Below are 60,948 nucleotides of genomic sequence, written 5' to 3' on the forward strand. Positions count from 1 at the left end.
CAAACTAATGATAACCAAACAAAATGTAGACATATATATTTGTTGTTCACTTAGCTTAAACGTGTATTTTAACTATTTGTTATATGAACATGTACTTCATTAAGTATCATTATTATATTCCACATCAATAATGCATGAAATCATGAAAGTCTAGTTCAAGTAGCGTTCTTCAAAATAACAATAACGGAGAGAAAGTAAATGTAGAATTACAAGAACTATTCGAAAACAATTGAAATATCTCCCTTCATTGATAAGTCGTGGATAAGCATTAAAAATTGCATGCATTATAGAAATGGTTTGGGAGTTCATCCAAACAATTTCATTCATTATCATCATCATCTGACATCTCAATATCAGATTCATACATAACATCCATGCTCCAGGCATAGTACTGGTGTGCATCATCCATTAACCCATCTTCAGCACGCTCATTTGCGGTCTTCATTAGTCCGGACCTTTGCAAACGTTGGGTCATGCGATTAACCTCGTCGCGGATACGATGCAATGCCCTTTGCAACAACTGTGGAGTGTCAGTTGGTATACACATGGCTAACCGACGAGGAAATTTAAGATTAACTTCACGACATAGCTCAACGAGAACGTTTGCTCGAGTTTTGCGAAATTCCCACTCAGCTCTCATGGTATTGACGGTGGCACGTGAGTAACGCAAATTTGGATTTATTGGGTATTCAAATTCATTTCCATCTGCAACCCAATAGCGACCCATTGCTAAATATAAATCAACTACCGTATATCTCATGATGATATCGCTCGAAATAGTTGTAAAACTTTTGTTGTGGTATGATGCGATATTTATACCATATATACACATGGTAGCTGTATGTATGAAATTATTGTAAACGCATCAGAGTTGTCACATCAACTTTTATGACCTGAACAACTATGCATCAACTTGATAGGAGTTGTCACTTCGACTTTTATGAATTGCATAATTTATTGTTATTTCAAAACAAAAAGTAAAAACATAAAAAGAAAAATAATAAAATAAAAACCAAGCTGATCAACCGATTATACGTCTGAATTAGTCAAATTTCTCTGCCTGAAATTTTTTTTAAAAAATAAATGTGAAATTACAATTTAAAAATCTTTAAAATATTTTTAAATTTTTGGAAATATTTATTCACAAATTTGTTTTACTTTTTAGGTGTATTGACATATTTATTAATTTATTGTTATTTTGTTATGACACCTCCTCAAAATTTTAATGGATCGCATAATTCACAAGGGCACAGTAGGTATGGTACGATAATAAATTGTAACTCGGCGCAGTGATACGTCCAACATTTGTCAGTGATGCTCGCCAATGACTTGAACAGATGTAATAATTTGGATGCTTTGTTTTTTCCTCAGATGCTATGTGACTTTGTGCAGTGATGCAGTGATACATGTCACTTTATGCAGTGATGCAGTAATGCATGTGACTTTCTGACTTTGAGACCACATGGCACATCAATACGACCACATGGCAATAGTATTGATAAACAATTATGTGATGGACTGAATGAGTAAAGTGTAATTTACCGAATATAAAAAGAAGCAAAAAATGCAACGATGAGAAAATGGGATGACTGTGAAGTTCATTAAGTGAAAATAAGATAAAATATAGGCTGTTCATGAATAATATTACTTTAAAACAAAGAAAATTTAAGCATTTAATTTCATTTATAATTTGTTGAAAACACCAATTTGTACTGAAATCGTCAATTCCAAGTAACTACTTACTGTATTAAAAAAGTAAGCATGAAAAAATAGTTTCATGTGGCGATGTGACAACTCACTGCATGTTGTTTTATTTGACAGCTCACTGCTCCAATATAAAGGGATTGCATTGTCATCCTTTGGCCTACAATTATGATTTTATCTGACAACCACGTCCGTGACTACATCACAGGTACACAAAGTCACGGGTACTCAGGATTGCATGAAATGAAATGCTAAAAAATAATATCACGGGTATCACTTCTTCCACAGTGCCCCAGCATGCATTATCGTCACTAGATCATCTCTAGTTAACCCCCAGTATGATGTCTATAAATAGCGACACCCCTAGTATGATGTTTGTTCAAGTCATAACAATAGTAATATATCTACAATTACTATTATTATTTGTTTATTTATTTTATGAACAATGTCTTCAAGAGGTGCGGGAAGTTCACGCCAGCAAAGAAATCAGAAAGTGTGGCTGCTACCTCCATTTACTTATGACTACAAGAGCGAAAAGTACTCGAGTCCAAAGGATTATTATGCTGGTATCCGAGCAGAATGGGCGTTCAGGGTAACGGAGCAAGAAGGATTGTTTAATGATCTACGTAACTTTAGGGCACCGGTACCTCATCGTCGTTCATTGACCATGGCTAGACGAAATGTGAGTGACTATGAAAAAGCAGTTAGCAGAATTAAGAAGGAGAACAATAGAATATTGATGCGGAGATGTCGACATTTCATGCTTCAGCTAGCCACCGAAATGGCAAAAGCAAGCAACAGAGATTTGACAGTGATTGAGCGAAATAATGTCTTAAACAATGAAAAATATCTCTCTGACTACTACATGTCAGATGAGGAATGAGAAATCAAACACCTTTATCTTTCATATATGTTTGTATGTTGTCTCATATCTTCGTTACTGGAGTGTAAGACAATGTTGTTGTTCATCTAACGCACGGATGTATTTCAAGTATTTGTTTTATGAACCTGAAGTTTTTGAAATAACTACATTTATAACTGTACATTTATTAGTTTATGACTTTATTTATTGAATTGCAATGAGTTAATAAATGTTCTGGATTAATGAATGGATTAATGTATATTGAATTATGTGAATACTTAAAACACATAAAACAGAACAGGTAGCTCGGTGAAAAGCTTCCCTTAACTAGGGCTCGTGAAATAGGGATCCTGTACGTAAAGAATTTCAATCTCCATCAAGAAAGAAGAAAGAGTCGCCTTCCAATTCCTGGAAGTCCAGTCAAAATGATGACTCTGGTAAGGAATGGGGGGTTGACAGATAACTAAACTTGGGGGGCTGGACAAACAAGCTCAAAGCCAAGTGGTTGGTCCAGTTGCGGAACTAAATAAAGTTCATACAAACGAACAACAGCCTTGAACAACACATAAAACAGAACAGGTAGCTCGGTGAAAAGGTTCCCTTAACTGGGGCTCGTGAAATAGGGATCCTGTACGTAAAGAATTTTAATCTCCATCGAGAAAGAAGAAAGAGTCGCCTTCCAATTCTTGGAAGTCCAGTCAAAATGATGACTCTGGTAAGGAATGGGGGGTTGACAGATAACTAAACTTGGGGGGCTGGACAAACAAGCTCAAAGCCAAGTGGTTGGTCCAGTTGGGGAACTAAATTTAAAACCCAATTGGTTTTACTTAATTTGCTTGTCAAAATCACTATTTACAATTAATTATACACAAACAGATTTACCTCAACACCAATTTGATATATGTGAGATTCTCAATTCAGAAAGTCACATGGCAACAGTGAATTTAATGATTTACCTTACATTGAGCATGCCCTTATTTTGTCGGTATATGCAGATGGATTGTCAAGTCATGTGACTTGGTGCATAGGCTTTGGTTTTCTCGATTTTTTGCTCGATTTTTTTATTACAGTGACAACTCATTTGTTATTAATATATGTGGGATTCTCAATTCAAAAAGTCACATGGCAACAGTGAATTCACTGATTTACCTTACAGTGAGCATGCCCTTATTTTGTCGGTATATGCAGATGGATTGTCAAGTAATGTGACTTGATGCATAGGCTTTGGTTTTCTCGATTTTTCGCTTGATTTTTTTATTACAGTGACAACTCATTTGTTATTAATATATGTGGGATTCTTAATTCAAAAAGTCACATGGCAACAGTGAATTCACTGATTTACCTTACAGTGAGCATGCCCTTGTTTTGTCGGTATATGCAGATGGATTGTCAAGCCATGTGACTTGGTGCATAGGCTTTGGTTTTCTCGATTTTTTGCTCGATTTTTTTATTACAGTGACAACTCATTTGTTATTAATATATGTGGGATTCTCAATTCAGAAAGTCACATGACAACAGTAAATTCACTGATTTACCTTACAGTGAGCATGCCCTTATTTTGTCGGTATATGCAGATGGATTATCAAGTCATGTGACTTGGTGCATAGGTTTTGGTTTTCTCGATTTTTTGCTCGATTTTTTTATTACAGTGACAACTCATTTGTTATTAATATATGTGGGATTCTCAATTCAGAAAGTCACATGGTAACAGTGAATTCACTGATTTACCTTACAGTGAGCATGCCCTTATTTTGTCGGTATATGCAGATGGATTGTCAAGTCATGTGACTTGGTGCATAGGCTTTGATTTTCTCAATTTTTTGCTCGATTTTTTTATTACAGTGACAACTCATTTGTTATTAATATATGTGGGATTCTTAATTCAGAAAGTTACATGGCAACAATGAATTCACTGATTTACCTTACAGTGAGCATGCCCTTACTTTGTCGGTATATGCAGACAATGTTGTCAAGTCACGTGACTTGGTACACAATATTTCATTTTCTCTGTTTTTTCATTCTAGTGACAACTCATACCTTGTTCGTATATGTGGGATTGTCATGCAGGGCCATCTTTCTAGAGTTGTTCATAACCAACTATATAAACGACTAACGGTGAAGACACAACCTTACAACTCATTTCGCCCTACGAAATTATCATTCATTTGTTTTAAAAAATTAGCATGGCTACATGGTTCATGGGAGGGAGTGGGAATCGCAGAGGTGGTAGGAACTTGCAAATGGGTGACAGTTCACGACGAGGAGGGGGAAGGGGAAGTGGCGATGCTGAAGATGAAACACCATTTACTTTGTTAGATGCCTCTTGTGCTTATCATGATAGGTTTGGGAAGCGACATTTTGTCATGCCCAAGTACTATCGAGATTCATGTGGTTTGGTGGAGGAACCATCAGATAATCAAACAGGATATGGTTTAGCAAACGCTAGACTTCTGAAGTGGCCCGCACTATTTATAGAGTGAGTCCAAATGGAAAGATTATGTCGGGAAAATCGATTGAAGGTGCCAAAAGCACGTTCTGCTGAGATCCAAAAGGAAGATTCTGATAATGTTGATCGACTATGTGAAAGACTACAACGTGAGATTTCTCAAATGCGTCGTAGGTTAGCCCGCGATATGCAGCTATACATAGTTAAGAAGGATGCCCAGAAGAACAAAACAGAACCAAATGATGCGGCTATCAAGGGTATCATGGAGGATCCTGAGCTTGTCTCTGACGCTGAGCTTTCGGATTATTCAGACTCTGAGCCACCTACCGATTTAAGCGCGAATTAGGTGTTAATGTCTACACTTCGGCAATATTAGGTCATGCATTAATATGTAATGTATGTGTTAAAGTAAGTGTTTCCGTAATGAGTTTGTCAGATTGTTTGGCTAATATTTGTCTATCTAACTGTTATGTTTATCTATGTATTGTGTGTTCAGTTCATGGTGTCCACAATGTATTGTTGTCCGAGACTTATGTCTGTACTACCTATGTATTTTTGTGAGAGACTTATGTGTTTTTTTCTCAAGGTTTTATGAATTACATTATCACCTTCTAACCCAAAAAAAAAAAAAAAAAAAAAAAATATTTACATGAAAACGGCTTTAGTAAAGCCAAAACAAATTTCTAAATAACACATTCCAACCCAAAACAAAGACAAGAGAAAAAAATAAAAAATAAAAAACTTTACATGAAAATGACTTTAGTAAAGCGAAAAGAAATTTATGGATTACAATATCACCTTCTAACCCAAAACAAAGCCAACAGGAAAAAAAAAATTATTTACATGAGAACGGCTTTAGTAAAGCGAAAAGAAATTTATGAATTACATTATCATTTTCTAACCCAAAACAAAGACAAAAGAAAAAATATATATATTTAAATGAAAATGGCTTTATTAAAGCCCAAACAAATTGCTGAATAACACCTTCTAACCCAAAACAAAGAAAAAATAAAAAAATAAAAAAATTACATCAAAACGGCTTTACTAAATCTCAAAAAAATTATGAATTACATTATTACCTTCTAACCCAAAATAAACACAAAAAAGAACAAAATAAATTTACTTTAGTCAAGCCAGAAAAAAATGCTGAATTACACATTCTAACCCAAAATAAAGACAAAAGAAAAAAAAAATCACATGAGAACGGTTTTAGTAAAACAATTTTAACCCAAAAAAATTATTCTGAAATACATTATCACCAAAACAATGACAACAGAAACAAAAAAAACCAAAAAAAAAAAAAAAATTCTTCTTCAGAGTTCAGTTAAATTGAAACTAAAAAAAAAAATTGCTAAAAAAGCGTGGTTCAAAACCGCGCTTTTAGAAGAAAAAAAATTTAGGCTAAAAGCGTGGTTCATAACCACGAGTTCAGAAGAAAAAAATTTTGACAAAAAAACGTGGTTAGAAACAGCGAGTTCAGAAGAAATTTTTTTTTTCATAAAAGCGTGGTTTATAACAGCAAATTCAGAACAAAATTTTTTTTGGATAAAATCGTGGTTTATAACAGCGAATTCAGAACAAAATTTTTTTTGGATAAAATCATGGTTTGGAACAGCAAGTTCAGAAAAAAATAAATAAATAAATAAAAGCGCGTTTTGTAACCGCGATTTCTTAATCAAAAGCACTTTTTGTAACCACGATTTTAAGACTTCCCCAATTTCACGCGAGACAGGCGTATATATGTTGAAATCGTGATTGTGAAGCACGAGTTAGCTTATTTTGGGAATTCTTTCAAAACTAGACTTAGTTTGGGAATTGATTTACTATTTTGACTTATTTAGGGAAATGCCCCCATGTTGAAATCGTGATTGTGAACCACAAGTTAGCTTATTTTGAGAATTCTTTCAAAACTAGGCTTAGTTTGGGAATTGATTTACTATTTTGACTTATTTAGGGAAATGCCCCAAGTTTCTGCCCTTAATAATTAAAGTTCATAAAGTTTATTATTAATTTGAATTTTTTTTTTTCAAGATATATATTGATATGTTATTCCTCCAAAATTAATAGTGCGTTTAAGGTTATAGTTTAATGAATAAATGAGAAAAATTACCTTTTTATTATTTTATCTAGATGAATAATAAATAAAAGAGAAAATATGTATTTTATTTTATATTTAAATGGGTAATTTAATTATTAGAATTTTTTTTATAAAGATTAATTTTAATTTCTTACCGAGAAACAAAAAACAAATTTTAAAAAATTATTTTTTTGACATTTCTCTTAATTTTTTACTATTTTTCATCTCCTTAATTATTCAAACAAATAATGAGATTTCTCTCTTAATTTCTTCTTCTTCTTTTTTTTTTTTCCTCATCAAATTTCTCAATCTAAACCCACTGTAAAGCTTAACATATATTACAACCTTTGTGTTGGACTTTTATTTCTTTTTTCTTTGTAAAAAAAAACAATAGACTTTTGGAATTTGTCATCTAGTAAACCCAAAATATAAATTCAAAAATTATGCAAAAGATGAATTGAAGGTGCATTATTCTAGTTTTAAGAGAGTAAACAATTTCAATTTTTGAATATGTGACCGAAACCTTAAGATGAATTGAAGGTGCATTATTCTATCAAAAAATTGTTCAGCTTATTGAGAAATTAGGTGAGAGGAAGGATTTTGAATCAAAAATAAATAAATAAGTTGTGAGCTAACAATCTCCAATTTAAAATTGACAATTTTGAGGTTTATACCTTAATTTCCAAAATACCTCATTATTCTCTTTGAAGTTTTTTTAAATCACTACCTATCAACATACGTCAAAGCTTATAATGTAAAGCATATATCAAAAATATAACATATAATAAAAATACTGAATTAATGAGTTTTATACAATGATGATTAATCAAATTACATGAACATATAAAAAGAAGGAAAAAACAAATAGAAGTAAAACAATAACTTAACTGCGAATTGGACACTTAAATATCCAAATTTGTCACCGAAACCTTATCTCTGATGCCACATTTTCAGCTCGAATGTCTGACACTCGAACCACTACCCAGTTGTTTTCCTTCTATACACCTCCAAGCTCCCCACTCAACAGGGCTTTTGCAGCGAAAAATAATTTTTTTAATGGCCTTCCGTGATATTTACCATTTCTATGATGATTTATAAAAAAAAAAATTATTCTCTTTTACTCTCTTTCCGTTTCAGCAAATTTAGACACAACAACAGGGCTTTGGCTTCATTCGATCGTATATCATACCTAATGAAATACTTGAGATGCATAATACTCGCTTTCGCTAAACCCAGGTCTTAAATCTTCCCGGGACATAAAATCCAAAGGAAAAGAAACGAGATGTCCCTTTACCGACTCTAATCTCTCCAAGGGATCAGTGCCTTTGATATTACCATCTTGATATGATTCTAGTTTCTCTGGGGCTATTCCTAAGTCAATTGTAGTGTGGCCGAGTTTTTCCTTCCAGCATGTCGTGCATTGTTTCAGTGCAACTCTGCATGTGATGGTAGGATGCGTATGCATTAGAAACCGAGAAAAAAGGGAAACAGGAGAAGAAGTTGGCAGCAAGATCGTACCTGGAATGTATTAGATCATTTGGGATGCAAGAAAAGACGTCATGGTAGATCATGGTATTCGTCTATCAATACAACATCTGTATTTAGTAATCATATCATAGGAATATAGAAGCAAAAGATAAATATAGAAAACCTTCTTCGCAAAGCCCTTGCTTTTTTACTCACGAGCAAACTCAAACTATTAAAACATTTGTGTTCCCCATTTAGAAGACTTGCATGTTGTGTTTCAATCTTAAATTTGTAGGAGGAAGAAAAAAAAACAGAGAAAATTATTTTTTTTAAAAAAAGAAAAAAGAAAATAAGAGCTTCTACTTGATTTATTTTTTCCTCCACAAATTCAAGATCTAAACACAACCTTAATATTTTTTTAAAAGCCCGACTACATCTGGGTCTCAATCTTCCCTTAACTAAACCTCCCTCTCGCTCTCTCTATCTCTCTGAATTTAAATCCTCGGTCGTCATGTCCATGAAAATAATGAGAAAGGCAATTTGAGCAAGTTTTTGACTCAAAGCTAACATTTTATCATCCTCACCTTTGCCGTTTAGAAGGCTTAGATTGTTTTATCTTTGATTTGTGTGTGTGTCTGTGTGTGGTGTGGTGTAGGGAAATAGTTTCTACGTCATTTCTTTTTTCCCTCCACAAATCCAATATCCAAACATAACCATAATATTTCTAAAAGCCATTATGGATATGGGGTTCAATCTTCCCCTACCTAAAACACACACACACACACACAAAAGAAAAGAAAAAGTGCAGAATACAGTTTTCTTTTCTTTTTTTCTTCTTCAAGTCTCAAGCCTGAAGAAAAAATAGTTTTAAAACATTTTGTCATCCTCACCTTTGCCGTTGCCATCCATATGTCTTTGTAAGTTGAATCAACCACCGGGTCATTTATTTGACTAATCTGAATAAAAAAGAATAATACGCAGTCAGCAAGGTATTAAGATTAACACAAGCATTCATTAGTCTCTCGTTCACTAACCTGTCTTGGCTTTAGTCATTATGAAAAAAAAAAATTTGTTTTGTTAGATGTACAAACCTCCCCAGCTGGAAGACCAAGGTGTTCAGACCATAGCGTAAGGCGAAGACTTGAAGAAAATTTTCCTGCCTTCCAAGGCTTTCCTCCCATACATGAATCAACAAATTCTTTGTCTTCAACAAGTACACCAATCTGAATCGACAACATTTTTGTTAACAACTAGGAAAAACTACTACAAAAAAGTGATGGAGATTTGTACATTAAAATGAGGAGCATATCATGATAGATTTGTAGTTTGTCAAGAAGTTTAGAGTTGCTGGTAATGTGATTGGTTGTGACCAAATGGAGGAAAAATTCAGGAAGTCAGAAATAACAACAAAATTCTGTGTGTTAAGAATAGCAATCTGAAAGTAAATAATTGTATCTACTACTTTAGTTATTAATTTGTAAATTTTAAAGGGTAAAAAAAAAACAGAACTGTTCAGCAGCTTGCATCAATGGCTCACTTCACAAATATTTGAAAAGAAAAAAAAAAAGAGGAACAAAGAGAATCCACGGATGCAAAATTTTCAAACTTGCATGCTTATATTAAGAACCGAGCATTATTTTTTTCCCCAAAAAAACTACAAATTCCCAAACAGAAATTCTTTGCCTCACCTTCAAATTCCGAGCTCATGTATATAGTTTCTGAAAGAAAGGGTAATGAAAAATAAATGAGCTCCATTATGAAATCAACTATGATATAATCCGGTTCTGCAATTTAAAATAGCTGGCCAAAGAATAGAAAACATTAATGCAAAAGGATCCAAAAGTTTAAGTTGATACCTCAGAATCTCTTGATCCAAGTAAACTCCTGTCATTTATATTAGCTGATCCTATCAAGGATATACAGTCATCAATTATCATGATTTTGCTATGCACATATATCTGCAGAAACATAAGAATGCAAAATGAGATTATTTATTTATGTGATACACGCTAAAGCTTTTTCTGCATTACACTTCTAGGTGCAGGGCCAAATGTTGCTGGAAAGTGATGCCTGTATATACCTTTTGTGATTGATCAAGGACAAGGAAAATATAAGCAGTAAGGTGCGTAAATGCAGACAATAGGCCTGTTTGGTGCATCTTCTAGTAAGCTAAAAGCTAATAATCAGAAAGCAGAAGTTAAAAGCACTTCTCCACTGCTTTCCAATAATCAGCTTTTTTCAGCTTATTTAAGTTATTTTTGCTTCATAAACTGTAAAAAAAAGCTACATCAAACACACTGGCATAGATTTTCAAAATAAAAAGCTATAAACACCTGACTGGTTGCCACGGGACCACCGTCAAAAAGTCTGCCATAAGCTCTTAAGCCATAGAACGATATGTAATCATGCATCCTAGAACCAAGAAGATCATAAAGATTATGCAATATTGAATTGTGTCCTCTGCAAATTGTTCGATATTGCCAATGCATAATGGTTCTCACAGCTGCTGCACCACCATCATCCACGCCCCCCTGTTAAAAACTTATTATGAAAACGGAATAACTACCTAAAATTTGACATTGAAAGCAAATCACCAAGTGTTATTACCTGGAAGCCAGGTAGAAGCGGTATGATAATAAAAGCCCTGAAGCACTTCTTCTCATTGTATGCTCGCATAATACGCCTATATAATGATTCTAGTATGCGTTCCGTATAACCTCATCTCCCAAAAGACCTGAGATGAAGAATTGGTTCTGGAGATATGTGGCCCGTGCATAAAAGGAAATTGTCAGAAACAAGAAAAGTGAATTGAAACTTCTGGAAGTCTCCTTGATGCAAAACCCCACGATGAAGCCAATATAAACAACAAAATACAGCAATTATAATAGACTTGGATGGACTGAGTAATAGGCAGACTGCAAGATTACTATGATGATGATAGTAATGACGATCACATAACGTTTTTTTCTTCATTTCCAATTCATTGGTGGCATGCTGCAGAACAGACCTTTCACACAAAGATCAGAAACCAAACCTAAGATGGAAAATTTGATAACGGAATGTGTTTGCTCTAGCAAAAACTCAATTTAAGAAATTGCTCATGATTAGAAGTTAGAACCAAGATTAATCATTAACATTCCTAATTTCGAGGTAATAATATGTAGCATAAGGTCAGGTATATGGAATCAACTATAAATTGTCTCGTGGAAAGTTAAAGCATATAGGCCACTTTGTTTCTCATGTAACAAAACTTTCTTCACATAATTACGTTTGTACTACTTGAAGGAAAGAAATGGATTCAAGTTGTGGAGAAGCATTATTATGAATTTCAACTTGACATGTTACATACTAAAAAAGATCTCAAGTTTCTAATAAAAAGTTCTCCATTACATTTTTTATCTAAATGAATTTAACACTTTAGTACTAAGAAGAAGACAGTTTCAGATACTAGCAAAATTATCTCCGTGGCTATGCTTCTCAAGAATAGTGCACTACATAATCTTTTCCTGTTCTTTTCTCCAATTTTTTCTTCAACAACTAAAATCTCTTTTGTGGAGTTCTTTGAGTCCCTCTATTTATATTGCTAAACCATTGATTTTGAACATAATAAATTCACAAAAATTATTACAGTATGAACGATGAAAAATCTTATTATATACCTCAATATAGATGAAGTGTTCTGCCTTTTCAATTAGAGAGCAATAAGCATTATGAATACTCTCTTCAATTTGGTTTGTTCCAGCGGTCCATTGGCTGACACTCCGTATAATCTGAAAATGAGAGGTGATGATTAAAAATGATACAAAGACAAATATAACAAACAAAATAAAATGGACATGTGAGTTGCTAAGCAACATATATGTATTTATTATATAGTCTGGGATTGGATGTAGGCAATTATATAACTATGCTTGTCCAAGGGCTTCCATCAGATCAGAATATTCCCATCTTATTGTATAAATCAATTATATTACTATGCTCATCCAACACACAGACAAGTAAACTTCCTCGATATCCTGTAAAAGCATGAAACTAATAGCATGTTAAATTCTATTTTCTACCCAACTTTAAGCCTCAGCCCATCTGTATCAACTTGAATAGCTTTCCAAGTTGTCTCCGGAGCTTTTGTCACTAGCAAATCCAATGGCAACATCAATAAAGGTACTCAAAGACATAAATATTGAAGATAGATTTGTTCCTTTTTTAGATAATGTGAATGTTAAAATATATCACCTACCACCTCCACTCAACTCACCTACCACACACACTCACCTACTCCCCAATCCTCTCCTATATAATGAGTACCTCACCATCTGTAATTGACACATCAATCAGAAATCAATCAATAATATATCATTTTTTAACATGGTATCAGAGCAAGGTTAAGACCTTAGTATTTCTCGCTTCACCGGCGGGCGGCAACCTCACCTTGGCCGCCCGCCGGACCTCAACCTAGTCCGCTAGAATTTTCTACACATACCTTGAAATTTCTTTGAGTTCACCACCTTCACGTCCAACTCGTTCGAGTCGCAGTCCTTGTCTCACCAAGCTCACACCAGAGTAGAGAAGTCTAGGCCATTGATGTGAAGATCTTTTCTGCAACTAGGCCTTTACTCACTCCCTGAGGTTTCACTTCAACAATGAACTGGCCACTTTTCACTACTACAGGTTCATTTGTGAGCACGCTATCAAGATGGTCTAACATCTCCTTGGCCTGGCTGGATCCAAAACCTGGATCTGCATCCTGATGGTGCCAAACCAATGCACTCTCCTTTGTTTCAATGGAAGAACCATCAGTAGCTTCTGTATATAACGTCATGACAGGCTCAGCTATCTGCATCCACCCAAAAACGCTGCTATGCCCACAAACTTCCCATGCCTGGCCCTCAGACCACCTCATGAAGTATCCGTGTTCAGCTGCAATACCAAGTTCCTTGCATGGAGTAAACCACTTGCCTAAACTTTCCGCCCTTCAGTCAGCATGTAGTGTGCATACTCGAAATCAATCGCCGATCTGTTTGGTATGAATCTATCCAATTTTTCTCAAGAACTTTTCCTATGAAGAAACTGTTCTTGAAGGGGGCATCGAGTTTGTGCTTTCCCTGTTAAAGAGTTCATGGATCCTGCATTCATTGTTAGCACTAAAAATAGAGAGAGAGAGAGAGAGAGAGACATTCTGAAACCAATACCATTGAGCCATTAGCAGGCCAAGAGAGCATCGATTTTGTCAATCTGGTGGCTTCCGCAGACCCGAGTACACTTTCTTGTCCCACTTCGCTAACACCAATGAAGAAATCTTCAACTAAGATACCCACCACAAAACAAAACCCAACCTTTATTTTTTTTTTATTATAAAGCACTCTTTCAGAACCCCTTTTTTTTCAGAACGCCCATCTTCAGCAACCCATCACTGGATTTCTTTTATTTTACTTTACTATATTACCAACACACTTGCACTATACTTATTTTATTTTAATATATTACCAACCCACTTGCACTATACCCACCCCTTTTTAATATATTACAATTCCACTATCCTAGCCCACAGGTTCCAAAACCCTTTTTTTTTATTTTCTTTTCATCATCCCTTCCCTGGACAATGTGCACCTTCTCATTCTCATTATTTTTATTATTATCACATGGGCGTGTTCCCCGTCTTTCATCAACAACTAAAAAAACACAAAAAACACAAAAAAAAACACAAAAAAAAAACAAAACAAAACAAAACAAAAAAAAAAACCAAACAGTTTACAAATTTGCACAACACCCATCTTTTATTCATCTCCGGGATCAACCCCGATCACATTTTTACACAAAAAAAAAAAAAAAAAAAAAAAACAAACAAACAAACAAACATCCACCCACAGGCGGGATTTTTTCCTTTTTTTCCTTTTCCCTTCTCTACTCTGCTGCAGGTCTCTTCTTCTTGCCTCCGTCCTGGGCGGCCCTTGACGGTGTTGCCTCCGTGTTTCCCACTCCACTGGGCACGATCACTCCACCCTGCTCCTCCACTACAGCATATGGCGGACCTCCAAATCGGAACATCACGGTGGCCTTCCGCTTCAGCTCCTTATTCTCTGCCTTTAGCACACTGATCTCTGCTCGCGCATCCTTATACATGCGTTGGAGCAGAGCCAGCTGGGAATTTAAATGCTGCACCTCATTTGTCCTACTCTGCAGCCGGTTCGACAAATTTGTGACCGCCGTCATGGTTTCCACACATGACTTCAAGGTATACTGATTGGCCTCCACATCTGACTGCCCTGCCATTCTTTACTCCACAGCCCGCATCGGAAAGTTCAACGGAGCAAACTCCGGGGCGCTTGGTTGAGTTTCCAGTGCCACCGTACCAGTTCTCTCTCTCGTTGACTCGTTGAGATCGGGAAAGAGGGTGAGCAGTCCACGGGAAGACGAGGACGAGGCCATTTTCTGGGCAACTGAGTGTTACAGACTCTCTCTCTCAGCACAACGAAGAGTTTTTCAGACTCTCTCTCTCAGCACAACGAAGTTTTTTTTTTTCAGAGGTTTTTCGCAGCTTTTCTCAGCCTCAGCCTCCGTCTTATAGCCGAGGCAGCCACGCGCATCGCGCGCCTCTTGCCACCAGCCGACAAACGGGCGCGCAAGTCAAGGCGCCCACGTGCCTCGCCATCATTTCCGGCACACCTTTTGATGAATTGGGCACACCTTTTTATGGCACGCCTTTTGATAAAATTGGGCACACCTTTTGAGGGTGCCACTTTTCCAACGGTCCGACATGACCCTATAAACTGTCCCGACATGTTAAAATCCACCTACTCTCCACCTACTCCACTAAACCTACTCTCCACCTACTTCACCCACTTAAACCTACTCCACTAAACCTAACCCACTACACCACTACCACCTCACCTACTCCACTAAACCTAACCCACTACACCACTACCACTTCACCTACTCCTTACCTACTACACACTCACCCTCTTCTATATATAGGAATCATGAATCATTGTAATAGACATAACATTAATATCAATCAATAATACAATTCTCTATTTCTCTTTATACATTAAATTTTCTACATGGTATCAGAGCAAGGTTAAGCACTTAGTATTTTTCGCTTCACCGGCGGGCGGCAACCTCGCCTTGGCCGCCCGCCGGACCTCAACCTAATCTGCTAGAATTTTCTACACATACCTTGAAATTTCTTCGAGTCCACCACCACTGCCCCTCCTCTCACTGTTGTCCTCCCATACACCACCGTCTCGGTCGTCTTCATCTACAATGTTGCAGTGAAGGATCTCAAGCGTGGTTTTGTTGCATCCAACTCAAAGGATGATCCAGCCAAGGAAGCTGCAAATTTCACCTCCCAGGTTATTATTATGAATCACCCGGGTCAGATTGGTAATGGGTATGCTCCAGTTCTTGACTGCCACACCTCCCACATTGCTGTCAAGTTTGCTGAGATTGATCGTCGATCTGGCAAGGAGATTGAGAAGGAGCCCAAGTTCTTCCGTGAACATGCTCTCCTTCCTTTTACTCTTGGAGTGAGGCAGATGATTTGCTGCTGTAACAAGATGGATGCTACCACTCCTAAGTACTCAAAAGCAAGGTATGATGAAATTGTGCAGGAAGTCTCTTCCTATCTGAAGAAGGTTGGTTACAACCCTGACAAAATTCCTTTTGTCCCCATCTCTGGTTTTGAGGGTGACAACATGATTGAGAGGTCCACCAACCTCGATATGATTACACAGCCCAAGAGGCCATCAGACAAGCCTCCTCTTCTCCACATTCTTGATAACACCAACAGCAACAGTTTGACGCATTTATTAGAGAAAAGGTCCAAAGGCAGCTCCTGTCAAAGCTGATGCTCAGCAGGCTGTACCACCTATTGAAGTGTCAGCACTATCCTTGCACATGGGGGGCACCCACTCATTTCTTTATTGTTTTCTTTTACTCACCCATGTGACCCACGATGCAACCTATACTTTTTCTTTTCTTTACACTCTTGTTCCCCACTTTCTTTATTATATATATATATATATATATATATATATATCTCTTTTTATTATATTATATTAAAAAAAAAAAAAAAAAAAAACTTCATCTCTCCTCCGTTTGATTTCCAACTCCATTATTTTTATTTTTATTTATTTTCTCCAAACCACTTTCCTTATTTCCTCCATCTTTCATTTTTTGATTTCAAATATATTTTTATTATTTTTTCTTTATTTTTCTTTCACATTCTTTTTAATCTTTTTCCAATTCCCTTCATACCATATAGCTTTGCACACCAAATCATATTTTATTCATCTCAGGGATCAACCCCGATCACAATTTTACACAAAAAAAAAAAAAAAAAAAAAACCAACAAACAAACAAACCACCACAACACAAGATTTTTCTTCTCTACTCTGCTGCAGGTCTCTTCTTCTTGCTTTTCTCTTGGGTGTCCCTTACCGGCGCTGCCTCCATACTACCCACTCCACCGAGCACGTTCACTCCACCCTGCTCCTCCACTACAGCATATGGTGGACCTCCAAATCGGAACATCACGGTAGCCTTCCGCTTCAGCTCATTGTTTTCCGCCTTTAGCACACTTAACTCTGCTCGCGCATCCTTATACATGCGTTGGAGCAGAGCCAGTTGGGCGTTTAACTGCTGCACCTCATTTGTCCTACTCTGCAGCCGGTTCGACAAATTTGTAACCGCAGTCATGGTTTCCACACATGACTTCAATGTATACTGATTGGCCTCCACATCCGACTGCACTGCCATTCTTTGCTCCACCGACCGCATCGGAAAGTTCAACGGAGCAAACCCAGAGGTGTTTGGTTGAGGTTCACGGGCCTCCGCACCAGTTATCTCTCTTGTTGACTCGTTGAGGTCGGGAAAGAGAGTGAGTAGACCACGGGACGAAGAGGCCATATTCTGGGTAGCTGAACGGGAAGACGAGGCCATGTTATGGGTTGCTGAGTGTTTCAGAGAAAGGTTGGTTACAGAATGGCAACAGAGTGTTCCAGAATCTCTTTCTCAGAAACGGAAGAGTTTTTTCAAAGGATTTTCGGCGGGTTTCAGACTGGTTTGCACAGCCTCCGCCTCAACCTTGGTTAAATAGCCAAGGCAGCCACGCGTATCGCGCGCCACTTGACGCCAGACGACAAACGGGCACGCCAACCAAGACACTCACGTGCCTCGCCATCATGTCCGGCACATCTTTTATGACATGGGCGCGCCTTTTGATAGCCCGTCTTTTGATGGCACGCCTTTTTATGGATTGGGCACGCCTTTTGATGGCACGCCTTTTGACAGATTGGGCACACCTTTTGAGGGTGCGACTTTTTAAGGGTCCGACAAGACTCTGTAAACTGTCCCGACATAGATTCCGGTTAGTTTCTACAAGGGTCCGACAAGGCTCTGTAAACTGTCCCGACATAGATTCCGGTTAGTTTCTACAAGGGTCCGACAAGACTCTGTAAACTGTCCCGACATTGTTTCCGGTTAATTTCTACAAGGGTCCAACAAGACTCTGTAAACTGTCCCGACATTGATTCCGGTTAGCTCCTTCATGGGTCCGACAAGACTCTGTAAACTGTCCCGACATTGATTCCGGTTAGTTTCTACAAGGGTCCAGCAAGACTCCGTAAACTGTCACAACAACTGTCACCACATTGTCTGCTACAACGGTCCGACATGACCCCATAAACTGTCTTCTACATCGGTCTGACACCGCCATCCAGTGTCTTCACCAATGGTCTGACACGACCATACAGTGTCTCTTATCCTCTTTTATTTTTATGTATTTTCTTGTTTTGTTACTCTCTCCAAACTCAAGTTGGTTAGTTCCTATCCCCCTTGAGTTTGCGGGGGGCTGTTAAAATCCACCTACTCTCCACCTACTCCACTAAACCTACTCTCCACCTACTTCACCCACTTAAACCTACTCCACTAAACCTAACCCACTACACCACTACCACCTCACCTACTCTACTAAACCTAACCCACTACACCACTACCACTTCACCTACTCCTTACCTACTACACACTCACCCTCTTCTATATATAGGAATCATGAATCATTGTAATAGACATAACATTAATATCAATCAATAATACAATTCTCTATTTCTCTTTATACATTAAATTTTCTACACGACATTTGATTCCGGTTAGCTTTTTCAAGGGTCCGACAAGACTCTGTAAACTGTCCCGACATTGATTCCGGTTAGCTCCTTTAAGGGTCCGACAAGACTCTGTAAACTGTCCCGACATAGATTCCGGTTAGTTTCTACAAGGGTCCGACAAGACTCTGTAAACTGTCCCGACATTGTTTCCGGTTAATTTCTCCAAGGGTCCGACAAGACTCTGTAAACTGTCCCGACATTGATTCCGGTCAGCTGCTACATCGGTCCAACATGACCCCGTAAACTGTCTTCTACAACGGTCCGACATGACCCCGTAAACTGTCCTGCTACACCGGTCCGACATGACCCCATAAACTGTCTGCTACATCGGTCTGACACGACCACACAGTGTCTGCTACAACGGTCCGACATGACCCCATAAACTGTCTTCTACAACGGTCCGACATGACCCCATAAACTGTCCTCTACATGGTTATGACACCCCCATACAGTGTCCTCTACACCGTTATGACACAACCATTCAGTGTCTTCACCAACGGTCTGACACGACCATACAGTGTCTCCTATTGTTTTTATTTTTCTGTATTTTCTTGTTTTGTTCCTCTCTCCAAACTCAAGTTGGTTAGTTTCTATCCTCCTTGAGTTTGCGGGGGGCTGTTAAAATATATCATCACCTACCACCTCCACTCAACTCACCTACCACACACACTCACCTACTCCCCAATCCTCTCCTATATAATGAGTACCTCACCATCTGTAATTGACACATCAATCAGAAATCAATCAATAATATATCATTTTTTAACAGTGAATCATTATAAAATAGACAAACTATAGGATCCAAGGATATGTCGGGTCCTGTAAATGCATATGAAATGCTAAATAACTATTGTACACAACATATGTGATGTAGATACCAAACAAAAAATGAAGAAGAAGAAGAATATAAAAGTGGAATATTGTCATTGCATAGATCTAATTTAATTCCAGAAACACTTGGTTAGTGTTTCTCTTCTTATTTTTCTTCTGTTGTGTGGGTAACTACAATTCACAAAAATTCAAAACTGAGATTCGAATAAGCAAAAGAAACCTCTGAAATGTGAATTTCTCTTCTTATATATCACAAACCTCCCTAAAGATTTTAATGTAGACATCTCTCCCCAAGATCATTCATTTTGAAGCTCTTAATTAGACAATTTACACTATTATCTGATTAAAATATGAAATAGAATCAAATGAATGCTTGGTTGAATTGATCAACAAAGTAAAACAATTTCTTCAACTTGTTGAATGAAAAAATTATAATGGAGAGGAGATAACTGATAACATCAATCCCACAGGATAACTGCACAGTCTATCAGAAATTCTAATAAGATCAACATTACTGAACTTAAGAAATGTCTGGCAACTTCAAGACTTACAACCCACCTGACAATGACATGAAATACGAGGACCAACTTGCCCAGTTTCATCAGCGGAAACAACTTGATCACTTCGTTCCTGTGTCTCCCACCATTCTTTATCTGAAGATCTAATGCCAGGCAGCATCATGGCATCTGAAGGCAACTCATGCTGATAATCTGAAGTACCAAGGTCATCCACAAAGCCTTTCATTGGCAGATTTGATGTTGAAGGATCAATTTGGGGCTTACGGAAAGAGAAAGGACTTCTGTTACCCCTACTTGGCTGATCACGGAAATCCCAAGTCCTAGCCAAGCCATTTAATTTTGGGTCTCCAGTAAGAGTATCCGGCCCATCAGCCTCTTGAGGCAATAGCAGAGGGACATCTTGGAAAGATGACCGAGAGGAAAAAGAATCCTGCATTCTGATGTCTTTATGATCATTTCCAACATGGGTTTGGACCTCCATCTCTTCACTTCCACCCATGTAATGTGGAATAACCATGTGGTGCTGAGGCATGAGCAGTGGAATTGCTTGCTCATTTGGAGCTCTATTTCTCTGAAATAATAGGTGATGATTAAGACTACACGAATATCAAACATGTAACAGGAGAATCATAACAGTAATCACCAAAGATCAACCTTAGCATAGTTCCAACGCTGAACAAAGTGCCTGGCAACATCACGACAGGGTGGTCCCCACAGGGCACAATGAACGTCATGCCATGGCATACGTGGATATTTTTGACGATCCAATTCATCTTTCATTGTATCTTCCCAAGAATTAGGTTCAGATTCGCTTGGAAATTGAAATTAGAAGACATTAAACAACTTGCAACTATGTAAAAGAAAAAAAAAATGTCACAAGTAATTGCCATATGCAAACTACAAATGCTAGCTAGTGGCTGTTTTCAAGAGAAGAGACTTTATTTACCATCACTCCAGTACATAAAAGATTGATTTAACCCATCTGATCAGGAGACATGAAGAGCATAGGCAAATACTTTTATATCGACAAAAAAATCATACTTATGTTACTCCAATGCAAGTATATAACAATAGTAATCTGCTCTCCTGAAATTTCATTATTTTGGTCTTAAATAAATTTTCAGAGGAACTTCAAGAATACAGAACCTTAGTCTGTCAACTAAACAAATTAAGATACAGCTGAGCAGGCATAACATGTCCTATTTGATCTTCTGAGAATCCTCCACTGGACTTTCTGAATCAGGATCCGAATGTGGAGATGAAGGAGCATACCTTGGATTATAGTAGTCCTTCCCAGGCCAAACCGTGGGAGGGTAATCACCCACTTGGTGTTCAAATGAGTCATAACGTCCAAAGCAAAGATCTAGTCCCCCAATAAAACAAATCTGGTAATCAACAATGACACGTTTTTCATGGTGGGACCTATAGGTAGCCAAAAATGATTATCAGCAGCTGCAAAATCTGTTTCAATTGAAAGAAATAAAAAATTCCAAATCACAAAGTCAGGAAGAACTTCCGGAGGGTTCCTTATAAACTGCATACCATAGATAGACACCACTAGAGAAATGGTCGGGATAACGTAGTACTCTGAGATTCTCATGAATGCCGAGAAGCTTTTTCTTACTATAGACACTGTTGATTTTCAAAGCAAGAGCAACCTCTTTGTATAGAAGTACATAAATCTGCAACCATAAATTGATCAAAATCAACATACATCCAAGTGGACCAATGTAGATTTTAGTAGCAAATGGTAACATCAATGCCAATAACATAGATTCAGTTTGGAAGAAATTATTTTCATGAGTTAAAAATACGGTGGAAATAGTGAAGCTCGATGAAAACAAATCATGCACTAACATGTAAATAGGTTGTAACAATGAATTGAGATGGTTGCACACAAATTTTGTGTATGCAAATTAAAGAAGAAGAAAACCAAGTGCAAATTCCAAAATATTCTTCTAGAAAGGACCCGAGGCCATGACGGCTTCTCCCTAAAACAAAAAGGGAAATCTTCTCCAATGTTGCAAAGAACATACAAATTTATAGCGGGTTGACTTGAGGGCTTGACAATTTATTTAAAATCAAAGTAAAAGATCTTCTCCAATTTGGTAGAAGATAATAAATTTGTTGGGCTTAATAACAAACTATTTAACCTAAATCTTTGAGCTTCAAGCATGCTAGAGATTGATGTAGTTTCATCACAAACAATAGATCAATCGACCAACTTAAAATAATATTAAATACATTGTTAAAATATATCATCACCTACCACCTCCACTCAACTCACCTACCACACACACTCACCTACTCCCCAATCCTCTCCTATATAATGAGTACCTCACCATCTGTAATTTATACAATCAATCAGATATCAATCAACTCATCAATCAATAATAAGATCATCAGATACATTTATTCTCTCTGTATTTTTTTCTTTATACATTGATTTTTTACATGGTATCAGAGCTAACTTGAGAAGCTAATAATTCTGTTTCACCGGCGGGCGGCAGCCTCGCCTTGGCCGCCCGCCGGACCTCTACACATACCCTGACTCCGCTGCTACTAAACCCTTCCTTCTTCTTCCCTCTTGTAGAACCAGTGAAATCCTTTAGCGATACTTAATAAAGCCAATTTCCTTGGCATTGCTGCGGAAGCACTGTCTGCAGCACATAAGCCCATACTTACAGATCAACCCATGAGGATTCCCACACACGCGACAGGTGCGAGAGCCAGGACCATAGCTCTTTGGATGAGAGTTCCAGACATTCGAGTGACCCATCTTCTCTCTCTCTCTCTCTCTCTCTCAATCCGCGAAGCTCTACAAACTCAGCGGCGGCAGACTCTTCAAAACACAAATTCTGTCCTACCGTTGTCAGCTCCAACACTATCTTCATCCTCTCCTATCTTTTCAACACTGTCTACCACATAGACTGCGGCGGATCCACCGACACCTTCAACACCACCTGGCTATCTGACCGCTTCTTCACCTCCGGCTCCTCCGGTCTAGTCTCCGAACCACTCCGGTTCAGAAGCATCCAAGAGAAGACCCTTCGGTTCTTCCCAATCTCCTCCGGCAAGAAGAACTGCTACATAGTCCCACTCTCCCAGCTTCGACCTCTCCGTCGAATTTGCACTCTCGTCTTCAACTGAGGAAAGCTGTGTTGCCAGTCTTCTCAGTATGAATCCTGATAGACCTCTTCATCATAGTGTTCTTACCCATCAAAACCACCGAATCGCCACGCAGACCTTTGCGAATGTTCTGCAACTGGTTCGATCCGACATTATCGGCCGCCACGATCAAGATCTGAGAGTACTCCTCGAGAAGTTGACACAGTTTGTGATCGTAGGCGATCTTGATTTTGGCTTTGGGTCTCTCTTACTGATCACCTCGTCAGAAGAGCAAGACGAGAGCTTTCATGGGTAAGTCCTGTAGAGCGCAGAGCACAGTCCTCTGTTTTAATTTGGAAAATGAGAGGGGAGAGAGCACGCGCAAGAGTTTGGAAAAGAAAGTGAGTGAGTGACCTGTGCTTTCTTGTTTTCTTTTTTAGAGCTGTCTTCACATCTTCTGGTCTGTACCATAGTTTTCATATATTTCTTTATGGAGAAATTCCACCCACTCCCTCACTTTCTTTCACCCCCATCATTCCCCACCTTTTGCACACACCCGTACCCTTTTTTATTTTTTAACTCAATCTTCACCTCTGCACCCACTCATCCAAAACTCTATAATATATTCCACCGCCCTGAACATCCTCTCCCAAAAATATTCTCTGTTTTCTTTATCTATTTTATTTTTTTATTCTTATTATTATTATTAAAAAAAAACAAAAAAAAAAAAAAAAAAACAAAAGAAGAAGAAGCAGACGAAGCATTGCACACCAAACTCATTTTATTCATGTCAGGGGCGATCACCCTTTTCCACACAAAAAAAAAAAAAAAAAAAAAAAACCACACCCACAGTGGGATTTTTCTTCTCTACTCTGCTGCAGGTCTCTTCTTCTTGCCTCCGTCTTGGACGGCCCTTGACGGTGTTGCCTCCGTGCTTCCCAGACCACCAAGCAAGTTGCCTTCTCCCTGCTCCTCCACTACAGCATATGGAGGACCTCCAAAACGGAACATCACGGTGGCCTTCCGCTTCAGCTCCTTGTTTTCTGCCCTTAGCACGCTTATCTCTGCTCGCGCATCCTTATACATGCGTTGGAGCAGAGCCAGCTGGGAGTTTAAATGCTGCACCTCGTTTGTCCTACTCTGCAGCCGGTTCGACAAGTTTGTGACCGCCGTCATGCTTTCCACACATGCCTTCAGAGTATACTGATTGGCCTCCACATCCGACTGCACTGCCATTCTTTGCTCCACCGACCGCATCGGAAAGTTCAACGGAGCAAACTCCGGGGCGCTTGGTTGAGTTTCCAGTGCCACCGCACCAGTTCTCTCTCTCGTTGACTCGTTGAGGTCGGGAAAGAGGGTGAGCAGCCCGCGGGAAGACGATGAAGCCATTTTCTAGGCAACAGAGTGTCACACAGTATCTCTCTCAGAACTCTCTCTCAGAAAACAGAGTGTTACAGAATCTCTCTCAGAAATCTCTCTCAGACTATCGCTCGCAAGTTTTTTTTGCCTCAGCCTCAGCCTCAGCCTCCGTCTTATAGCCGAGGCAGCCACGCGCATCGCGTGCCTCTTCCCACTAGCCGACAAATGGGCGCGCCAACCAAGGCACTCACGTGCCTCGCCGTGATGAATCCGGTACACCTTTTAATGAATTGGGCACGCCTTTTGATGGCACGCCTTTTGACAAAATTGGGCACACCTTTTGAGGGTGCGACTTTTTAAGGGTCCGACAAGACTCTGTAAACTGTCCCGACATTGATTCCGGTTAGCTCCTTTATGGGTCCGACAAGACTCTGTAAACTGTCCCGACATAGATTCCGGTTAGTTTCTACAAGGGTCCGACAAGACTCTGTAAACTGTCCCGACATTGATTCCGGTTAGCTCCTTTATGGGTCCGACAAGACTCTGTAAACTGTCCCGACATAGATTCCGGTTAGTTTCTACAAGGGTCCGACAAGACTCTGTAAACTGTCCCGACATAGATTCCGGTTAGTTTCTACAACGGTCCGACATGACCCCATAAACTGTCTTCTACAACGGTCCGACATGACCCCATAAACTGTCTTCACCAACGGTCTAACACGACCATACAGTGTCTCCTATTTTTTTTTATTTTTATGTATTTTCTTGTTTTGCTCCTCTCTCCAAACTCAAGTTGGTTAGTTTCTATCCTCCTTGAGTTTGCGGGGGGCTGTTAAAATATATCATCACCTACCACCTCCACTCAACTCACCTACCACACACACTCACCTACTCCCCAATCCTCTCCTATATAATGAGTACCTCACCATCTGTAATTTATACAATCAATCAGATATCAATCAACTCATCAATCAATAATAAGATCATCAGATACATTTATTCTCTCTGTATTTTTTTCTTTATACATTGATTTTTTACATACATGATGAGGCACATCACGCATCAGTTCCTTCTTCAGTCGCTTATCTGGATGGAGGCCTAAGTAGAATGGACCCTTCTATAGAGGAGCCATGTCTATGCTAGGCACTGATACACTTCTTGGACATTCATAAACACATTCCTACAGTTTCTTGGATGCCTCCAAAATTTGAAGTCAAATGCTAAAGAGTGCCCCCGGGAACTTGTCCCTTGTTGAATAGTGGGATTGAGGTAAAATTGTCTTGAAAATAGCTGAAAACAATTAAAAAATGTATTGATTTCAATAAAAAGTGCATTGAATTCCAATATTTTTCCTTCAAAATAAGGAAACACAGAGCAGTATTCAACTACGGTCATGTTTGTTTGGGTGGACATGAGCTTGGGATTTGATTAATAGTCCAATAAAATTATTAATCCGATGTTTGGTTAAACAATTGAAATACGGACTAATTATTTTAAACTTGACTATTAGTTAAGATAGGATACATAATCCAACGGATTCGTAGTCCTAGGACTATTAGTCATGGGAATGCTAATCCAGTCCGCCCAAACAAACATGGCCTACATGTACTGCTTTTCCCATGTAAATTTTAATGACTCATTGACACTACATGAACAAGACATGATATGATAGCACAAAGATCTTTAACAATGTTTTCTATCATGTAGATGCCAATAATCAATAGAGTAATTTGACGGCAGAAGTAAAGGATCCGTTCAACTATCAAATTATAAAGATATCAAATTAGTAGAAAAAACTCAGAACCGATCATCACAATGGAAACTTTACAACTTATTTTGTAAGAAATCCAATAAAAAAAAGGTATCCCAAACAACGTATGATCAATCCAGATGAAACAATGCAGTATTAAACCAAAAAATCATTTGCAGGAACTAGTGTACCTGAACACCTTTCTTGGCTTTTTCTTCCAGTAAGGCATCAAGCCGAGAGGATGCATGAGCCTGAAAAGGACGTCGGAGGTACAGTTCTGGGCACAGCCACCAGCCACAGATAAATATCTGGCATTCAACTTTTAATCATCCAACAAGTGTTCTGTAGACAACATCGGAAATTAAAGTGTGCTTGATTATAATTTGGCAACACTATGGCTGCAAGAAATATACCTCTGACTTTGCTTCCTCAATTGCCAAAGCAATAGCTCCAAATGCTGCTAGGCCATCTACAAACCACTGAGCTTGACTACCATCTTCAGTCAAACCCCGTGGAGGAGCAAAAGAACCAAAATGGTGAGGATGACACCAGCCCTCAGGAGGCCGAATACCAGCATCATTAATTGCAGCAACCCAGTCATTAACTTTAGCATTGCTTTTAGTTCTCAACTGTATGTTCCGGTTCCCACAAGACACCTATTGTATTTTCCCATTATTGTCAGAATGTGACCTTTTGCAGACTTGAAGTTAATTTAACCAGATATATAATTTCACATCAACTATAACGTCACAAATAAAAAGGTAAAGGTAAAGTCAAGACCAAAAATTGCCTAATAGTTTACAATATTTCAGCCACCAGTACTGGTCACTTCTTTCTACATCGGTAAATTAGAAAAAGATCTCCGCTATGAAGCACGGACACGGACACGGATACGGACACGGAACACGGCAATTTCCAAAAAATGGGGGCACGGACACGGCGGAGGACACGGCGAATTTTATTTTATTTATTTTATATATTTTTGTGTTACGTAGATTCATATTACATTCATCCTAAATTAAAAATAACAAACACTAACATAGTAACATTAATTGAATAAACATAACCATTACATTTAAACAAATTAATAGATCATCCATTCACAAAAAAAATCACAAAAAAGTCATAATAATGATAACAAGAACTAAGACGAGAAGGGGAAAACATTCAACATCCAATAATATTTTTCACAAAAGCACTAAATAAGAGAGGCAAAAGATTAAAAAAAAAAAAAAAAAAAAAAGAGCCCTGCCGTGTCCCCGCCGTGTCCCTGCCGTGTCCCTTACAAAAAAATCATAAAATTAAAGGGACACGCCATCTGGCATGTCCCGTGTCCCCGTGTCGGACACCGCCACGGCACTAATTTTAGAGCGTCCATGCTTCATAAGATCTCAGGTAGGGCAATAAAAACTCCAGCAAAAGTTCTTTATTTTTTTCTAAAGCTGTTGTAGGTCCCAGATAGAGTACAAGAAGATCAGGATTAGCTGATTTTGTTTCAGAAATATTTAAACCAAAACAAAAAAACAAATCACTAGATGTACTATACATAATTTGGGAGCAGAAGTTGCTGTAACTTGACAATTTTCAAGTTTAGAGCCCAGCTGTATTCCTCAGCAAAGGATTCTGCAATCTAAGTAAGCTATGCTGTCAACCCAGTGCTCTGTGGTGATATATCAAACACATTTTGTATAGCAGTTCAAATCTATTTAAATCTCACTCGGAAGGTGTAAAATAAATTGATGTATATTATTGATTGATATAATGTTCTATTTATTACAATGATTCATGATTCCTATATATAGAAGAGGGTGAGTGTGTAGTAGGTAAGGAGTAGGTGAAGTGGAGGTGGTAGTAGTGTAGTGGGTTAGGTTTAGTGGAGTAGGTGAGGTGTTAGTGGTGTAGTGGGTTAGGTTTAGTGGAGTAGGTTTAAGTTGGTGAAGTAGGTGATAGGTTTTAACAGCCCCGCAAACTCAAGGGGGATAGGAACTAGCCAACTTGAGTTTGGAGAGAGTAACAAAACAAGAAAATAGACGAATACATAAAAGAAAAGAGGATAGGAGACACTGTATGGTCGTGTCAGACCGATGGTGAAGACACTGTATGGTGGTGTCATAACGTTGTAGAGGACACTGGATGGTTGTGTCAGACCGATGTAGAAGACAGTTTATGGGGTCATGTCGGACCGTTGTAGCAGACACTATTGTGACAGTTGTGGTGACAGTTTACGGAGTCTTGCTGGACCCTTGTAGAAACGAACCGAAATCAATGTCGGGACAGTTTACAGAGTCTTGTCGGACCCATGAAGGAGCTAACCGGAATCAATGTCGGGACAGTTTACAGAGTCTTGTCGGACCCATAAAGGAGCTAACCGGAATCAATGTCGGGACAGTTTACAGAGTCTTGTCGGACCCTTAAAAAATACACTGTATGATGGTGTATATAGGCTGCCCAAATATATATATATATGGATATATATAGTGAGCCCTCAAAAGTCGCGCCCTCAAAAGGCGCGCCCACTTTATCAAAAGGCGTGCCCGACAGAAAGCGTCGAGCCATCAAAAGGTGAGCCGGAGACGCGGCGAGGCACGTGAGCAACAGAGTGGCGTGTCGGCCTCGGCTATTTAACCAAGGTTGAGGCGGAGGCTGTGCAAACCAGTCTGAAACCGCCGAAAATCCTTTGAAAAAACTCTTCCGTTTCTGAGAAAGAGATTCTGGAACACTCTGTTGCCATTCTGTAACCAACCTTTCTCTGAAACACTCAGCAACCCATAACATGGCCTCGTCTTCCCGTTCAGCTACCCAGAATATGGCATCTTCGTCCCGTGGTCTGCTCACTCTTTTTCCCGACCTCAACGAGTCAACAAGAGAGATAACTGGTGCGGTGGCACTGGAACCTCAACCAAGCGCCCCGGAGTTTGCTCCGTTGAACTTTCCTATGCGGTCTGTGGAGCAAAGAATGGCAGTGCAGTCGGATGTGGAGGCCAATCAGTATACATTGAAGTCATGTGTGGAAACCATGACTGCGGTTACAAATTTGTCGAACCGGCTGCAGAGTAGGACAAATGAGGTGCAGCAGTTAAACGCCCAACTGGCTCTGCTCCAACGCATGTATAAGGATGCGCGAGCAGAGATAAGTGTGCTAAAGGTGGAAAACAAGGAGCTGAAGCGGAAGGCCACCGTGATGTTCCGATTTGGAGGGCTGCCATATGCTGCAGTGGAGGAGCAGGGAGTAGTGATCATGCCCAGTGGAGTGGGAAACACGGAGGCAACACCGGCAAGGGCCGCCCAGGACGGAGGCAAGAAGAAAAGACCGGCGGCAGAGTAGAGAAGAAAAAATCCCGCCTGTGGATGAGGTTGTTTGTTTTTTTTTTTTTTTTTTTTGATGTAAAAGTGTGATCGGGGTGGATCCCCTGAGATGAATAAAATGACGTTGAGTTTGGTGTGCAGTGCATCTGTGTCGTTGTGTTTTTTTTTTTTTTTTTTTTTTTTTTTTTTTTTTTTTTTTTTTTTTTTGTGGAAAAGAAGAATAATAATAAGAAATAAAATGAAGTGGGGGATAAAGGTGAAGAAAAATTTCGGAAGGTTAAAGTAATAAAAAATAAAATAAGGGAAAGAAGGTGATGGGTGTGCAAAACAATGTGTGGTTCGTGTCCTTGTCAAAAGAGGGAATAAAATAAATATAAAAAACTATGAGTGGGGAACAAGAGTGGGTGGAAAGAAAGAAATAAAAAAGAAAAAAATAAAGAAATGGAGTGGGTGTGGCGTATGATAATACTGTCAGATGTAAGAATGACATGGATCCAATAATTTAATTAATCGATAAAGCAGCAACTAAAGGTGGTGAAAAAAAAAATAATAATAATAATAATAAAAGAAAGGTGCACATGGGTTGGAAAAGTGAAGAAAGGAGAGAGAGAACAGCCTGATTCGGATCTGGGTCTTTGTTTGTTTTTGGTATTTTGTTTGCATTGTTCTGGGTCCAAGACCAGTGATTGTCTCGTACACAGCCGAGATAGACCGCCGCCGGAACCGGAGGCCTCTCTGCTCCCAACCTCACCGGAGTTGTTAAAATCGGAGGAGGCCGGCGAGACGAGGAAGCACCGAGTCAAGCGGATCTTGAATGAGGGCCTTTAGTTTGCAGGTATGGAGCAGAGAAGAATAGCTGTTGTTGCTGCACCATCTGTTTGGTAAGGTTTTTTTTTTATTTATTTTTTTTTGTAAAGATGATGTGGTTGATGAGGCTAACGAAGACGGAACTTGTGAGGTAGTAGTAGCTCTTGATGAATTCTTCCACTGATGAGACTGAGATGGGTATGTGTAGAAAAATTCCAGCGGGCAGCGAAGGCAAGGTTGTCGGCCGGCTGCCCGCCGGAAAGAAAGGAGTATAGGCCTAAATCTTAAGGCTCTGATACCATGTAAAATAAATTGATGTATATTATTGATTGATATAATGTTCTATTTATTACAATGATTCATGATTCCTATATATAGAAGAGGGTGGGTGTGTAGTAGGTAAGGAGTAGGTGAAGTGGAGGTGGTAGTGGTGTAGTGGGTTAGGTTTAGTGGAGTAGGTGAGGTGGTAGTGGTGTAGTGGGTTAGGTTTAGTGGAGTAGGTTTAAGTGGGTGAAGTAGGTGATAGGTTTTAACAGAAGGTTACTTGGACTCTAGTTCTGTATGAAAAGTTACATATGTTTAAACTGATTTACCAAGACTACCTATTTCACTAGGATGTGCATAAGTTTTTGTTGAATGTATAGATGAGAAGAAGAAGAAGAATAAGAAGAAGAAATAGAACGAGAGAAAGCTGCTGTATAATATTGATTCAAAAAGCATAGGGTTTCCCCCTTACACATAACTACTTATATTAATAAGAATAATACATAGACCAAACTACCCTAACACTTAACACTCCCCCTCAAATTGGTGCAAAGATGTTTCTCATGCCCAACTTGCAACAAATAGGGTGAAAGACTTTACTACTAAGACCCTTAGTAAAAACATCCGCCAGTTGATCTTCAGACTTAACAAAAGGCATACATATCACACCCTTATTCAATTTCTCCTTAATGAAATGTCTGTCAATCTCAATATGCTTAGTCCGGTCATGTTGTACAGGATTGTGTACAATACTAATAGCAACTGTTGTCGCAATACAAAGTCATGGGACCACTCCAATCAAGCCCTATATCACTCAACAAAGATTGAAACTACATTAGTTCACATGTTCCATGTGCCATTGCCCTATATTCAGCTTCAGCACTAGATTTAGAAACGACCGCTTGCTTCTTACTACGCCATGTGACTAAATTTTCCCCTACAAAAGCACAATAACCGGAGGTAGAGCGTTGGTCATCTACAGAGCCTGCCCAATCTGCAACTGTGAATGCTTCCAACCGCAAGTAACCATGATTAGAGAACAAAATTCCTTTTCCAGGGGTAGATTTAAGGTACCTCAAAATGCGATAGATTGCATCCAAATGAGTTGCACGAGGATCATGCATAAACTGACTCACTATCCCAACTGCATAGGCAATATCTGGACGAATATGAGAGAGATATATCAGTCTTCCCACAAGTCTTTGGTACCTTTCCTTCTCCACAGGCTCACCAATTCCATTACAAAGATGATGATTAGTCTCAATTGGTGAATCAGCTGGTCTACAGCCCAACATGCCCGTTTCCTCAAGAAGATCTAGAATGTACTTCCTTTGAGAAATAAAGATGCCTTTATCAGATCGAGCAACTTCAATCCCAAGAAAGTATCGCAATGGACCAAGTTCTTTTATCTCAAACTCCTTGGCTAACTGCATCTTGAGATGGGTCACCTCCTCCTCATCATTACCTATCACAACTATGTCATCCACATATAAAATAAGCACTGTTACCTTATGTACATTGCGTTTGACAAACAAGGTGTGATCCGCATTGCTTTGCTGATACCTAAATCCCAGCATTGCCTTGAGGAATCTACCAAACCAGGCTCTAGGAGATTGTTTCAAACCGTACAAAGCCTTCTTTAATCTACAAACCTTTCCAACTGTAGACTGAGATGAGAATCCTGGAGGTACATCCATATATACCTCCTCCTCCAAATCCCCATGAAGAAAAGCATTATTCACATCTAGTTGTTGTAGAGGCCATCCCAAATTAGCCGCACATGATAGAATAGCCCGAATGGAATTCATCTTTGCTACCAGGGCAAAAGTTTCTTGATAATCTATTCCATATGTTTGGGTAAATCCCTTGGCCACTAGTCTTGCTTTGTACTGTTCAATCGTCCCATCTGCATTGTGCTTAATGGTGAACACCCACTTACATCCGACTCGTTTTTTCCTATTTGGAAGAGACATCAACTCCCATGTGTTATTTTTACACAAAGCTTGTATCTCTTCTACCATAGCTACCTTCCACTTAGGATCATTGATGGCTTCTTTCTAACCCTGCAGAATACACACAGAAGAAAGGGACGAAACAAAAGAACGATACGGAGAAGACAACGAATCATATGACACAAATTTAGAAATAGGGTATTGAGTACAAGCTCTAACCCCTTCTGAGAGCAATAGGAAGACTCAAATCATCCGTAACAGGACCATCAACAACAGGTGAAGAAATGAGATGAGGATCATTACCTGAAGAGTTAGTGGACACTGGGTGTGGAACTGGCATAGAAGATGATGATTGACTTGGTGGCACAAGAGAAGCCGGCTCTTTCTGACGCCGTGAATAAGTCTTAAGATCAGATCTGTCCAAACGACCACCGATATCCGACTCCTCATTAACAGAATTTCTAGGCTCCCCCTCACCACAAATAACAGCCCGCTAAGTAGGAAGGAAAAAAGACAACTCATGCTGATATGATGCCATCTCATCCGCAATCTCATCGATACCACGCTCCCCCTGAGGAGATGGCAGAGGACCAGAAAAAAATGACTCAGATTCACGGAAGGTGACATCCATACTAACATACAGCTTATGAGAGTGAGGGTCATAGCATTTGTAGCCTTTCTGAGTAGCAGAATAACCAAGAAAGACACACCGGACAACCTTAGGATCAAGCTTCCCACGAGTACGAGGGTGAAGATGAACAAAACAGACACAACCAAAAACCCGAGGCGGAAGGGAAGAAGTGAGATAAGTCACAGGAAGAAGCTCAAGAGGAATTTGGAAGTGAAGGACACTAAAGGGCATACGGTTAATAAAGTAAGCCGCGGTAAGAATCGCATCCCCCCAAAAGGACTTAGGAACGTTTATGGTAAACAAGAGAGAGCGAGCAACCTCAAGGAGATGGCCATTCTTACGTTCAGCAACTCCATTCTGCTCAGGAGTGCCAACACAACTAGTCTGATAAAGAATGCCATGCTCGTCGAGGTATGCCCGGAAAGCGCCATCAACATACTCAGTCCCATTATCACTCCTAAGAATTTTGATAGTAGCATTGAAGAGATTGGATACCATTGTATGAAAACTTTTGAAGCATGAGAAAACCTCATTTTTTGTACGAAGTAAATAAAGCCAAGTCACACGGGAATAACAATCAATAAATGTGACAAACCAACGATAACCAGAGGTAGAAACAACAGGGGAAGGACCCCATACATCGGTATGAATAAGCATAAAAGGAAAAGTACTTCTTTTATTAATTGAAGGATAACAAGTACGTTTATGCTTAGCAAGCTCACAAGCATCACAAACAAAGTTATTCCTAGGACAATCACGAACTAATAAAGGAAAAAGTTTCTCTAAAATGCTAAATGAAGGATGCCCCAAACGGCGATGCCACTGATGAAGGAGACAAAGGGAGGAGCCAGAAGCGCATTGAAGAGCCTGAGAGGACAAAGGTGAAGCAGGAATGGCATCCAGAACGTACAGACCACTTTGTGCTCTACCACTGCCAATCATTTTCCCCGTAGCCAATTCCTGAAAGACACAATGAGTTAGAAAAAAGGTTACAGAGCAATTGAGAGCAGTAGTAAGGCTACTAACAGAAAGTAAGTTAGTTGAAAAATTAGGAACATAAAGAACAGATGAAAGCGAAAGTAAAGAGGTGCAACGAACAGAACCCTGGCCGGAGATAGAAGATAAAGTGCCATCAGCCACTCTAACCTTATCTCGCCCAGAACTAGGTGAATAAGAATGGAAAAAACTAGAAGTACCCGTCATGTGATCGGTAGCTCCGAAATCAATGATCCAAGGAGACGACGAAGAGGCACTGAGTGCACTAGCAGAAATACCTGTGTGAGCAAAGTTGGAAGAGGCAGAAGAGGAAGAAGCTAAGGCAGATGAAGAATCAAGTCGAGCTATCAAATGTCTGAGAGTGGAAAGCTTATCCGGGGAAATATGAGAACTAGCATCATTCGAGGCACTAGCAGTAGTCTCAGAAACATGTGCTTGAGGACGAACACCACCACCACCACCACGGCCTCGAGTAGGGCGGCCATGCAACTTCCAACAGTGTTCTTTATCATGTCTATCTTTCCCACAATACTCACACTTCAACCGGTCCCCATCAACCAATGGACCCTTACCACCACCTGGAGGCAGAAAAGGCGGAGTATCACGTGACTTAAGGCCGACAACCATCGCTGACCGATTCGGAACAGGAGTATGCACCATGGCACTACGACGACTCTCCTCCTGCTGAACCAGGGCATAAGTGTTAAAATTCACCTACTACACACCTACCACTACCACCTACTACACACTCACCTACTTCACCTACTCTCCACCTACTCCTCACCTACTCCATACCTACTACACACTCACCTATTCTCTTCCCACATCCTCTCTTCTATATATAGGAATCATTGTAACAATTACAAATATCAATCAATAATACATACAATTTATTCTCTATCTATCAATTTATTTTACATGGTATCAGAGCAAGGTTAACAACCTAGTCATTCTGCTTCACCGGCAGGCGGCAGTCTCACCTTGGCCGTCCGCCGGACCTCTACACATACCTTCACTACGCTGTCACAAATTCCATAACTGAACCGAAACTCCGCCTTCCTCCGCCTTCACTCACCAAGAACCAATCGCAGATTTCTCTCTCTTCCGGTTCTACCTCCTAAAGAAAAATGGCCTCCCACATCGTTGGATATCCTCGCATGGGCCCCAAGAGAGAGCTCAAGTTTGCATTGGAATCCTTCTGGGATAAGAAGAGCAGTGCTGAGGATTTGAAAAAGGTCGCAGCCGATCTGAGGTCTTCCATCTGGAAGCAGATGGCCAGTGTTGGCATCAAGTATATTCCTAGCCACACATTCTCTTACTATGATCAGGTGCTTGATACAACCGCGATGCTTGGCGCTGTTCCCCCTAGATATGGTTGGACAGGTGGTGAGATTGGGTTTGACACTTACTTCTCCATGGCTAGAGGAAATGCCTCTGTACCTGCTATGGAGATGACCAAGTGGTTCGACACCAACTACCATTTCATTGTCCCTGAGTTGGGACCTGAGATCAAGTTCTCATATGCTTCCCACAAGGCTGTTGATGAATATAAGGAGGCTAAGGCGCTTGGAGTAGATACCGTTCCAGTCCTTGTTGGCCCTGTGTCCTATTTGTTGCTCTCAAAACCTGCAAAGGGTGTCGAGAAATCATGTTCTCTTCTCTCCCTCTTAGACAAAATCCTTCCAATCTATAAGGAAGTTGTTGCCGAGCTAAAGGCCGCTGGTGCATCATGGATTCAGTTTGATGAGCCCACCCTTGTGAAGGATCTTGAATCTCACCAATTGCAAGCATTCACTGCTGCCTACTCTGAGCTAGAATCAGCTTTGTCAGGCCTGAATGTTATTGTCGAGACTTACTTTGCTGATGTTCCAGCTGAGGCATTTAAACCCCTCACCAGCCTGAAGTGTGTCACTGGTTTTGGTTTTGATCTAGTTCGCGGAGCACAAACTCTTGATTTGATTACAAGTGGATTCCCGTCAGGAAAATACCTCTTTGCTGGAGTGGTTGATGGAAGAAACATATGGGCCAATGATCTTGCTGCATCTCTCAGCCTGCTGCAAACTCTTGAGGGCATCGTGGGTAAAGACAAGCTTGTTGTTTCCACCTCTTGCTCACCACCTCTTGCTCACCATTCCACATTTTTGAAGTGAATAGTGCTGGTGGGCCCTACCACTAGCCAAAGCAATTTATAATCCTGATTTCTCTCTTCTTTCCACCGAATTCCACTCAATTTGTCTCCACTCCTGTTGGCATTTTTCTCTTTTTTTTTTTTCTTTCTTTTGCCTTTTCTTATCATGACATCCACATGAGTTTGTCCCTCTCTTTCCTCCGTTTGCTTTCAAAAAATTTTTTTTTTTTCTCCTTTATTTATTTTATTTAAAAAAAAAAAAAAACCTTCTATTCATTCAATCTCATTTTTCTGCTCAGTCTTGTACCTTCAAGCCATTTAGATTTGCACAATACACTCATTTTATTTCTATCGGGACTTCGCCCTGATCACCATTCTACACCAAAAAAAAAAAAAAAAAAAAAACCACAACAAACAAACACAACCACAACACAACAACCACACCCACAGTGGGATTTTTCTTCTCTACTCTACTGCAGGTCTCTTCTTCTTACTTTTATCTTGGGTGTCCCGTGCCAGTCCGGTCTCCGTGCTTCCTAGTCCGCCGAGCACGTTTACTCCCCCCTGCTCCTCCACTGCAGCATATGGCGGACCTCCAAATCGAAACATCACGGTGGCCTTCCGCTTCAGCTCCTTGTTTTCCGCCTTTAGCACACTTATCTCTGCTCGCGCATCCTTATACATGCGTTAGAGCAGAGCCAGCTGGGCGTTTAACTGTTGCACCTCATTTGTCCTGCTCTGCAGCCGATGCGACAAGTTTGTGACCGCAGTCATGGTTTCCACGCATGACTTCAAAGTATACTGATTGGCCTCAATATCAGTTTGCACCGCCATTTTTTGCTCCACCGACCGCATCGGAAAGTTCAACGGAGCAAAACCAGAGGCGCTTGGTTGAGGTTCCAGGGCCACCGCACCGGTTATCTCTCTTGTTGACTCGTTGAGGTCTGGAAAGAGAGTGAGCAGACTACGGGACGAAGAGGCCATTTTCTGGGCAACCGAGTGTTACAGAGTGTTTCAAGATTTGCAGCTCTTAGAGACAATCTCTCAGAAAACGAATATCTCTCTCAGAAAATGAAGAGTTTTTTCAGAAGTTTTTTCACAAGGTTTTTTTGTCTTCGCTTCTGCCTCAAGCACAGCCTCCGCCTCAGTTTATAAAGACCCTGACGAAGAGGCAGACACGCGCATCATGCGCCGCTCGGCGCTCGACGCCAACCTGGGCACACCTTTTGATGGCACGTCTTTTGATGGCACGCCTTTTTATGGATTGGGCACGCCTTTTGATGGCACACCTTTTTTGACCGATAGGGCACACCTTTTGAGGGTGCGACTTTTTTATGGGTCTGACAAGACTCTGTAAACTGTCCCGACATTGATTCCGGTTAGCTCCTTCAGGGGTCCGACAAGACTCTGTAAACTGTCCCGACATTGATTCCGGTTAGCTCCTTCATGGGTCCGACAAGACTCTGTAAACTGTCCCGACATTGATTCCGGTTAGTTTCTACAAGGGTCCAGCAAGACTCTGTAAACTGTCACAACAACTGTCACAACATTGTCTGCTACAACGGTCCGACATGACCCCATAAACTGTCTTCTACATCGGTCTGACACCGCCATCCAATGTCCTCTACACCGTTATGACACCACCATACAGTGTCCTCTACAACGTTATAACACCCCCATACAGTGTCCTCTACAACGTTATGACACCACCATCCAGTGTCTTCACCAATGGTCTGACACGACCATACAGTGTCTCCTATCCTCTTTTATTTTTATGTATTTTCTTGTTTTGTTACTCTCTCCAAACTCAAGTTGGTTAGTTCCTATCCCCCTTGAGTTTGCGGGGGCTGTTAAAATTCACCTACTACACACCTACCACTACCACCTACTACACACTCACCTACTTCACCTACTCTCCACCTACTCCTCACCTACTCCATACCTACTGCACACTCACCTATTCTCTTCCCACATCCTCTCTTCTATATATAGGAATCATTGTAACAATTACAAATATCAATCAATAATATATACAATTTATTCTCTATCTATCAATTTATTTTACAATAAGCCTCACGCAATGTAGGAAACGGAGAGCGACCCAACACCTGAACCCGTATCTGATCATACTCCAAATTCAGACCAGCAAGAAAGTCATACACCCGCTCCTTCTCTATAGCTTGCTGAAACATAGTGGCATCTTTGGAGCAAATTGGCTAGAAACTATGGTAAAAATCTAGCTCTTGCCACAAACCACTCAACTCAGCATAGTAGACTGTTAGAGAGCGATCCTTCTGATCCAAACCCCTAATCTTCTTACGCAATTCATAAGCCTGTGCATTATTCCCTTTGTTGAGAATACATCTGAGAGGCAGCTATCCAGATCTTGTGAGCAGTATCCATCAAGAGAAAAGTCCGACTAATGGTAGGCTCCATAGAATTGATGAGCCAGGTCATAACTAAAGCATTTCAGAAATCCATTGAGCAGATAAAGCACTATCCTCAGTAGGTGGCTGGGTACTACCAGTAATATAGCCAGTCAAACGTCGGGCAGCAATGGCAAGACTACAGGAGCGGGACCAAATCAAGTAATTAAAACCATTAAGTTTGACCAGACTAATCTGGAGAGAAGGACTATCACCAAGAGTCAGACCACGACTCAATCCACTCTCCTCCTTGCCCTTAGAGTCGTGACCCAAGTTGTCAGCCATGAGATGAGAAAAGAGGGTGCAAAAAACACAAGCTGGATATCAAACAATTCCAGAAATCACCCAACTAGCACACCAAATACCTTCTAAGGCTAAAACAGTCCAAGAGAAGCCCAAAACAGAGCAACCAGATCAACTACAAGCCAGAAAACCGAAGCAGAGCATCTGAACAGCGATAAAAAAACCAAGAGAGGGCCAAAATACATCAAACCAGGGACAATAAACCCCTCTAGGGTTCCAGTCGGCTCCCAAGGATAGGAGAATAAGGGACAAAACCAGAAAAAATAGAGTCAAACAGTGATTTTTGAAAAATCACCCAATTTTGACGAAAAATCAAAATGAGATTATAGGGTGATTACCAATTAATTTTCGAGCATACTGTATTTTTTTTTTTTTTTTTAGCTTTGCTTTGCTATAACAGACGTACCAGGAACATGTTAGAATTTACCATAAACCTACCACCACTACCACCTCACCTACTCCACTAAACCTAACCCACTACACCACTACCACCTCCACTTCACCTACTCTCCACCTACTCCCAAACACACTCCTATATAATAGAAATCCTTGTAATTGTAATAGATATGAAAAAAACATTATATCAATCAATATCAGATATCAATCAATAATACAATTCTCTCTATTTCTCTATACATAAATTTTTACATGGTATCAGAGCAAGGTTAAAAAATTTAGTGATTCCGCTTCACCGGCGGACGGCAGCCTCGCCTTGGCCGTCCGCCGGACAAATCCAAATTTTCTAATTCTCTCTCTTTCTCTCTCTCTATACTTACAAATACATATAGAAGGGCAATGGAGGTACTCGGTTCTGTGTCAAGCATGCTGCTACCTGGGTCTAATGGAGGATGCCATGCTCCTACTCCAGACCGGAAAACGCCTCGCCACTGCCGCATTCCGCCGCGAAAGCATCTGCTGGTCGGAGGACAGCTTCTCCGGCGAAATCATGCTGGTCGGAGGACAGCTTCATCAGTCTCACCCTTACTGCTCGAGACGAACTCGAGCTCTGCTTAGAAAGCGGCGACTCCGAAACGACGGTCACCCTTACTGCTCGAGACGAACTCGAGCTCTGCTTAGAAAGCGGCGACTCCGAAACGACGGTGTCGGTTTTCACTCATTCGGTGTACGTCAGCGCAGGGACGGACTCCTTCGCCACCATCACGGACGCAATCAGAGCCGTTAAATCGCATCTCAAAACGTTCCGTCAACGGCACGAGAAGAAACTCCCCGGAATCGTTGACTATTTCGGGTGGTGCACCTGGGACGCGTTTTACCAGGAAGTAACCCAAGAAGGAGTCAAGGCTGTGTGGCTGGGTTTGGTGATGGCTATGTGAAATCAATCCTCATCAACACAGCGATATCTCTCTCTCTCGGCACCTCACTGACTTGCTGTCCACACAGATCACACACATGGAGACACTCAACACACTCACAAAACAAACATGGACTCTGAGTTCCTTTTCCCCTCCTGTTTCTCACTCCACTTTCTTTTCTTTTCTTTTATATTTATTTTAATCCTTCTTTTGAAAAGAAAACGAATCACCTTTTCTTTTTATTTTTTTATTCCTTTCACATTCACACCTTTCTCTTCAATCCACTTTCTTTTCTTTTCTTTTTATATTTATTTTAATCCATCTTTTGAAAAGAAAACGAATCACATTTTCTTTTTATTCTTTTTTTATTCCTTTCACATTCATACATTTCTCTTCAATTTTCTTTTCTTTTATACTTTATTTTCTACCTCTCTATTTTTAGCCTTCCATCCAGCGCACATGGATCTGAGTCACAAAAAAAAAAAAAAAAAAAAAAAAAAGACGCAGAAGAAGAACTGCACACCCAAACTCATTTTATTCATGTCGGGGGTCACCCCGATCACCATGTTTCCACATACAAAAAAAAAATAAAAATAAAAATAAAAATAAAAAATAAAAATAAAAACAAAAAAAATAAAAATAAAAATAACAATAAAATCAAATACAAACAAACAACCACATTCACAGGTGGGATTTTTTTTTCTCTACTCTGCCGCCGGTCTCTTCTTCTTGCCTCCGTCCTGGGCGGCCCTTGACGGTGTTGCCTCCGTGCTTCCTAGACCACCCAGCAAGTTTCCTCCTCCCTGCTCCTCCACTGCAGCATATGGTGGCCCTCCAAATCGGAACATCACGGTGGCCTTCCGCTTCAGCTCCTTGTTTTCTGCCTTTAGCACACTGATCTCTGCTCGCGCATCCTTATACATGCGTTGGAGCAGAGCCAGCTGGGCATTTACATGCTGCACCTCATTTGTCCTACTCTGCAGCCGGTTCGACAAGTTTGTGACCGCCGTCATGCTTTCCACACATGCCTTCAAAGTATACTGATTGGCCTCCACATCCAACTGCACTGCCATTCTTTGCTCCACCGACCGCATCGGAAAATTCAACGGAGCAAACTCCGGGGCGCTTGGTTGAGGTTCCAGTGCCACCGCACCAGTTGTCTCTCTTGTTGACTCGTTGAGGTCGGGAAAGAGAGCGAGCAGACTCCGGGAAGATGACGCCATTTTCTGGGCCACAGAGTATTACAGAGTATCTCTCTCAGAAATCTCTCTCAGAATATCTCTCGCAAGTTTTTGTCTCAGCCTTTTGCCTCGGCCTCAGCCTCCGTTAAATAGCCGAGGCAGCCACGCGCATCGCGCGCCTCTTGCCACTAGACGACAAAACGGGCACGCAAGCCAAGGCGCCCACGTGCCTCGCCATCATGTCCGGCACGCCTTTTGATGAATTGGGCACGCCTTTTGATGGCACGCCTTTTGAAAGATTAGGCACACCTTTTGAGAATGCGACTTTTTAGGGGTCCGACAAGACTCTGTAAACTGTCCCGACATTGATTCTGGTTAGCTCCTTTATGGGTCCGACAAGACTCTGTAAACTGTCCCGACATAGATTCCGGTTAGTTTCTACAAGGGTCCGACAAGACTCTGTAAACTGTCCCGACATTGATTCCGGTTAGCTCCTTCATGGGTCCGACAAGACTTTGTAAACTGTCCCGACATTGATTCCGGTTAGTTTCTACAAGGGTCCAGCAAGACTCCGTAAACTGTCACCACAACTGTCACAATAGTGTCTGCTACAACGGTCCGACATGACCCCGTAAACTGTCTGCTACAACGGTCCGACATGACCCCGTAAACTGTCTTCTACACCGGTCCGACATGACCCCATAAACTGTCTTCTACAACGGTCCGACATGACCCCCTAAACTGTCCTCTACATGGTTATGACACCCCCATACAGTGTCCTCTACACCGTTATGACACAACCTTTCAGTGTCTTCACCAACGGTCTGACACGACCATACAGTGTCTCCTATCCTTTTTTATTTTTATGTATTTTTCTTGTTTTGTTCCTCTCTTCAAACTCAAGTTGGTTAGTTTCTATCCTCCTTGAGTTTGCGGGGGGCTGTTAGAATTTACCATAAACCTACCACCACTACCACCTCACCTACTCCACTAAACCTAACCCACTACACCACTACCACCTCCACTTCACCTACTCTCCACCTACTCCCAAACACACTCCTATATAATAGGAATCCTTGTAATTGTAATAGATATGAAAAAAACATTATATCAATCAATATCAGATATCAATCAATAATACAATTCTCTCTATTTCTCTATACATAAATTTTTACAGAACAGTATGAAGCCTAAGGAACAATCTTCAAGGAGGAAGATAGTGCTCTGATACCATGTTGAATGTATAGATGAGAAGAAGATGAAGAATAAGAAGAAGAAATAGAACGAGAGAAAGCTGCTGTATAATATTGATTCAAAAAGCATAGGGTTTCCCCCTTACACATAACTACTTATACTAATAAGAATAATACATAAAGACCAAACTACTCCTAACACTTAACAGTTTTCAACGTCTATATGCCAGAAATACCTATCTTTTTAATTAGAGCAAACAACAATGATTAATCAACCAAAAAAAAAAGAGTAAAGAACAAAAATCCTATGGGCATAACAAAGAATCTGCACGTTGAGTTCTCCACAAAAAGAAGAAGAAGAAGGACGCCACTTACTTTAAATGAATGGCGTAAAGGGTTAGGTTCCTTTATTTCTTTTGCTAATGACACTCGGCCCTCTCCATTCCCATCTGAGGCTGGTAGTACATCAAAAGCTATTACATCTAACGGCTTTGTATCGAAAGGATCTTTTAGAAGGGAGAAGAATCCAGGTTTCAGTACAGCCCACACCTGCCACACACAAAAAAAAAAAAACATCAACTACAATTTGAAAACTTAGTTGTAAAAAGTTGGATTAGAAGACTAACAATAACAGGATGCCAAAATAGGACCACTTGTGCCCCATGCCATATAATATCACCCAGATGCAAAAGTTCTTATTCTTGTGGGCACAATTTTCTGTTATCCAAACACTGTAATATGATGGATTTAAAGGAACTAAAGAAAAGAAAGAAAAATTAAAAATATTTCAAGGTTTGTCAGTCATGAAGCAATAAAGCAGAAAATGTAAAAGGAGATTGTTCAACAATATTATGGACTTAATCAAAGAGATTGAGAGGGGGAGAGAGAGAGAGAGAGAGAGAGATCAGGATCATGGTAATTATTTCTTGTGTTTCTTTTCTATTTTTTTGGCATAAGATAGATGTTAATATGTTATTAGTAAAATTACAATGCAGACCAACACCTTTCCATGGACTCGAACCTAAAGCCTAAGTGCCCTCTCCATGACTACTAGGGCAAATGCCTGTGATCCCATAGAATAAAAGGGAATATAAGGGAATATGTTAGTAGTTAAATTACATCAAGTAGGGGAGTTTGAAATACCCAAAGAACTGAAGAACCGATCCAAATGGACCACTTTGGGTTGGTTTGGTTTGGTTTGGTTCCGAGTCTTCAAATTGTCTAACCGATAGGATTGGGTTGGTTCTTAGTTTAGACAATCCTAGAACTGAACCTATATATGTATATATAATTTTAAAATTTTTATTTATTTTTTATATTGACATGTCTTTAGATTACCATGGTCATGTATTTTACTTCATATTCCTATTTTCATGAAGTTTGTGCAATTGAACAAATTTTGGATCATTGGTCTAAGATTAATAGACTCTGCTTTTCAAGTTAAATGATTTAGTCTACTAACATGGTAAAGGATTTAGTATGGAGAATAAGAGAACTCATGAACCGTATGTATGTGCATTATGAAATTCTAGACTCTGCTTCAAGTTATTCTTTAAATAGGATGTGTTGAAGTTCAAATGAAATGGAAGTTAATAAGCCCATTGATAGTAGTTGTGGTGAACATGTGAAATCTCTTCAATTTGAATTTTTAAAGCACTTGGAAGAATAAGAAAATGTTGATGCAAAATCAAAGGTAGACAAATCATAAGACAATGTTGATTCAATTATTTTTAATATAATGGAACCGTAGTTTCAAATCGAACCACCCTGAGCTACATTGGGTTGGCTTGGGTTGGTTCTAGTGCATGATTGGTTTGGTTCTAGATTTAAAAACTTGGAACCGATCATGATTGGGTTGTTCCAAAATTAGTGCCAAACTAAACCAAACCGATCCACGAACACCCCTAACATCCAGGTCCAACCTTCATTATAATTGGTTGTCCCATATATCTGTAAGGAAGACAGTACTCTTCTGAACAACTTTCTAGTCAAGGTTTCAAAAAGCGGTGTTACGTAACGGTTGCGGTGGTAGGCGCTACACGTTACATTCACTTTTGCGGTGTGATGGAAATTCGAATGTGTAACGGCCGTTTTGGTGCTACGTAACGGCCGTAACGGTACCATAATGGCCCGTTACATACCATTACATACTTTTACAATATTCTGAATAGCTTCCTTTTCCAAAAAAAAAAAACAAAAAACAAAACTTTACAAAAAAAAAAGAAGAACGAATACTCAACCGATCCAAGCCCAAAGAAAAAAATCTTCTATGAATATTTTTTTTCTTTATAATTTTTTAAAATTTTTTATTTCACTCCATTAGCATGTAATATAAATAGTCGTTGCATTTATTTTTATAATTATTTCATTTAATATTGAATTGTAAATATTTTTTATTTTGTTACTGTAATGTGTTGCCAAAAAAATGTCTTTTAAAAAAAATAAATAAAATCAGTAGCTCAAAAATAATTTTTGTTTATGCAACAATTTTTATTTTTATAATCATTTCATTTAATAATTGTAAATATTTTTTATTTAGTTGGTTCAGGTATTGGTAAAAAATAATTTGTAGACATTTAAAATCAATTATTTTTAAAGTCATTAACTATTAAAATAAAATGTAAAAAGCTTATTTTATAGTGATTTAAAAATATGAAACATATTGGATCATAGTTAAAAACTAACAAAAATTGATCAAAATCTATTTTAAACCCCAATAAATGTGATTTTGGAAAAAAAAAATGCGTATCAGTAAGTTTTTTCAAATTTGGCGAAAAATAAAAAAATTCACAATTCCAGTTATCGCAACCGTTACGCTACAGCCTTTACACTCCGTAACCACAATCGCGCCACCACAACCGTTACGGTGACCGCAATTGTTTTTCAAAACCTTGCTTCTAGTCCATTTCTGAAAAAACCTAACTGATCAAAGCAGCCCGGGGGGGGGGGAGCAGGATAAAAAAGGAAGGGTATAAAAATTGAAGAGTCGGAACAATGGTGTGGTCTATCGACATTTTCAGCATATGAATTTTATTTGTGCTATTCTTTTCCTTTAATTATCTTTAAGGTAAACTTCAATGATACATGTAGATAAATACTAAGTTGGAAACTATTGTTCAATAGAGTTCAGAAAAGGAAACAAAAATAACAATTATTTAAATTTCAAATCCAGCCATTCTCTTCCTTGATCAAGTGGAATGTGAATAAGAGTCATCCAACTGACAACTTGGCCTTTAATCAATGTGTCATTCCTCTTTAATCAATTTGAGTTACAAAAACTAAAATGTCCAAAAGTACTCACCCAATCAAAAAGTTTACTTAGAGTAAAATAACTGATGTATGATTATTGATTGATTTATTGATGTATTACAAGATTGATAAATTACAATTCCTATACAATCTATATATAGAAGAAAATGTGGTAGTAGGTGTAGTGGAGGTGATAGTGGGTTAGGTGAAGTGGAGTGTGTGGTGAAGTGGAGGTAGGTGAAGTGGAGTGTGTAGTGGAGTAGGTGAAGGTAAAGATGGGAAATTCTAACAGCCCCCCGCAAACTCAAGGAGGAGAGAAACTAACCAACTTGAGTTTGGAGAGAGTAACAAAACAAGAAAATACATAAAAATAAAAAAGGATAGGAGACACTGTATGGTCGTGTCAGACCGTTGGTGAAGACACTGAATGGTGGTGTCATAACGTTGTAGAGGACACTGTATGGGGGTGTCATAACGTTGTAGAGGACACTGTATGGTGGTGTCATAATGGTGTAGAGGACACTGGATGGCGGTGTCAGACCGCTGTAGAAGACAGTTTATGGGGTCATGTCGGACCGGTGTAGAAGACAGTTTACGGGGTCATGTCGGACCGTTGTAGCAGACAGTTTACGGAGTCTTGCTGGACCCTTGTAGAAACTAACCGGAATCAATGTCGGGACAGTTTACAGAGTCTTGTCGGACCCATGAAGGAGCTAACCGGAATCAATGTCGGGACAGTTTACAGAGTCTTGTCGGACCCTTGTAGAAACTAACCGGAATCAATGTCGGGACAGTTTACAGAGTCTTGTCGGACCCTTGTAGAAACTAACCGGAATCTATGTCGGGACAGTTTACAGAGTCTTGTCGGACCCTTGTAGAAACTAACCGGAATCTATGTCGGGACAGTTTACAGAGTCTTGTCGGACCCATAAAGGAGCTAACCGGAATCAATGTCGAGACAGTTTACAGAGTCTTGTCGGACCCATGAAAAAATACACTGTATGATGGTGTATATAGGCTGCCCAAATATATAGATATATGGATATATATAGTGAGCCCTCAAAAGTCGCGCCCTCAAAAGGCGCGCCCACTTTATCAAAAGATGTGCCATCAAAAGGCGTGCCCAATTCATCAAAAGGTGTGCCGGACATGATGGCGAGGCACGTGGGCGCCTTGGCTTGCGTGCCCGTTTGTCGGCTGGTGATAAGAGGCGCGCGATGCGCGTGGCTGCCTCGGCTATAAGACAGAGGCTGAGGCTGAGGCAGAGAAAAGCTGCGAAAAACCTCGGAAAAAAAAAAAAACAAAAACTCTTCTTCGTTTTGCTGAGAGAGATAGTCCGTAACACTCTGTTGTCTGAGAGAGATTTCTGAGAGAGATACTCTGTAATACTCTGTGGCCCAGAAAATGGCTTCATCTTCCCGGAGTCTGCTCACGCTCTTTCCCGACCTCAATGAGTCAACAAGAGAGACAACTGGTGCGGTGGCACTGGAACCTCAACCAAGCGCACCAGGGTTTGCTCCGTTGAACTTTCCTATGCGGTCGGTGGAGCAAAAAATGGCAGTGCAGTCGGATGTGGAGGCCAATCAGTATACTTTGAAGGCATGTGTGGAAAGCATGACGGCGGTCACAAATTTGTTGAACCGGCTGCAGAATAGAACAAATGAGGTGCAGCATTTGAACGGCCAACTGGCTCTGCTCCAACGCATGTATAAGGATGCGCGAGCAGAGATAAGTGTGTTGAAAGCAGAAAACAAGGAGCTGAAGCGGAAGGCCACCGTGATGTTCCGATTTGGAGGGCCGCCATATGCTGCAGTGGAGGAGCAGGGAGTAGTGATCATGCCCAGTGGAGTGGGAAACACGGAGGCAACACCGTCAAGGGCCGTCCAGGACGGAGGCAAGAAGAAGAGACCGGCGGCAGAGTAGAGAAGAAAATCCTGCCTGTGGATGTGGTTGATTTGGTGCCTTTTTTTTTTTTTTTTTTTTTTTTTTTTGGTGGTGTAAAAGTGTGATCGGGGTTGAGCCCCGAAGATGAATAAAATATGGTTGTTGTGCAAATTGAAAAAAGGGTTGTGGTTGTTTTTTTTTTTTTTTTTTTTTTTTTTATTTTTTTTTTGTTTTTTTTTATTTTTTTTATTTTTTTTTTTTTGTTAAAGAGGGGGAACACGCCCAAAAAAAAAATAATAATAATGATAATGGTTTGGGGTTTGAGTAAGATATTATAATAAAAAGAAATATATATATATATATATATACATATGGGGCAGTGGTGACGAAAGTGGGGTGTGGTGACAGTTCTTGAGTGGAGAGAAAATAATAAAATAAAATAAACGAAAGAAAAGGAAAGTGGGAGTGTGGTGACTAAATGGTCGGCAGGTGATAATATTTGATAATGATTACGAAAAAATAAAATATAAGAGAAAAAGGAAAGTGGGGTGGTGGATGAGTGGGTGCCCATGTGGTTTTAGCTTCAAAAAGATGCCGTTGGTTTTAGCTTCAAAAAGATGCCTTCCTCTCCCTAATCTCTCTCCCCCCCAAACCGAGAGAGAGAGATCGAGAGTGGTCTGATTGCCTCAGATCAGTTGAGGGCGACTTCGGCGGCGGCGTGCTCGGGCGAGGGAGCAGGAGGCCACGGCGGAGAGGAGAGGGGATGCGCCAGCGGAGGAGAGGCGGAGCTGTGGAGATGGAGCTGGAGATTACGGTGGCACACTGGTGGCAGCGGCGCAGTGCTTCTGCGGCTACTCTTATGTTGATTCTGGTCCTTGGTATTATTAGTGAAGGGCATTTTCATGCTGACTCCTCACCGGTGACCAACTCACTCCGATCACCAGTGCCTTTAGAACAAGCAGAGCGTCCCAAGTTAAAACTACTTCCAAGATCCAAGCCATTGGAGGGTTTGGAACCACCTGGATCTGACAGTGGGAATCGGGCAGTTGAACGCCCAAAACTGAATTTAAAGCCGCGGTCTCAGCCTCTTGAACAATCTCAAGGAAACAGTAAAAATGAAAGAACCACTGTGTTTGGTGGTGCTCAACCTGCCAATAGGGTCAAACAAGATGTTCCGAGAACTGAAACAGTGCCAACACATTCAACTCCTACGCGCTACAACGAAAAAGCTGAGAATAATCTCCTTGATAATAGGATCAGAAAGAACAATGATAGGCGGGATAACCATGTCGACATCGAGAGTGCTAGGAAAGAGATTGCATTGTGGTTCCCTGATGGCACTGTAAACTGGCAGAGTAGCCTTCATCCATGGATCTATGAGTAAAATCCCCATCGTGCTTCGGTTGGTGGTGGAAATATACCTGTTCAGGTGAATGATGGAAAGAGTGGACTAGGTTGAGGTCCGGCGGGCGGCCAAGGTGAGGTTGCCGCCCGGCGGTGAAGCGAGAAATACTAAGGTATTAACCTTGCTCTGATACCAAGTAAAATAACTGATGTATGATTATTGATTGATTTATTGATGTATTACAAGATTGATAAATTACAATTCCTATACAATCTATATATAGAAGAAAATGTGGTAGTAGGTGTAGTGGAGGTGATAGTGGGTTAGGTGAAGTGGAGTGTGTGGTGAAGTGGAGGTAGGTGAAGTGGAGTGTGTAGTGGAGTAGGTGAAGGTAAAGATGAGAAATTCTAACACTTAGTTTATAACTACTATCCTAAGAGCCTGCATAAAATTGAGTCCCCTATTTAAACGGCCAAATAGGATCTAAGAGCTGGAAAATAAAAAAGATCACAAATATTGAAAGAGAATATAATTTCATCACGTCTTGGATTTAAGGTAGATATTACTTAGTATGAGATCTGGCCAGGATAAATTGAAGTGCTCTTGGAGGACTTACATAAGGCCCTTGACTTGCCCAACCCAATAAATTGATACGTAGTCCTCTTGTCACATCCCTAGGGATGTAACTATGAATAATGTGAATTTTAAAAGAACCGGAATTGTCTGCAATCTGCATTATCCACCATCAAATATTAAGCAATTAAATAAATTCTTTCAAGCATCAAAGATCAAAGTTACATAACACAGAATCAGCACCACACCTGGGTTAAGGAATTCCAAACCCACTCACTACCTCCAAAAGGGTCTAGTTGTTGGAGTGATAAACAGAGTTAATAAGACACATGCTAACTGTGGCAGGACAACCACCCGAGATGACAAGGGACACAATTCTTTCTTTTAATCTTGAAGGTAAATATCAAAGACACTCACAAGAACATTTTGGTCAAAGAAGTCCGAACCCACACACCACCACCAAAAGGTCATAAGTCTTGGAGAAATGATGGGGACTTAAAAGGCTCACTAGGGTGGAACAAGTATCCAATTTGGGACGTCCCAGATTTTTTTTTTTCTTTTGATCAAGTCAAATAACATGCACATATACAACCACACTTGGGACAAAGAATGCAAAACCATCATTTGCAATTGATATTATTCACAAATGTGATGTGTGTACAAAAATCAGTTAGTTTATGTTTGAAATTCAAAACTACTTAATCTGAACCAACTTAGCAGATGGACCGTATAAGAACAGTCCGCCAGACCCAATTATGGTCTACCATCATATTATTCTTGCGTGCGAATTTGATGCTCCCAACTAAGGAAGCTGTCAATTTCACAAGCTGCCCAAATGGATGACTGGAAGACTTTTCTATATTGTGCACCAAACAATTTCTATGTGCCATTCTGATTCTACAATCAAGCCACTTAACTCAAGAAAATTACTACCCATGTGCTTTTGGTAAAAAATAAAATAAAACAATGTAAAACAAGTAGTTATTATTATCACCGAGAACACAACTTCTGCCTTGAAATATTTGCCAAGTGGTATCCTATGAATTTATGATATTTATAAGATTAACGCACATGTCAGTATCATCCAGTAAAAAGTCTGGTACACCAGCAGAAAACTGAGATTCTTCTTCTAAATATAAATTAGATAGACATCCCAGGCCAACAAAGTTATTACCACCTGCAACATTCACCTTAGTTTGACCGATCTGATTTGGGGGGGGAAAAAATTGATCATAGAAACATATACCACTAAGAAGAAATAATAATTGTCCTCTCCAATTATTCAAACCAGTTATCAATGTATATAAAGGGAAAGAAAAGCACTTAGGCAGCACCAGAATCAACCTCCATAAAAACATACAAGTTTAATGAAACAGACATATATATATGCATGGTAATTTTCAGAGATAAGGATCGTGTTACCTTTTGCCAGTTGTCATTACAACAGCTGAACCAAGGACATGCACAACATCTTCTATAATCATCATTGTTTGGAATTTTTGGTAAATGCTTCACCATTACATAGTCTTCTTTTAGCTTAGGGCCACACTCCGGTGAAAACGATAACTTAGAAACCTCCAAAAACTTGCAAACCTACAGTATTAAAATGCTCGCTGTTAGAATTTCCCATCTTTACCTTCACCTACTCCACTACACACTCCACTTCACCTACCTCCACTTCACCACACACTCCACTTCACCTAACCCACTATCACCTCCACTACACCTACTACCACATTTTCTTCTATATATAGATTGTATAGGAATTGTAATTAAAAAATCAGATATCAATCAATAATACATCATTTTTAACATGGTATCAGAGCTATAAGATTTAGGCCTGTATTTCCTTCTCACCGGCGGGCAGCCGGCCGGCAACTTTGCCTTCGCTGCCCGCCGGACCTCTACACATACCTTGATTCCGCTGCCACTAAACCATCGTAGGTATTGTCTGCTTCGGTCGTGCGTTTTCCATCCACTGGTTCAGCTCGTTGGTGGACAAGCGTTGAGTTTTTGTGGTTATCAGTCTTCGCTGGTAGCTTTCCAGGTCTCCGGCTATTTTGGAGTGGTGGGATGGTTCTTTTACAGCCCTGGCAGACTGGGTTTCGTGATGTTGGCACCATCGCCATTTCTGGGTAGAGCCATCTTGATCACCGTCGCTAGTGGCTCGCTAGTGTAAAGGTGGATTTTGTTTTTGGAAAATAGTAGCTGCACAGATGCTCTGCCACTGTGTAGAGGTGTTGCTGGAAGAGTAGAATCTGGATTCTGTTCAGAACTGTTCTGGATTAAATTTGTGTGTAAACTTTTGTGTATGACACTCTTTTCGGATACTTCCGGTTCTTCTTCTAGTTCAGCTTCTGCTCCTATTGTACCAGATCCATCCTTTCTACCGAATGCATTTTTACACCCTTCACATCTGCAGTTAATGGAGCATCCAACGCCACCCTGATAGCATTCACAATACTTCTTTAGGCAACCAGATTTCTTGCAATTGCATCCTCTTTTATGCCTTGCTGAAGCTGGAGTCTTGCTGGACTCATCCCCAATTTCTGGACTCTCTCCAGCATTTTCCAGCCTACGCCTCTTCTTTTTTGGACTACTCTGATTAAGCTCTTCATGTGCGTGCTTCAAAAGTTGGTGCTGAGCTAATGTCAGCCGCGTGAAGGTACCCGACCATGTGTATTGTGCTTTAGTTTAAAAGGTGTAATCACTGTGCATGAGCTGTCACTCGGTCCTGATGCTTTTCAAGAAACCTGTTTTGAATTCATGTCCACATGCTGCCAGCTGATCACCCAATTATGTTGTTTTTTCTCTCTCCACACTTGCCCCACATGTCCCAATAAATAGACTTTCTCACTTTCCCCCACTTTACCTTTATTTATTTTATTTTATCTTCTCTTTTTCTTTATCTGCAGCTGTTCCCAGCACATGCTTTCCCTCTTACTCTATCTTATTATTATTATTCTTATTATTATTATTATTCTTACACAATCACACCATTAATCTATTATTATTCTATAGTTTTTGAAGCCCACGGTTTTCCATTCTTCTTATTATTCTTATTTTATTATTATTATTCTTCTTTTCCTTTCTTTTATTTTATTTAAAAAAAAAACAAAAAAAAAAAAAAAAAAAAAAAAAAAAATTACTTATTTGCACAACACACCCTATTTATTTATCTCCGGGATCGACCCCGATCACCATTTTACATTAAAAAAAAAAAAAAAACAAAACAAAACAAAACAAAAAGAAAAAAAAAAAAAAAAAAAAAAAAAAACACATCCACAGGCGGGATTTTTCTTCTCTACTCTGCTGCAGGTCTCTTCTTCTTGCCTCCGTCCTGGGCGGCCCTTGACGGTGTTGCTTCCGTGTTTCCTTGTCCACCGAGCACGTTCACTCCCCCATACTCCTCTACTGCCGCATATGGCGGCCCTCCAAATCGAAACATCACGGTGGCCTTCCGCTTCAGCTCCTTGTTTTCTGCTCTCAGCACGCTTATCTCTGCTCGCGCATCCTTATACATGCGTTGGAGCAGAGCCAGCTGGGAGTTTACATGCTGCACCTCATTTGTCCTACTCTGCAGCCGGTTCGACAAATTTGTGACCGCCGTCATGGTTTCCACGCATGACTTCAGAGTATACTGATTAGCCTCAATATCAGTTTGCACCGCCATTTTTTGCTCCACCGACCGCATCGGAAAGTTCAATGGAGCAAAACCAGAGGTGTTTGGTTGAGGTTCACTGGCCACCGTACCAGTTATTTCTCTTGTAGGCTCGTTCAGTTCTGGAAAGAGCGTGAGCAGGTTCTGGGTAGCTGGACGGGACGAAGAGGCCATGTTTTTGGGTTGCTAAGTGTTTCAGCGAAATAGCAATTTCAGACTGGTAATGTTCGGAAGGGTTGGTGACAAAATGGCAACAAAGTGTTCCACAGTTTCTCTCTCCGCAGAGGCAGAGTTTTTTCAGCGAAGGGTTGGTTTCAGAGGTTTCAGAATGGTATGCCTCAGCCTCAGCCTTCGTCTTGGTTAAATAGCCGAGGCAGCCACGCGTATCGCGCGCCTCTTGCCGCCCGACAAACTGGCACGCCTTTTCATGGCACATCTTTTGACAAAGTGGACACGCCTTTTGATGGCACGCCTTTTGATGGCACGCCTTTTGATGAATTGGGCACGCTTTTTGATGGCACGCCTTTTGACAAAATTGGGCACACCTTTTGAGGGTGCGACTTTACAACGGTCCGACAAGACTCTGTAAACTGTCCCGACATTGATTCCGGTTAGCTCCTTTATGGGTCCGACAAGACTCTGTAAACTGTCCCGACATAGATTCCGGTTAGTTTCTACAAGGGTCCGACAAGACTCTGTAAACTGTCCCGACATTGATTCCGGTTAGTTTCTACAAGGGTCCAGCAAGACTCCGTAAACTGTCACAACAACTGTCACAACATTGTCTGCTACAACGGTCCGACATGACCCCATAAACTGTCTTCTACAACGGTCCGACATGACCCCATAAACTGTCTTCTACATCGGTCTGACACCACCATACAGTGTCTTCTACCACGTTATAACACCCCCATACAGTGTCATCTACAACGTTATGACACCACCATACAGTGTCCTCTACCACGTTATGACACCACCTTTCAGTGTCTTCACCAACGGTCTGACACGACCATACAGTGTCTCCTATCCTTTTTTATTTTTATGTATTTTCTTGTTTTGTTACTCTCTCCAAACTCAAGTTGGTTAGTTTCTCTCCTCCTTGAGTTTGCGGGGGGCTGTTAGAATTTCCCATCTTTACCTTCACCTTCACCTACTCCACTACACACTCCACTTCACCTACCTCCACTTCACCACACACTCCACTTCACCTAACCCACTATCACCTCCACTACACCTACTACCACATTTTCTTCTATATATAGATTGTATAGGAATTGTAATTAAAAAATCAGATATCAATCAATAATACATCATTTTTAACACTCGCCATGAAAGACTAATATAAAAAAATGGAATAGTAATGAAAACAAATACAAGAGGTTCAATTATACAGCAAAAATCCCAGGAGAATCAAATTTCATAAATGAAGGTCCAAACAATGAAGTTGTGAGAATTGACCAAGTGATCTTTGGAGATTACCGCCAAGATTGAAGACATGTATATGCAGATATGAGCTACAGAAATACATTTCACATAATTCATGGGTTACATATAAAAACAAAGAAAATGACCTATCAAACATAAAAAAATCAATTGAGTGCAAATCTTCAATTATTAAAAGGATGTAACAAAAGAGCTTGGAGATAGGGTTACTGTTCAACAGTTAGCTGAAGCAACAAAATGAGGAAACTGACAAAGATACGCATGAAAGAAGCACAGTATTATTGATCACAGAGTGATTGAATAATAGTAGTAAAAGATGAGTAAAATAGATGAAAGCACAACACTGGAAACATCAATTCTAATGACAATGGGACCACCAGTCGAGGATAACTGGCTTCCATTCAAAGACCCATTATCACTAATTGAGAATCCTTGAAGCCTCCTCTTTGAAGGAAATATGAAGAGGCAGAATGCCCCACTGAAATTTTTTTTAAAAAAAAATTGGACCTCAGCTGAAAACCCCACCTCTGATTTACCCATATTTGGATCTCTGTCACACTAGCGAGCTTCCTCAACCAGCTCCCAACCCGACCCACCAAACATCTCTCCAGATACTTCATTGTCTTCCTCATCAACTCCACATCCACCGCCACATCACAATCATCCCTACTCTTTTCACATGCCAATTGCAGAGGTCCCTCCAATCATATATATATGCATCTCCCCCACCTGGGAAAAAAAAAAAAAAACCAAACCCCAATCCCTGGCTTCTGACTGGGAACACATAGCAGATCTCTCCACTCTGGAACACAAACTGAGCACCACTTGCCTACACCCACAACAATACGCAACCCTCTATTTTGCAGAGACAGCACACCCCTAAAGCAAGAAGTCTCCTTGAAGGCCTCACACGACTACCCCGGATTCCTCATGATGCAACCAAATCCAACAACTTAAACTCTTACTTCTCTGTGGAGGGGGGTGAAACCCTCATCACTATCCATTGTCTCATCAAAAAGCTCTACGGCCATCCACCCTAGTTGCAGAACCACTCTCTCATCACTCATTTATCATCACAAAACTCCCACCAATAGCTGCCACAGGAAGTACATGATAACATTGATAAACCACCACAACACTGAGGACACTAACCAATGCAAACTAAACTAAGACTGGCAAATTAAGTTTGGTTTATTCATAACACATTCCAATTGAAAGGTTTCCAAAATAAAACCCATACAATCACTGCATCGTCTCTCCTTTCGGGCTAAAATGTGCTCGAAAGGAGAGAAAGCAGTGAAATTGGAACTGTAAAATCAGTGAGAAAAAATCCACCCTCAGATGTGCTGGGATGGAAAGAAGGCCATCAACCAAGATACATCTTGCCTTGTTTAGTTTGTCTTCCAGCTGCATTCATGTTAATTATTGCATACGAGTGTAAATTGCAGCATAACATCTGCAGTCAGTGTTTTAGCCTGATAAGTGGAAGTTTCACAAGGAAAAACCCTTCAGCCCACTAACATAAAGTAAATGCAAGGGGGATCATACTGGACTGAATTAAGCTAAAGCAACATGGTCTTTGGCTAACAATAGCATTAGTTGTTAACAAGACTTCCCACATTGAAAAACACATTACAAAGCAACATCCAGCAGTGCAAAATAAACTTCAGCTCTAATACAAGCACCACCAAATACACAGTTGCAACTTCATAGAAAAAGAAAACACCAAGAATCATTCACATATATCTGAATTTCTACTAGAAGCTATAACTACAGTAAAGAAGCATCAACCATCTCTGAAATAGAAGACCCCTGGCATACCTCTCGAGAGTTCACAATATCGATGTTGCTGAGGAAGTGATTCAAGTATCCTTGCATTGCAACCTTTGCTCTGTCTGATATGGAGTGCTGCCTTCCAAGAGCTGGTCGAATAATTGGAAGAGCAGCACTAGATGGAACATCTCTGAACAAAAAACAACCTGTAAGAACTGTTACAATTATAGTGGAAATGATATATTTTGTGCTTTCTCAATCATCTAAACAACTAATGTGATCAATGGTCACCTGCTTCTAGTGCTTTCATCGTGATTGGAAGGAACAGTCTCATCATCATGTTCATCATCATCTTGCACAACTGTTGTGTGATCACCTATTCCTAGGTTTTGCAGCCATTCTCTAACCTTAAAGAATTTGCCATCAATACGAAGAATGTAAAACCATGCAACGTGATAACATGAAGACCCCAAAAAATGCATTTTCACAACAAGACAACATCAAAGATTAGAAAATTGACACGAATTACATGAGATTACAAGGTAAAAAATGCGGGGACAAAAACCAAATTAAACACACCTGTTCTTGCTTTTCATGAATTTCCTCAATAAATGCACGCCTCTTCAATGCGAAGTGCAAATAAAATACTTGTGAAGCTTTCTTCACCAACTGCCACTTGAACTAGTGAATTCATTTGAAAGGGGAATGTTAGTCCACTGTCACCGGCCTACGTAAGCATTAATTTCCAAAGGCCACTTGAACTAGTAAATTAATTTTAAAGAGAAATGATAGTCCACTGTCACCAGACTATGTAGGCATTAATTTCCAACTGCTATTTGAACCAGTGAAATAATTTTAAAGAGAAATGTTAGTCACTGTCACCAAACTATGGAGGCAAAGAAAGTATAACCATCCATCCCTGAGAAGAATAACTAACATGATGGCACTACCATGTACTTAGTAGTAGTACTATCTAGAAAGGTAAAGGACATTTTGGCTTAATTGATGCTAAACTACTCATATCTAGAGCTCATAATCTAATTAATAAATTCAACCCGTATGAAAATGAAAAATGTCATATTTTTCCAGGGACTCTTTTTTGTATCCACTAAAATTGAGGAAAATATATCCAAATTCTGCCAATTTTCTTATTTATTCTTTTTCCATTTCTTGTTCATTTTTCCTAGTTTCTGGAAATATAAATAAATTTCAAAGTAATCAGCTGACAATTCTAGAGCGTTCAAAGTAGATAAACTCAACGCTTTCGCTCATCCCTAATTAAATCTTTCGATCATCGTCACTAATTAAAATTTCCAAAAACCTATGATCTTTTATCCTGAAATTCAAATTCTACATAAGATTTCAGCTTGCGTCATAAGAACTTCCATTGATTAATTCACACGTCAATAAACAACCCACAAGCAGCTACTTATGTGGGCATATAATTCCCTAAACAATTATATACTAGTTACCAAGTACAGAAAGTAAAATACATTTTGGCTTAATTGATGTTGACTTCCCAGTTTCGTAATTCAGATGATCTTCACGCATTCAAAATCTATAGCTCATCTCTAATCTCTGATAAATAAATCCAGCCAACAGGAAAAGGAATATTTTCATCTTTTGGAGGAGTATGTATGGCTACTATGTGATAAAGGAGTGCTCAGTAGACTAAAAGAAAAGTTCAGTGGAATGACTATTAGACCAGTGATGTTGTATGGGACGAAATATTGAACAATTAAAAAATAATATGTAGATAAGATGAGTATTTCTAAGATGAGGATGATAAGGTGAATGTGTGGCAAGACTAGAAAAGACAGAGTTAGGAATTAGTATATTCGGGAATGGGTGAGATAAAAGATAAGTTGAGAGAGAGTAGATTGAGATGGTTTGATTATATGCAATGGAGACCAACAGAAACAGTGGTAAAAGATACAATACAGTGATGAGAGAATAGATTGAGATGGTTTGATTATATACAACGGAGACTAAGAGAGCCAGTAGTGAAAGATATGCAATACAATGATGGTAGATGGAAGTGTTAGGGGAAGGATAGACCTAGATTGACGTAGAATAGTGTAGTAAAGAATCACCTTAATTTGATTACCAAATAGCCTGGATAAAGTCAAGTGAAGAAGTAGGATTTATGTAATCGATCCTATTTGATGTGACTTGATTTGGTTTGGTTTTCTAAAAATAAAAATAAAAAAACGTTTTTTGTTCTAGATTCTGAAAGAATTCACTTCTTTCTAGTTAACCATTAAAAAAATTCAAAGTAATCAGCTGACAATTGTAGAGAGATCAGAATTGAAAATTTTAACTCCTATGCTCATCACTGATTGAATTTGCCTAGAAGTTATGATCTTTTGTCTTAAAATTCAAACTCTACATAAGCTTTCGGCTTGCAGAATAAAATATAATTCCCTAAACAATTACATGAATTTGAAAGGGCGAGTGATTCAGAGATCATGCCTGTTTGTACTGGAATTCAATGGTGTAGGTGAGAAGCATGGGGCTGATATCGGCAGGGTCAGGTCTAGAAACAGACACGATTGTGGCCTTGGGCAACTCATCGAAAACTCGAGTTGATTCCAGACATTGATGCGAGAAGGAGGAGAAGAAGAACGACGACGTCGACGACTCCAACGGCAATGGCTCCGACTGCATTTGAAAGTAGCGAGGTCCACCACCGGACATCAACTGCTCGGACGCCATTGATTCCGATCACGATGCTAGCAGTGTCAGTATACACAACACAACACAAATCGATCCATATAGAGAGAGAAAAAAAAACGGTTTCAAGAGAGAGAAAGATATCAACTGCTCGGAAGCCATTGATTCCGATCACGAAGCTGTATCTTCAATCAATCAATACATATATGAGTCAGTATATACAACAGAACAGAAATGGATCCACAGAGAGAGAGAGTGAACGAACTTGATTTTGATTTTTGTGATTTTGTTTATGAAAATGTGACGAAGCAATATCTTCGATCAATCACTGCAAATAGAACAGAGATGGATCGATAAAGAGAGAGAAAATAAACGGTTTCTAGAGAGAGACACGGAAAGAGATTTTTGCCTGCGTTTGGTTGTATTTTGTAAATGTAATTTGAAAATATGAGTTATATTTTGAGTTTGTGTTTTGTAGAATTATAATTTGAGTGTAGAAAATTTGTTTGGTAAAGAGTTTTGAAAATAATTTTGAAAAAGAGGTTTGATTTGAGTAGAGAATTATTGATGTGACATTTGATATGTGATACAAAAATTTACAACTCATAACTAAACATACAACTCAAAATTATTTTAAAGTATATAAAAAATTTAAAAATTTTCAGAAAATATTTTTTCCGATTATAAAAATCAATTGCCAAAAAAAAAAAAAAAAATTACTGTTTCGGACAGCCGGCCGGTCAACCGGCCGGACGTCTCGTTCCCTCAAACGCCCCCTCTGCGACAAACAGAATGCTTTGACATATGGACAGAGCTTCCGGCAGAGTTTTGGAAAATTAATTCTAAAACTCTTACCAAACATCATGCTCAAACTCAAGTGTTGAAAACTATTTTCAGAGCACAAACAAACACAACCTTTATTTTGTTTTTTTGTGTGTTTTGTTTTTGTTTTTATTTTTAATATTGTTATTGAAAATGTCCTCGCATTGTAACGAAGTTTTTAATATTGTTATTGAAAATGTCCTCGCATTGTAACGAACGAACTACGTTAATAACTAGAATGCAGGTTTGAGTTTTTGGAGTTTTGAAAACGGGTTCATGGATAGTCTGAGTTCTTTTGAATTCAGATCAGTTTGGCTTTATGGTTAATAACTAATGAAGTATATTCACCAAAGTAAACTACGTCGGTGAATTAAAAATTTTATTAAATTTGAATAGAATTTTGATAAAAAATTTGATTTGATACTATTTATTCTAATGTTAAAGTTAAAATTTTCATTAGATTTTTTCAGTCTCTAATTGTTCGAGTGGATATCTTAAAGGTTGTTTGGATATGAACTATAAAAAGTTATCAAAATTACTCTTGGTGGATATCCAGGAGGATATCTAGCCCAATGGTAAATTTAAATTTTTGATAAAAGATGAAAATTTTCTTTCATTTGCCTTTATTTGATATGACTTTAATAAAAGGGTTGGAGTGCCTCATTTAGTACTTTTCATCAAATGACGAAGCATCTTATACTAGATTGGAGATGCTCTCACAAAGACAGAGTACCATTTTGACA

General features: G+C 39.6%; 1 protein-coding gene and 2 pseudogenes across 3 annotated transcripts; 2 read left to right on the plus strand and 1 right to left on the minus strand.

Annotated features, from left to right (window-relative positions):
* Positions 1-7,853: 7,853 nt before the first annotated feature.
* Positions 7,854-59,787, minus strand: LOC114263591 (phospholipase D zeta 1-like; annotated as a pseudogene). Its single transcript, XR_014334923.1, has 22 exons — positions 59,649-59,787; positions 59,183-59,568; positions 57,290-57,391; positions 57,002-57,117; positions 56,759-56,900; positions 51,256-51,426; positions 49,877-49,990; positions 43,158-43,331; positions 26,696-26,938; positions 26,474-26,590; positions 21,608-21,747; positions 21,338-21,487; positions 20,720-20,876; positions 20,106-20,636; positions 12,216-12,326; positions 11,164-11,309; positions 10,890-11,087; positions 10,413-10,514; positions 9,648-9,779; positions 9,447-9,512; positions 8,608-8,669; positions 7,854-8,525 (listed from the first exon to the last, which is right to left on the minus strand). The product of XR_014334923.1 is annotated as a phospholipase D zeta 1-like (transcript).
* Positions 15,735-16,582, plus strand: LOC145794941 (uncharacterized; the record flags this gene model as incomplete). Its single annotated transcript, XM_082877338.1, has 1 exon — positions 15,735-16,582. A coding segment is annotated over one exon (666 nt), but the record flags the coding sequence as incomplete, so codon positions are not given.
* Positions 35,309-36,611, plus strand: LOC114268454 (5-methyltetrahydropteroyltriglutamate--homocysteine methyltransferase pseudogene; annotated as a pseudogene). Its single transcript, XR_014334924.1, has one exon. The product of XR_014334924.1 is annotated as a 5-methyltetrahydropteroyltriglutamate--homocysteine methyltransferase pseudogene (transcript).
* Positions 59,788-60,948: the final 1,161 nt, after the last annotated feature.

Source organism: Camellia sinensis, chromosome 7, assembly GCF_055761805.1.
Source record: "Camellia sinensis isolate YWXY chromosome 7, ASM5576180v1, whole genome shotgun sequence".
NCBI classification, from domain to species: Eukaryota; Viridiplantae; Streptophyta; class Magnoliopsida; order Ericales; family Theaceae; genus Camellia; species Camellia sinensis.